Source organism: Peromyscus californicus, unplaced genomic scaffold (assembly GCF_007827085.1).
Source record: "Peromyscus californicus insignis strain IS unplaced genomic scaffold, ASM782708v3 Scaffold_11__1_contigs__length_118956290, whole genome shotgun sequence".
Classification (NCBI taxonomy): Eukaryota; Metazoa; Chordata; class Mammalia; order Rodentia; family Cricetidae; genus Peromyscus; species Peromyscus californicus.
In genome coordinates this window covers 94094498-94166586 of record NW_026294402.1, presented here as the reverse complement: position 1 = coordinate 94166586, position 72089 = coordinate 94094498, and the positions used below count along the sequence as shown (strand labels likewise).

The window sequence follows — 72089 nt, the reverse complement described above, 5'->3', positions numbered from 1 at the left end:
GAAAACACGGATGTGGGGAAATAAAGGGGCCTGGAAGACCAGCCTACAAGGGGGAGGGAGAGCTCCATTTAAAGTTTAAAAATCAAGGAAAACAAAACACTTCCAATTAAAGACGTGCTTTCATGCCTTTGTGTGCGGGCACACATGTATTCATGAGAACATTTCATCAAAATGCTAAGGACAAGAACGAGTGACCTGTCCTTGCTTTCAGAAGCAGAGAGGTGTAGATCGAGAAGAGGCCAGAAGAGAAGGAAGCCTGAGCTCACTGAACAAAGCTTGTTCCAGTTAATGGGCTCCAACACAGGAGGAAAGGGTGCCCTTTAATGGAGACACATGGCAGGCAGAAACTATAAACTCTGAAGAAAGAAGGATGCAAGCCACTTTTTTTAAAGAGCTTCCCACACATTTAAGACATATGTGTCCCAAAGCAGGTTGTGTTTTCTTCCCTTTAAGTGGATCTCAGTGCTCCCCCAAAACACTAAGGAATAGTGGCAGACATATTGGATTTGTCATTTAGCTTTCTGGGGAGCTCAAGGTGTTTTGAAAACTTAGGGGTCAAGGGGAAATAATCAGCATATTCCTCAAGCTGAAAGTGACTTTGAGAAATTATAGGAGGCTCACCCTGGGTTTTAGCGTCACATGCTCTGTCCCCATGGTCCGGGTGGAATAGATGCGGCATTTTCTTAAAGTTGTTCAGAGCCGAGCATCACATGCCTTCTCCAGCCACCCATTCTCAGACTAAAACGTGTGTCGATTGCTTCCCTCGTGCAGTCCTCCTACATGGAAACCGTTCCTGCTTGCTTACTCTCACTGCTTTCACCTCTTTGCTATCCAGCTCCTATTTCACACCTCATCTTTAACCCACACCCTTCCTTCAGACTCCAACAGTGGGTGAGGCTTACCCTTCCTGTAGGCCTCTGCCTTGCTCTTATTGCAGACATCATCAGATGGTGTTGAACCCTTTCTCCATAGCTTTGGGAGCTGTCAACAATATGCTCTTTGGTTGATTAGAATTCGTGCAGATTCTATGACCATAACAGGGACAGAGGGGTGGCCCTGAACCTTGCAAATGAAAAGCTGACTTGGAGCACTCACTACTGGAATGATGTTGTTGGGGGTGTTGGTGTTGATGGTGGTAGTGGTGGTGGTGTGTGTGCACGTGTGCACATGTGTGTTTGTGTATGGTACTGGGCATGAAGTCTAGGGCCTTGAACATTCTGAGCCCTATCTCCAGCCTTGCAGTGTCCCAATAAATATATTCTTATCACATCAATTTCCTGAACAAGAATTTGTCAGGTTCTCTGCTGTCTTTGGGGACAATTTCATTTCCCTTCATTCTGCCTCCTGCTAGACCAGATGTTGTGCTGGCTTCTGGTGGCAGAAAGCCATCTCAATGAGCCCATTGTTGAACTGACTGCTGACTTCATCTTTTTGATTTAGTCAATCTGTTGCCTGACCAACACCCAATCCAGAGTGTTTATTTCCTCCTCTTTACCTTTCCCTGTACTGAACATGGAAAATGGGGAAATAGTAGGAGAGGCAAGAGATGGGAGGAAAGGGGGATGGAGGAAAAAGATAGGGCTGTAGCAAGGTGAAAAAAGAAAGAGAAACATGGGAGAAAGAGAAAGGGAATGGAATGTTTGCACCAAACTGTAGCTAGAGTTTTCCTGCCTGGCCCATGGTCAGGGCAAATCTCTCTCACCTGCCAGTCCCACAGCCACTCAGACCCAACCAAGTAAACATAGAGACTTATATTTCTTACAAACTGTATGGCTGTGGCAGGCTTCTTGCTAACTGTTCGTACAGCTTACATTAATCCATTTCTATAAATCTATACCTTGCCATGTGGCTTGTGGCTTACCAGCATCTTCACATGCAGCGGCTGGCAGTCTCTGACTCAGCCTTCCACTTCCCAGCTTTATTCTTCTCCTTGTCCCGCCTATACTTCCTCCTGCCTGACTACTGGCCAATCAGTGTTTTATTTACCAACCAATCAGAGCAACACATTTGCCATACAGAACATCCCACAGCACCAAACTGTCTATTCATCTGACTTCCCAGCATGCATTGTGGTGCTTTATTTCCCCACTGCCTTTTGCTTGGAGGCAGATCAAACATGTGGCAATGTTTCAAGTATTTCTCGAAGATATTTTATGTGGTCTGCTAATTTCTGCTTTGTAACTTCTAAACCCAGCTGTCCCCTGATGAAAATGGTACAGAAAGAAGACAGGGCGATTTGCAGTCACAGATTCTGGAACTAGAGCAGATCGTCTTGTGAAGTCCTGGTTGTCCACACAATACCGGTCCACTGTGCATCAGCATTCCATTGCTCATCTTTAATTCTCATGATGATGTAATTTAAATAAACAGAGAAAGGCAGAGAGATGAAGACAGACAGAGGTGTGTGTGTGTGTGTGTGTGTGTGTGTGTGTGTGTGTGTGAGAGAGAGAGAGAGAGAGAGAGAGAGAGAGAGAGAGAGAGAGAGAGAGAGAGATCAGAGCAGAGCACTACATCAGTATGGTAGAGAGAGCCAGGTCACCTGTTTCTTTATCACTGTGTATCTATGTATCCCAAGCTGGCTTTGAACTTACAGATCTCAAACCTCTGCCCCAAAGTGCTGTCTATTAATGAGTGTTATAAACTGAAACTGAAATACAATGCATTGGATTTCAGGAGAGTTCTTTTCAAGAAGAAAAGTTTTTTTTTTAGGGAGCTCACAATGTATTTATAACCATTTTCATACCCTTCTTAGATTTGGCATTCCCACCAAAATCCTGCTCATAAGGCTCATCTCATGTGTAGACAAGATGGCAATGGAGCAGTTAAAACCATAGGTAATTCAACCTAAGGCCAAATCCAATTCCAAATTATTTGTCTCAACAGAATTACCTGAATTCGCCAAGTGCTCTGATGTTCTATAACCATAATTATGCTTCATAATTTGCTGCTCTGTAGACACTCAGAGATAGAAGTGCTGAATTAATTGTAGCATTTTTGTGACCTCTAGACTTTCTCCATTAAGACCAAGTTAATTTTTCAACATGAGAAGACTCATTTTTCGTACAGAATAGTATCGGTAATAAACACCAAACGTAAGTGAGCAGTGTGCACAAATGGCCGCTATCAAACAGCTATGCGATCCCACCCTAGTTCCCCTGAAATGCAATTTATGTCAAATGCATTAACAGAGGATGAGACGAGTGTTTGATTTGTTTGGGCTTTGTGGACAAGCAGCATCATTGCTCAAAGATTTGGTTATGTGCTTGTGACTAGGTAAAACTGTAAGCAGGCATGTTCACATCAAGGTTCATTTGCAGGGTCTGATGTGTTCCTGAAAAAGAGGCACACTTCACCATAGAGACACCTGCGGGACCACTGTTTAGAGACACTTCAGATCATTGGAGGCCACTGGATGTGTGCTGTTTTGAAGGACTTCTCACTATCCTTCAGACTCGCCCTGACCATGTAGATGACAGTTGAGCAGCTCTTGACATAATCTGAGCCAACACCTTGGGATGTTGTTTTAACTCCAGCGTATGTGTGAGGCAAGCAGGGCTGTAGCTTGGTGGCCTTGTAGTGAAATGTGCCTTAGCGTCTAAGAAAGGCTTTTCACAGCATCACCCTGGTTAACTAATAAGCCATCCGTGGTGCTGTCCAGGGTCTGACCAAGCTTCAGCCACTTCTCAGTGAAGATTCTGGGCAGCTGAGACTCTCACTCATGGGTAATACCAACAAGAAGGGGAAATGGACTTAGAATGAACCAAGTAAATATTTAGTGTAGTGTTCCACAGTTTCTGAGACACTGATTCTGCATTAACCAATGTGTGATTTTCAAAATCTAGTATTAATCTGATTTCTTTTCATAAAGTATTAAGTAGAGGATGTAAAATTTAGACCAAATCTAAACCAGTAGTGTCCTCTTTAAGTCAGTGTGGCTGACTTTTAGATGCTATCTACCATTTAGATTTTTTTTTATTCACTGGTTTTTATTATGAATGTTGGGAAAGGCTAGGACACTATGTTGTAGTAGAAGGTGTGTTACTTATAAAATCTACTTAGCTCTAAACAATAGTTAATCTGTACCAGTAAAATTATTGATTAAAGTGACATGAAAGTAATAATGTGCTGTGGGATGTTCTGTATGGCAAATGTGTTGCTGATTAGTCAATAAATAAAACACTGATTGGCCATTGGCTAGGCAGGAAGTGTAGGCGGGACAAGGAGAATAAAGCTGGGAAGTGGAAGGCTGAGGCAGAGAGACACTGCCAGCCGCCACGATGACAAACAGCATGTGAAGATGCCGGTACGCCACGAGCCATGTGGCAAGGTATAGATTAATGGAAATGGATTAATTTAAGCTGTAAGAACAGTTAGCAAGAAGCCTGCCATGGCCATACAGTTTGTAACCAATATAAGTCTCTGTGTTTACTTGGTTGGGTTTGAGCGGCTGTGGGACTGGCAGGTGAGAGAGATTTGTCCTGACTGTGGGCCAGGCAGGAAAACTCTAGCTACAATAATGAGTTTAAAAGTAATGAACACATATACCATAAAGAGATCAATCACTCATTGTTTCTATATCCGACATTTGTAAGGAAATTAGGATAGATTAACAGTAATTACACCTGGGATTCTTTGTTGCCCTGAAAAAATGGAGAAATTAAGCCAGGTAGCTGATGCATAGTGAGGACTGGTATTTCCATAAGTCCACGGTTTCTGGGAATATCAGGGCAGCATGCAGAACCTACAGCCTGGAAGGTGGGATACCTGCATGTGTTCAGAAACAGACAGCACACAGGCAATGGGGGGCCTCAGCACAACCCCCACGCCATTAAATCTCAGGCCTGGAAGATGGTGCCTTTTGGCACACTGTGTCCTAATTGCAAATATTGTCACTGTTTAAAAATTCTGAGACGAAATGCAGAACATGCCCTTCACCTTCCTTGTGTTAGCACAGCCCTTCCCGAGACTGGAGATGATGTGATCCAAACCTAGGATGGAGTTGACTTTCCTGACACCTGGCATGAAGTGGTTTGTGGGGCAAATTAACAGGGCAGCGAGAAGATTTGGGTTGGAAATTTCATATTGGAATAGTTGCTCTCAAATACTCTTCAGACAATCAGAAACAGTTGTTTATATGAAAAAATGGCAAGCTAGTAATAGTTGTGCAATGCTTAGCTAGAAGTTAAATACCTCGAAATAAATTTGTAGGTAGTCAAGAATCCAGATATACACATAATTCTAGTTGTCCTTGGTAGCTACAAAAGAGTGTCTTCAGGTTCCCCAATATCCAAATCTGTAGGTGCTCAAGTCCTTATGAAATGACACAGTAGTTTCATCTGAGCCAAGCACATTTTTGATACATTCTACATCAAATCTAGGTTATTTATAATGCCTAATACATATTTGAAACACATTGAAGCTGCTGGTATGAAACCTGTGGATATGTAAGGCAAAGGTACATTCTCCTCATCTTTCAGTCCTTAGATCAAGTTCCACATTCCTTGGGGTCTGCACACCATGCTTCCAGGAACAGCCTAGAGCTTACTTGGAGAGCATATGCTTATTGTCTTGAATTCCCTGCAGCCTGGGGACAATGACCATGTCTTTACTTTTCAAAGCACATCCTCCTGACAAAGAGAGAAGAGGGAGAAAGAAGAAGAAAATGAGACATAGAGAATATGGAGGCGACTAGGATGGAAACATCTACACAAAGAAAAAGTGAAACCAACTTCAGATTGTTCCAGGGAAGTGAAGCACAGGCTAGATGAGCATTTCCCAGCCTCCTTGCAAGACTCATTTCTATGTGGTCAAGTTCTGAGCATTGTAATATTGCAGAAGTTCCATGAGCATTTCTGCAAATACTATTTCCCGTAACCAAGAGTTGGACTTATTTTCAGCCTTCCCTTCTGCTGGCCAGGATGCAGACACAATGTCAGGATCTGCTACAGCCTTCTTGGGACATGAGCTACTTGTGGGAACCAAGGCACTGTACAAGACAACAGACAGAAGTGCCCAGGTCTCTTGGCATTTTGTGAAGCAAAACTGCATGCCATGGCTGAACTACCAGTCTCTAAACAATCAAGAGAAACCATGTATATCTCTTTTGTATTGTTGCTACTGGAGTCTCTGTAATTTTGTTTTGTTTACAGGGTCTCATGTAGTCCAGGCTGGCTTCCAACTTGTAATGTGGAGGATGACCTTGAACTTCCGCACTTCTGATCTTCCTGTCTCTACCCAAGTGCTAAGATTATAGGTGTGCACCGCCATGCCTGGGTTATGCAACTCTGGGGACTGTGCCCAGGACTCCATGCATGCTGGACAAGTACTCTACCCTGGATGTCTCTGTTTTCTTAATAGCCATAGTTAACCATAACCGGTAGAGATGGATGCTGGTTAAGCATTCTCCTGGTATAGGATGTTCACAGGTAACTGCTCTCCATTTTGGAGAAACCATGGTGTAGAAATATTGTCTTAGATCTTATCTTAGTTTTTTGGTACTGTGATAAATACCATGACCCAAGATAAATGGGGGAGGGGAGCTGGTTGATTTCAATTTACAGGTTATAGTTTACCATCAAGAGAAACCAAGGCAGGAACCTGGACACAGGAACTGGCTTGCTTCTAGGTTCAGGTGCAGCTGCAATTTGTTTGTTTGTTTGTTTGTTTGTTTGTTTGTTTGTGACCAGGTTTCTCTGTAGCCCTGGCTGTACTGAAACTACTCTGTAGATCAGCTGGCCTCGAACTCATAGAGATCCGCCTACCTCTGCCTCCCAAATACTAGGATTAAAGGTGTGTGCCATCACCACCCCAATTGCAGCTGCCTTTCTTATGCAGCCAAAGCTCACTTACCTAGAGCTGTGCCCTCCTACATCAAAATCAGCAATTGAGAAAATGCCCATAGACACACCCCCAGGCCATCTGCTGGAGGCAATTCTTCCACTGAGGTTACCTCTTCCCAGTATCAAGTCAACAACTAAAGCTAAGTATTACAAATCTTTTGCAAGATGACAGAGCATCAGATTCTCATTACAGTCCTTCAATGGTCAGGCCCTAATTCAGTCCATGCTTGACTACCCAATGGTGACTGCCTAGAATGTAGGTGTATGTGTCGTTATTCCAAATTATTCTCAGCTTTAATATCAGGATGCCTGGCTCTAGACTTGGTCTTCCCTCCAAATTCTTCCTTCCCCTTCTCATGCCCTGGCTTTCTGAGGCTACTCTGGTAATGGCCTCTTCTAAGACATTACAATTTCCTACACCTGTGATGGAGGTCCCAGGATGCCTTTGAGTACACACGAGGATAAGTAACACACTGAACCTCATCACTTTTCCTTTTTTAAAAAACTCATATTCCTTGTATTCCTTATGTCTGAATGGTTAAATAGCTTGATTTTCTGTGTTTCAGTGTATTTTCAATTAGTGATCTCAAACCTCCACTTGAATTCAATGCCCAAACCTACCACTCATCCCTATGTGGACTTCAGAAAACAATTTCCTCAACATGGGACTCAGTTTCCTCGTCGGTTAGGTAAGTGCCGCCTTATGGCACTGTCTCTAACACTGTCTTTCCCAAAGGTGCTTACCATACACCATCAGTAAGTTGCTACTGCTCTCTAGTGGTTAGAAGACAACTTGCTGTTCTTAGGGACAAGAACCGTGTTCTCTCAACTGTGGAACAAGTAAGATTTATTTTCACATATTGTTAGGATGCCACAACATTGTTAGGCAATTGAAACTAACATCTGGCTAATTTAAAGCAAAGAATAAAATCTCACAGCTGCTATCACAAGTTAAAGCTGTGGTTCTCAACCTTCCTAAGGCTATGACTCTTTAATACAGTTCCTCATGTTGTGGTGACTCCCAACCATAAAATTATTTTTGTTGCTACTTCATAACTATAATTTTGCTACTGTTATGAGTCATACTAGAAACATCTGTGTTTTCAAATGGCCTTAGGTGACTCCTGTGAAAGGGTCACTCAACCCCCAAAAGGATTACAACCCATAAGTTGAGAACCACTGAATTAGACAATACTTTATATTTAGTTGACATAAAATGAACCAGATTGGTGGGCTTATTAAATCCTTTGTAAGAATTTGGAATCTTCTCTAGTACATCTTAATGGGAGTCAAGATTTGGGACATGAACTGAAATGGCCTCCAACTTCTCTTTACTTTGCATTTGGTGCATGTGTTGTTCATTTCCATAGCCTTCGCCACCCAGTCCATGCTTTCATACCTCAGAGGCTGTTAGTCCAGTTTATAGAGTGGATCAGTGAAGCTCACAGCTGTGATGTAAAGTGGCTCATTCCACAGATAGGAGTTTAACACATGATATTTAACAAGCATTGGTCACATGTCTGGTACAATTCTAAGCATTCACACATTCAGTTCTCATGACAATCTTATGAAATGGGTGCAGCCATTATTTTTACGTCTTTACAGATAAAAGAACTCACCCAGTTTCCTGGTAAAAATGCACACATTCACCACTTGGGTTCATGCATAACAATGAGACTTGAGGTGTGAGTGGAAGAGCTATGGCTTTCACCTGAAATGAGAGCCCTTCTCCAGTCTCACCGGGAATTTAGTCCCTAGTGGTTACAGAATCAAAGCCCCCACTGCCTTGGTCCAGGACACCTTGCGTTACCAAAACAACCAAGTACATCAAACTCTTCCTGCTTCAAGTGTCTCTCTGACTTCTGCCATATATCTCTTCCCTCCACTGTGTCACCAATCAGAGAATTCTCTGAATTTAAAAAACCATCCGATTATATTAGTCCCGTCTTAGTTAGGGTTTCTACTGCTATGAAGAGACACCATGACCACAGCAGCTCTTATAAAGGAAAACATTTAATTGGGGCTGGCTTACAGTTTCAGAGGTTTAGTGCATTATCATCATGGTGGGTGGTGTGCAGGCAAACATGGTGCTGGAGAAGGAACTGAGAGTTCTTACATATTGATCAGCAGACAGCAGAAGCAACTGTGTCACACTGAACATCACTTGAGCAAAGGGGACCTCAAAGCCCACACCCACAGTGACACACTTCCTTCAACAAGACCACACCTACTCCAGTAAAGCCGCACCTTCTAATGGGGGCCATTTTTTTTCAAACCACCACGGTACCTCACCCTGGTAAACCAGGAAAGGAAAGTTGCCCTCTATTACAGCCCATTGTTAAACTTAACTACATTTTCAGAGAGTGGGTGTGATAACCAAAATTCTGCTTACATTTTCAGAGAGTGGGTGTGATAGCCAAAATTCTGCTTACTACAGTCTTCTTCCCATATATTGATGATTATGACTCTAAAGAGCCCCAGGATCCCACTATTGGCCTTACTCACTGATAAGCTTCCCCTCTACTATAGTCTCTATAAGGACAGGATAGTGCTTTCCTTGCGTGTACATCACTGTATTCCTTCACCAGAACAATATTCAATAGTCCTACAATAAACAGCCATTATTTGAATGACTAACCCTGCTAACTATCATGCCTATTTGGTGACTGAGGGGTAAATATTAATAACTGATCTTCAACCACCAGCATTTGCATGGTCTCATCTTCCTGCATCAGAACAAACAGAGTTATACGCCTGTATGTCTTCCTGTCTCTGAGATGCTTCCTCTCTAGACACACACTCTGAGATCCCTCAAGAGCCCAGCTGCCATGATATGCTAAGGCTAAACTCGTGGAACAATCATAAGCAGTGGACTGAGAGCTGGTCCTGTCACTTCAGGACAAGCCCTAGACCTATAAGATTCTGGGTGACTACAGCATCCAACAACTCCACCATTTTGTGTCTTCTATGCTGGAGCCCGACACACATTGGAGCAGGAAGATAGCCATCCTTGCTGTCCTCTGCCCAAACTTCTGAGTCAGAGTCTACGAGTATAACAAAAATGGTACCTGAGAATGCCAAGCAGATATGCTGCCCTGATAGCCAGAGCTGGTTCCAGAAAGTAAAACTAACTACAAAGAATCAAGCGTGCAAATTAAAAACTATGAAGTAATAAATAAAACCAAAGGCCCTGCAACCATCACAGAAAACACTAACACAACTGTCAACAAACAACAGAATGAATTTTTAAAATTTACAACTAACAGACGATGCAATGTTGATCTAATAGATGCATCTGCAGGTTCAGAATTCGGTGTGATATATAATACACACTCTTTACAAATTGAATTTTAACTAATTATTTTAAATTATTTTTAAAATGATTCACACTAAACTTACATTAACCTGCAAAAAAAAAATCTCAAATGGTTCAAAGAGTTAAACTAGTACAGTGTGAGCAATGCTCCGTGATAAAACACAAGCAAGAAGTGAACAGGTTGACAGCAGGAGACACCCAACTGTAAAGTGTGTAAACTGTGCATCCACAGATTCATGATTAAATAATTCAGAGTTTAAAGAGAAAGTCAAAAAGAAGACTGAAAATGAACAATAAAACAGTGCGTGAAAAACTTAGGGGAGAGCAGAATCAGGTCTTGGAAGCTAATATATGCATTCATTAGTCTTTTGGAGGGAGGGCTGGGGATCAAAGCCTCCTGCCTACAAGGCAGGTGATCTACCATTGAGCTACAGCCCTAGCACCAGATGTGTTCTTGGTAGTTACAGTAAAATTCAGACATACACAAAACTAAGGAGGACCTTATAATAAACCTCTACCCTTCACCCAATTTTAACTCTTATCAAGATTTGGCCATCTTCAATTATTTGGCAGAAAAATATATATTTTACCCACAAATCCTTCAGTGTATATCTCTAAAAGATATGCCCTAGCAGGTTATTAATCATCATAAGTAAATGATTAATGATTAATAATTCTCTAGTAATTGTATAGTTTGTTTGAATCAGGATTACTACCTTGGTTTATATGTTTGTAGGTATCTTTTAATCTATAAATGCCACCCTTTCTTCTCTTCCTCCTTGACAATCACTAGTTGAAGAAGCCTACAGGAGCTGGTGAGATGGCTCCATGGGTAAAGGTACCTGCTGCCAAATCAAACAACCTATGTTTGATTCCCCAGGACTTGGAAAAGGAGAGAACTGATTCCCAAAAGTTGTCATGTGTCCATCCATATGTACTATGGTATGTATGCAAACAGACAACACACATATACACACAAACACACATTCACAACAGATGATAGATAGGTAGGTAGGGAGAGAGAGAGACAGAGAGACAGAGACAGAGAGACAGAGAGAGACAGAGAGAGAGAGAATTTTTTAATTAAAAGAAGCATACAAAAAAGTTTCTCTACAAAATTTCTTACCTCTTGGATTTCATTGATTTTAGTCCCACAGACCCACTGAAAGTATTCAGAATTTCCTATTCTTCCTATAAACAATTGCTCATGGTTTAATTGTGGTTCAAGAATACTTCACAGACAGTGGCATGTACTCCCCATGGCATCAAAGCAGCAGGCTTTGGCATCATTGAGAACCATGGCTGACCTCTGAATGTCTACTAAGGGCTGCAAAGGAAGGGCGTGTATACATTCTTTATTAATTAACTAAAATTCTTCCAAACACAACTTACCATCAACTACTATTTTCCCTGAGGTACAGTTTATATAAGAAAAGCAAGATAAATGCTACAGTCTCCCAACTTAAAAGGTTTTTTAGGATATCCTCACATTAAACATTACTGTAAGGAATATTTTTAATATCATTATAAGCTCATGGGTTTTAATATACATGATGCATTTCAATCCTCTACAGATTCCATTCTTTTTTGATGGTTATATTGTCTCACTGTTGGCCAGGGAAAATGGGAGCCTTTAATTAGGCATTAGGAGCCTATTGTTGTGACCCTGGTTGTTTTTGGTAGGGTTTTTGTTATCTATTGTTGACAGATGCTCCAGGATCATTTTGTCTATTTTCTTCCCCAGATCTGGACTCTGCCATTCTTCTATAAGCACTAGTTCTGTTCAGTGGTGTGACGATTGGAGAAATGCATTTTCTAACAGACAGCTTGGAATTCAGTTGGTTAGTTATACAGTAATTTCAAGATGCCAGAAACAGAAACTGTTTCATCAAAGAAGCACAGTAGGGGGGAGAAAGAGAAGGGAAGAAATAAAGACTTACAACACACTTCCAAAAACTAGTGTGATTAATTTAATGATAATAAGCTTTGAACCAGACTGAGTGAGAATGAAAAGGCAGAAATAAGTGGAGGAGAGACCTAGATCTACAGTAGACATTAAAAAAATCATACCATAAGTTCAATGTGTTGTGCTTCCTGAACTTCCAGAAAACCAGAGTTCAGTTCCCAGCATCCATGTGGGTGGCAGGGTTCACAAACACCTTTAACTCAAGTGCCATGAGATCCAATACTCTTTTTTGCACCCATATGTACATATTACACACACACACACACACACACACACACACACACACACACACATACACACACACACACACATTTTAAAATTCAAAAAGAAAAATGTAAAATTTGGACAGAACTATGAAAGAACTGAATAGAAATCAAAAAGCTTTGCCCATTCTTAAACACCTAGAGCTAGGAGAGTGAGTCCTGTCAAATGGAGGACCGACCCATGCTGGCTGACCACTGTGTCCCCAGTGACTAGAAGAGGGCCTGGTGCACACTGAACATCCAATAAACTTCTGCTAAGTAAACACAAACAGTTTCAAAGGTGGAAATTAATTCATGACGGCAGGTGAGTATACTTTCTATATTAAAATGAGAGAAGGAAGAAAAGCAGGGAGAAAATGACAAGAGAAAAGGAGAGAGAAAGCGAGAGAGGGGGTTATGGACTCATCACTTCATAAAAGGAAATGAAAAAACCTTAGGTAAAGTATCATCAAATTTAATTCTGGAATATATTGTAATAATGTAGAGTGTATCCCAGGAAGGTAGGGAGAGCTTTTAACACAAATATCCAATATAACACTAGGTAAGAACAGGATATAAGCATCCCAGTAAATACAGGAAAAGGTCTGATGAAATTGAACCTTTTCACAAGCAGAAATCATTTATTTCACCGAAACAGAGCATTTGTCAATGCCTAAAACAAACAGTGTACTAAAGGATGCAGTACTGGAAGAGGTCTCTTTAAGACAAAAAAAGGCAAAATGCCTATGTCATCCCTTCTGTCCATCACTGTCTTGAATACCAGCAACTTAATCCTTTATGCATAGAAGAGATATCCCCCAACAAGAGAATTCGGCACTACTCAAGGCGTAGCACAGTGCTCAAGCATCTACTTAGCACACACAAAGTTCTGGGTTTGAATTCCAGCACTGCAAATGAGAAGAGGATTCAGCAAGTTCACTAAAGACAAAGCGTATATAGAAAAATCAGTAGAGAATCTATTCCATATAATTTATTAGAAAACATAATAGGACAATAGCTCACCCACATTGTCAAAATATAAAAGTCTATATAAAGAGCCTTGGAATAAGTAGATATATTTTGTGGGAGAAAAAAACTGAAACATTATTGAAGTTCATGAAAGCAGCTCTGAAGGAATCGAGATTGTCTACAATCACAGGCAGGAAGCATCCATCCCATAAAGATGCCATCTTCCCCTAAAGTAATCCATACATTTACTATAACTCTAATCAATGCCTAATCAATATCCCAATAGAGGTCTTAGTAGAAGGCAAGAGGTCTTGCTTTGCAGACAGTGGCGAGCACTTCCTTAAATGCACAGAGAAGCATAAAGACCAAAAACATTTGAAGAAGAGAGACCAGGGCAAGTAAAGGATAGGGCACTGGTGCCAGGGCAGGGGAGGGAAAGGCCTTGTCCCATGAGATTTCAGACTTTCTACAAAGCCATTATAACTAAAAATGATGAGCCCTGGTGCCATTACAGATGAGATGTTCCAGCTCTGCTGCCAGTTAGCAACATGTCCAGGAGCAAATTCCTCAAACAACTTCCCCAATCCCATCTGGAAATTCAGCTTTAAAACGTATACATTGTAAGTGTGTTATAGAAACTACATGAAAAACTGATGCAAAGCAATTGATTCCGAAGGAAATAGTAAGAACTTTTTTTCAAAGAGTAGAAATGTGTTTGGTCTTAGCTACTAAAAAAACGGTAATGAAGGTATAATATGCTTTATTAAAAGTATTGATTAAATGCAGGGGCCCTTGAGCCTATTCCTTTCTTCCTTCTGTTTCTGATGCTGGCTTGCCTCAAATGTAACTCCTCATCTGCCTTTGAATCTGGAGGTTGGTATTGCGTTCTTTGCCTGCCCATTTGCTATCTGCTTTCTAACACACAGAACTAAGTAAAACCATGACCTTTCCTGTGAGTCTGCACAGTCCACACAAGAAGGAGAATACACAACCTTGCCGACCTGTGGCTGGGAGAAAGTCAGATAGTGAGGATGTCTAACTTGAATCAGAAACAACTCTCCGACACCAGAAGATATTAACATTCTTTAAGCATGCTTACAGATGGTTCAGTTGGATTCCCCCACCTAGGTTTATTTACCAAGTGTTCTGTTCTTCTATAGTTAAGATTCTCTGATACACAGTCTTTAACATAACCTAAGCTAGCCTTGAACACTCAATCCTTCTGCTTCAGCCTTCCTACTGCAATGCCATACCCAGATCAGATATTTTATAGCCACACAAAAGTAAAAGCACTTTAGAAACATGAAGAGTATTAAATGATACATTTTATTTAAATAAATATTTAAATTATTATATGAGACAAAGTCTCACTCTGTAGCCCAGGCTGGCCTCAAACTCATGGCAGCCCTTCTGCCTCAGTCCCCAAATTCTGGGTTATATGCATGAACTACCATGTCCAGATTATTTAATTTTTGAAAAGGAAAAATATATTGCAGGAGTATATCTCTTCCTTGCAGGAAAAGGCTGCAAATTTTCACTGAGTTTCTAGGTCAGGGCCTAGTCCACAGAGCCAGCTCCAGATTTTAATATTGCCTTTGCCTCCTCTATCTTGAGGCATAATTTTCTTTGTGAGTGCCACAATTATACTAGACAAGTGATGACTTTGATACTAAAGGAAGAAAATTAGAAATAATTTCTTTTAATTGTCTGGCTTCTGAAACTCATTACATGTGACACAGATGCTTTCAACAGCACAGAACCAGACTGAGATTACTAACTCCAAAAATCCAGCTAAAATGGGAGGCCGAGGTCAGTCAGGAGGAGGATAAAAACCAACGTCTTGTACTGCTTCTCTGAGCCCAAGAATTTCTTTTCACAGCTCTTTGTCCCCACTGAAGTTGGTGATATGGCTTTTTAAACAGTCCTGACTGGAAGGTCTAAACCTCAAAGGACTCCCAATACCACATACAAGATGCACGATATCCCCATGAGAGTCATAGCCCAAGAACATGCACTGATTATGGGCGATAAGATGAAATGGACCATAATGTATACATACCTCTCCCCTTCAAGGAAGCACAGGGTAAAGGCAGTTTTAAGGAGGCATATTAGCTTTCTCTTGAGGAGCAGAATCAATAAAATGTAGACATAATTATGAGAGAATTTAGTAGACTGAGGGGTCTAGGTGATAGCTCAGTTAGCAGAGTGCCTGCCACGTAAGCATGGAGACTTGAGTGGATTCTCAGATCCCACATAAAAAAAGGCCAGGAGTAGTGGCAGATGTCTGTAACTCCAGTGTGGGAGAGGGAGCGAGGGGACAGGTGGATCCCTGAAGCTCACTGGCCATTCAGCTTACTTTAGTCAATGAGTTCCAGGTTCTGTGAAAGACCTTGTCTCAAAATAATTGAAAATAAAGTTGGAAAGCAATCAAGAAACACTTGAATTTGACTTCTGTCCTCTACACACATGCACAGCCACCCACAACCATGCACATAGAAACATGTATGTACTCTGCATGTACACACACAGCAACATACATACACGTACACACAGAGCTTGGCTCACACAGTGAAAGACTGAATGGCCCCACTGTGCTGGTCTGCAGGAGGAAGAGTGGAGAGTACCAACAGCTTTTTAGTCCAAGAAACCAAAAGCCTCTGAGCAAGAGGAACCAACAACGCAGCCTAGGTCCAAGCCTGAAGGCCTGTGAGCCCCCTGGAGAGCTGCTACCACAAGTCCACATTTAAAGACTGAAGAACTGGGGCTGGAGAGATGGCTCAGAGGTTAAGAGCATTGACTACTTTTCTAGAGGACCTAGATTCTATTTCCAGCACCCACATGGTGGCTCACAAGTACCTGTAACTCCAGTTCCAGGGGATCTGACTCCCTCTTCTGGCATCTGTGGGCACAAGGCATGCATGTGGTATGTAGTCACACATGCAGAAAGAAAAATATTTGTACACATAAAATAGTAAAACAATCATAATGTTTAAAAACAAACAAACAGAAAAGCTGAAGATCTGGAATCTGATGTCCATGGGCCATGGCAGAAAAATGCACCCATTCAAGAATGAGTCTTGCCTGGAGCAAGCTTTCCCCTTTTCCCACTCTCTGCTCCATCTAGGGCCCCAATTATTTACTGGTGTTCCCTACATTTGGGATGGGTCTTCACCTATCAGTTCTGTGCTCTCATGCCAACCATCCCTAGAAACACGCTCACAGACACACCCAGAAGTGTTGCCTTCCCAACTTCCCAGGTATCTCTCAGTCTAGTCTAGTTGACAACCAAGGTTACCAATCACAAAGGTGGTACCGTGAAACGTCTCTAGATCTTAAACACACTGAGTTGCTCAGAACTTCACAACTTGGGTTGTGGTCAAGGCCCGTGCCACTGAGCCTGATGAGACCCACTTGGATGGAAGCAGAAAACCGACTCCTGCAAGGTGCCCTCTAACTTCCACCCACATGCCCTGACATGGACACATCAAAATAAAGATAAGTACTAAATTTTTTATATCTTTCAAACGTTCACCCATCTCTGTCATAAGAGGCTAGCCTAGGGCACTGCTCTAAGGACAGAGCCTCAGGTAGCAACTCATCTGTTCACATTGCTGCCCAGTGGCAAGAACCCTGTTCTCAGGTATCCCAAATCTCTCAGTCCTCTTGAGATGGAGTGGTCCATTCATGCAGGCCCTGCGACTTTCATTGCTTGTTAACTTTCATCTCAATGTCTAAATTTAATGGACTCTTGAAGTCTAGAAATCAGAACCCTCTTTGGGTTAAGTTTAAGGCTCCCTGGCAGAAGAAGAATCTTTGGGCTCTGTGGCAATTTTAAAAAGAAGTTTAATTGAAGTCTGAAATGTTGCATAAATGGAAGATATAAGTTTTAATTGAAAAATAATTATAACCACTTAATCATTTTTAAATGAGGGCTGTAATTGCAGTCAGCACACAATAGCCACATACAGACAGTAAGATCCCCGCAATAAAGCAGGGATGGTACAGCTTGATTTGCTAATAGCGCTTCCACTTCTCCTCCCTTTTGTCTCAAAGATTAATTCAGGCAAGGGCTATTAGTGCTGTTAATTGGTTCTGCAATTTAGACCTTGTGTCTGTGAATGAATGACTGATGCAGTCGCTCAGCCAATAAATGGGAGCACTTCGTCAACGCTCCCCATTGTCCAGCAGGGCATCATCCTGGCTGCCCAGCCTCCCTCCCACCAGCCATTGGGGACAAAAGACCCAGGGCCTCTTCTAGGTCACAGCTTCAGAAGGGCCTGTGGTAGGTCAACATGATGCCTTTGAAATGAGTCTGACTTATTATATCTAATGGATATTCAACTAGCGTCCTTTCCTGCTCACCAGAGGAAGATTTTTTTTTTTAATTCTCTCTCACTTTATTATGAGGCTATGAAGGAAGAGGGGCTCCCGCTATTATGAAGCTTGGCAAAAGAAAGCACCAACTGTAACATTGACTGGAAGATAAATACACCCCAGAGCTCAGGGTGAAAAACCTTCCTTCAGTTGCTGCTCTGCCTTCTTGGCATGGGCATCCTACCCAGGGAGGCTTTGGAGACTTATCAGACCCAATGGGAAACCATATGGATTGTATTCCCCTCAAGGACTTGGGAGATAAGTGTGTGCTGAAACATCACCAAAGACGAGTTCTGATTGAAGACCATAGTCACCAGCGATCATTGGCTGGACTTCACCACTCAGGGAAGGGTGCTGTGACTCCACAAGAAAGCCCCTCCTCTACAACTGCAGGCCCCTTACACTGCCATAGGCATTGAGGTTGAAGCTGTCCTGAGCTTAGATACTAACTAAGAGTCGACTGCTTGCCCGCCATTTTAGCCCCCAGGAACAGCCTTAAGCCGGGAAAAGCCAAAGAGGATACAGTGTGTCATGCTCCAAACCCAGGGAGGGAGATGAGGCTGTAAAGGGCCTCTGAGGCCAGTTGACACTGGACATGGAAAAGTGGACATCCCTTGAATGTTTGGCAGACTGTATATTGAGGTTACACATTTGGGTCTTTGCCCGTGAGGTGGGAGGTCTGTATTCAGCTTTGTTCCCATTCACAAAATGATTTTTCCCTTCAAAACAAGAGTTTAAAAACCTCTTCTATCCTGACAAGAAAGATTACAGCATAGAGAAGCTCCACCACTCAGATTCCACAAAGAAGCAGTTCCCACAAGAGCAAATTACTGGGCATAGGTCTCCAACCATGAACTCCAATTCAAGAGAAAATAACTCTGTTTAATAAATAAAAATGAAGCTTACTGTGAGACTCTGTTCACTCTGTGACAGAACCTGGAGAGTCCCTGGTTCTCTTGAAGGGTGAAGAAAACAGACAAGCATCAGAGATGCTTTAAAGTCAATAATCATATTCACTTAAGTTCTGGTTTTGTTATTATTATATGGTCTATCCATTGACGACAGTGATAAATATTCCTCCTTAAAGCATCTTTTGTGGTTTTAACATCTAAATAATTTTTGTAATTGTGCTCAAGTATCGATAATATATATATAAGTTTCAAATGGGCACATTTTTACTATTTATCTTTGAATAAACATTTTCTATTGAGAAGTTAATTAAGAGTATTCCCAGTTGGCCCAAGGCACACAGACATAGCTGGACACATTTGTTTCAGGGGTACTTGCTGAAGGGTCAGGGATCACATGTGTTTGCTTTGGACACAGTTAAACATGATCGGCTGCCTAGAATACTATCATCCCCACCTGCCAGCAGGAAATGGGGGAAGAGTAGTAATGGCATTGTTATTGTTAAATGAGGATGTTACTACAATCCTGCCACTTTACAAAGCCACATGAAGATTTGCTTGTCTTTAAAATTAAAAGAATGCAAGCTTCATTTGTAATCATTTGCATTTAAAAGTATTGGGGCCAGATAGATGGCTCAGAGGTAAGAGCACTGGCTGCTCTTCTCTGCAGAGGACCTGGATTCTATATTCAGCACCTATGTGGCAGCTCACAACCTGTGACTCACAGTTCACAATCTGTGACTCCAGTTCCAGGGAATCCAGTGCCCTCTTCTGTCTTCCACAGGTACAAGGCACACATGTGGAACACAGACATGTAAGCTAAACACACATACATAAAATTAAATTAAATATATAAAGAAATATAGATGTATTGTAGCCAGTGGTAATAGTACACGCCTGTAATTCCAGCACTCAAAGAGTGGAGACGAGAAAATCACAAGTTCAATGACAGCATAGGCCACATAACAAGACCCTGTCTCAAAAACTAGCAATAGGAAGTTCTAGGGGATCCAACACCCTCACACAGACACAGACTGCATGCAGGCAAAACACCAACGCACATAATTTAAATAAATAAATAAAAATTTTTTAATTAAAAAAATAGAAAATCAATTTTGAAAAAAATAGACACTACCTTAGAGTAAAGGAATAGGAAAAGGTATGACAGGCAAATAGAACTAGAAAAAAAAATAGGTGCAACTATTCTAATATTGGACAAAATCGACTTCAAACCAAAGGTTATGCCTTAAAAACCTATATTCTATAATATTTTTAAAAGTCTAGAAGAGATGGATACATTTCTAGATGCAGATGACCTACCAAAAATTAAATTAAATTAAAATAGATAACTTAAACAGACTTATAACCAACAATGAGACTGAAGCAGTAATAAAAAGTCTCCCTTCCAATTAAAAAAAAAAAAAAGACCAGATGGATTCAATGCAGAATGCTACCCAACCTTCAAAGAAAAACTGTTACCAGTACTATTAAAATATCCCCCAAAATAGAAAAGGAAGAAATGCTTCTAAACTCTTTTAACGAAGTTAGTATTATCCTGATACTAAAGCTAGAAAAAGACACACATACAAAAAAGAAAATTACAGACTGATTTCCTGATAAACATAGATGCAAAGTTTTTCAACAATATGGTTACAAACCAAATTCGAAATTATATCAAAAAGATTATTCACTATGATTAAACTGACTTCATTCCAGGGATGTAAGAGTGGTTTGCCATATTAAATCAGTAAACAAAATTATCACATGATCATCACTAAATGCAGAAAAGATCTCTGATAAAACTCAATATCCTTTTATGATTCAAGGCATGGAGATGTTAGTGATGGAAACAGCATATCTCAGCATCATAAAGGTTATACGTAAAACTTTACAGCCCACATCACAGTAAATGGAGAAAAACCTCAAAGCATTCTCGCTAAGACCAGGACCACAGTGGGTATATCCATTCTCTCCACAGTCAATAAGGTGCTTGGAGTCTTAACTACAGCAATAAGACAAAAGAAAGTATTAGAAAGGATACAAATAAGAAGAGAAGAGATTAAAGGGGTTTTTTTTTTCATATTGTTATTCTATATATAAAAAAAACTTTAAGGACTCCATCAAAAACAGTTCTTAAAGCTGATAAACATTTTCAGCAAACTGGCAAGATACAGACTTAACACACTATCTTAGTTAGGGTTTCTATTGCTGTGACGAAACACCATGACCATAAAGAAAGTTGAGGAGGAAAGGTTTTATTTGGCTTACACTTCCACATTTTTGTTCATCACTGAAGAAAGTCGAGGACGGAAACTCAAGCGGGAAAGGATCCTAGAGGCAGGAGCTGATGCAGAGGCCAAGGAGGGGAGCTGCTTAATGACTTGCTCCCCATGGCTTGCTCAATCTGCTTTCTTATAGGACTACAAACAGAAGCTTCTGTGATGAGGGTTGAGAGATTCACTCACCTGTGGGTATGACAATAAGTCCTTAGGAGTCTATTGAAAACTGTGTTAGCAGTGTGACCACATGCACAAGGGCCGTGCAAGCTCAAGCCAGATCAGACCATGACATGGAGGGACAAGGGGGATGGAAAGTCCCACCCCTAAACGAAAAGCTATTGGCAACTGATAGCTGCTGGGAAGGAGAAAAAAGTGGCTTTCTCCTTCCCAGGGGCTGCCACCTGTAGGTCAGCCGCCTTGTAATGAAAGGCCACACATTCATGAATTCACTGGGCAGCACAAATTGAAGGAAAAAAGGAAACCAAGTTAGGGAGGGAGGGAGAGAGATGGGTGTGGGAGGAGCTGGGGGAGAAGATCAATATGGTCAAAACTCATTATATGATACTACAAAAGAACTAATACAAAAAGAATATAATATTTTAAAAATCTGAAAAGTAATCTAAAATGGTCACTGTAAGTATTCATTTTATCTATAATTTGGGGTAACTACTTCTGCCTACCCATTTGACATTAAATTTACTTTTAGAAGATATTAAATACAATCTTGTAATGGATTTATTATTCTGATTAAAACTTTACTTAGTAACATGAATAAGAAAGTCAAAAGAGAAGAAATAAAAATGTCTACCAAGGCAGGAAGCCATGTTCATCAGTAGACAAATCAAGAACTTCCAAGTTGGGGAAGAGGGACCTGCTTGTTCCTGAAATGAAAATTTAAAAAAAAAAAAAAAGGAAAACCTTTAGTTTTTAAGTGAATAAAAACTGATCCTTTTAAATCTGAATTTATTTTATGTTCATTTCAAATATCCCACCTCAGAGAGTTTATCCTAAGAAAATAATGAAGCAATTGAGAAGTCATTGGTGTTCTAAGATACCTGCACCATTATCATTCACAATAGAAAATATTGGAGACATACATTAATACAGTGCTAATTAAATTAAGTTATAATGCAGTCAAACATTGAGATAATATTAAGTTTTTTGAAAGTTTGAGGTAAATAAGAAATAAAAATTTAAATTATGCCATTAAGTAAAAAAAAAGAAAAAGCATAGGATATGTGACCAGCACATTGAATAGATGCTTCTGTTGACATCATAAAAATGTAGTCAGGGACTGGGAAGATGGTTCAATCCATGCAGGGCAGGACCCTCAGCATCCATGTATAAGGCTGAGCCTGGCAGTGTGTGCCTGCAATCCCAGCACAGGGTGGTCAGAAACAGGAGAATCCCTGAGGTTTGCTGGACCAGCCAAATCTATGAGCTCCAGGTTCAGTGAGAGACAGTATCTCCAAAAGTCAGATGGAGAGTTGATTAAAGAAGACCTCTGGCTTTCACGTATACACTCACAGGAGCATGTACACACATACACAAATGCAATTTTAATTTTTGCCTTTTGTTGGCATTTTATAATTTGGACAGGGGGTGTTCATTTTTTTCACCAACTAAAAGTGAACCCAGCACCTTCATGATTCCCTCACTCTCTTGAAGGGCTTACTAGACAACCCTGCAGTCACTTTATGCTATAGTTACCACCTCAGGTAAAAACAAGGAGAATGGGGCTGACAAGATTGCTTAGCTAGTAAAGGCACTTGTCACAATCCCTGGGACCCACGTGGTGGAAGGAAAGACTGGACCCTAGCAAGTCATCCTGTGACCTCCACAAGCGCAGCAGGGTACACACCAAATATATATATAACTAGAAAGTTTTGTGGGGTAAACAAAATTCCAGATCTGATTGGGCCGATCTCTAGGCCAATTTGACATTTGTCTTTTGTCTTTGTTTCTGATGTTCTGCTGTATAGCAAACCAATTTCATCCAGAAGCCTGCAATTGGAAAATGACTGGTTAATTGTCCTCTTCACTCTTCCTTGCAGGAGCGCCCCGAACCCCACTTTGCTCCGAGGCTTCCTTCCCTTCCGTGAAGACCACCAGCTGTCTGGGTCCTTGAGGGTAGGACGGAGTTCATGTTTACCAGTCTTCTGACAATGGCCTTTTTGCTTAGTCAAAGAAGCCAGGATTTGATTACGATGCCATGGATAAAATCTGATCTGAAGTCCAAAAGCTCCTGGTTATGTGACCAGCTCCGGTGGTGGAGGCAGACGGAACAAGACACCCCAACTACCTGAAAGAGATGGCAATGAGTGGTTGAGAAGTGCAAAGAAAGACCTGTGTTAGCAGCAAGAGAATTAGTCATCAAGCCATCTCCGCCTCTGGAGCAGAGATGCGCTGCCCGCCCTTGGTGGGCTAGCTGCTTTATGGGCATTCCTTCCTCCTGAGCCCTGTGTGTGTGAGCCTCCTTTAACAAAGAGCATAAATGAGGCTCAGAGAGGTTAACTAAACAGCAAAGCACGACACTGAACCCAGGACCCGGGACCCAAATCCCCCGTTCCTTCTTCCGTCTTCCGCAGTACTCAGGATCGTCTGCGGAACTTTCAAACTCTAATCCATAATAATCCTTAGGCGCACCCCCAGCTTGAACTGAATCCAGGCCTCGAGGTTTGGGAACTCACACCTCAGGCAGGCAGTCGGTTACCCTCACCGCCTTTGTAGGGAGGAAGAACTGAACTGAGATTTAGTAGCACGGCTCCTGGACCTCGCCCTCGGTACCCTGTCACCCGCTGCCCTTCCTGGGCACAGCGGCGAGGCGGGCGGGCGTTGTCTCTACACCGGTGAGGAAGCTCAAAACGGCCTCGTGGTGAGCAAAGCAGGCTCCACCCGCAGAATCCTGGTTCCTCTTCCTACCCTCCCATTGGCCTGAAGGGAACGGCCATAGGAAGCGGGAGGGGACGATCAAGATACTACCAACAGAAAGAACCAACAAACAACTCGACAGACTCCCCCAGAGTGGCTCAGACAGGAAAACCCTGGCTGGGAAAGCGAGTGTGACAGATGCTGAAGAACGCGCGCAGGCAGTGAGTTTCCTGAGCCTCAGGCCGGCCAGGGACTTGAGGTCTGCAGGAGGCTTTACTCCGAGCTGCTGGCTCCCTCTCGTGGTGGCTGCCACCGCCGAAGTGCGCGTCTCCTGGCACCTTGGGAGGTTGGAGACAGTGAATTGGAATCCCCTCAGGGCCTAGGGGCTTTTTAAAACAAGCTCTGAGACAAGAGCCACTGCATTCCAAATAACCCGGAGACAACTGGATCTGTTGTCCAATACTGCCACCAGCAGCTAGGAACAGCTGTCGACGACTACTCAGTTCTAAAGAAAAATGAAGTAAAAAAAAAAAAAAGAAAGAAAAAATCGCAGAAAAATGGATGGGTTTAGAATAAGTGAAATGCAACATCACACAATCTCAGAAAGAAGTCATGAGTTCTCTGGCATATGCAAAATCGAGCCAAGTGATCATGTGTCTGCATGTGTGTGTAAACAAATGCACATGCCGGTACAGTATAACATGAGGAAAAGAGACCAAGAAACGCTAAATGTAACGGAATTAGGAAGGACTGAACTCACATAATGGACACGAGCTTATATCTATAAAGTTAATGTTTTTCTAGTACTAATTCTGCCATGGGTTTTGTCTGTTTGGGTGGTGATTAAGTGCAGAAGTTTAATGTGAAGATTCACAGCTTCCATTTTCATTCTCAGTCCTAACTGTATAAGTTCGTTAAATTGTACGGTCTGTGAGTCTGGTTCATTTTGATCTGTAATGTTTTTGCTTATTTTCAAAGTTATTTTAACAATAAAGTAGGAAAAAATGAACATTCTAATTGTGGCGGAAGTGCAGAATACCCACTGGATTCCAGAACCACAGGACTAGGAAAGAATTTCTGTATGGATACATGCTGAAAGGTTTTTTTAATGATAGGTTCAACAAATGACATTACTCAATTTGCTTCTTCCTTTTTACTTTTTAAAATATAGCTATTAGAAAGCTTAGCGTTACAGATGTAGTTCATATCTGCAGCTTGAATCATATGTCAGGCTGCCATGCTTAACAAATAAGAACACTGGGTGCCCTGTTAAATATGAATTTCCAGTAGACACAAAATTTCTTAGTATATCTAAATATGTTCACTCTAAAGTTTGGATTATACTTATAATAAAACCCATTTTCTGGAATTCTAACTTAATTAGGCATCCTGTATTTTTATCTGGCCACCTTCCTCTCTGTCTCAGACAGCACCAATTGGACCCTTGCTACTCAGAACATAGGTTTCACCTGGGAGCTCGTCTGAAATTCGGCCTCTCTGGCCTTTCGAGAGCTGCTGAACCAGGTTCTGCAGGTTAACAAGCCTCCATGTTTAGAGGCATTGAGCTTAACAATCCCCAACTAAGTAGAGGCACAAAGGAGAAGAAAGATGAGACCCTCCCAGTACTCCTGGGCAAGGCAGACATCCCTAAATCCCGGGCCCTGAACCCACTCATGTCTCTAATCATCCTCAAACGTAAAGATTGCTTAAGAAACTGAATTATGTATGAACATATAAGTGAGTGGATAGATAAGTCAATTCAAGAGCAAATTGAGGATGGTTGAAAGGAAAAATTAGCTTTTTAAATTTAATTTTAGTTGTTGTTATTGTGGTGTATGTATGTGCAGATACACACATGCCAGGGCCCATGTGGAGGTCAGAGGATATCTTTTTGAGGGGGGGTCTCTCCTTCTGGAATAGACTTCTGTCTTCTGCAAGTACTTTGACCCACTGTACCAGCTCACCAGCCTGAGAACACAATTTGAGTGAAGCAAATTCTGAACTACATAATCACAGCAGAAGAGGCAGAATGATGAGAGAGAAAACACCGTAAATGGGTCACTTAAAGTGAACAGAAGGTATGAACATCCTATTTGTCTGAAGTTCATCTTGTCATCACAGAGACTCGAGCCCCTCAGTGACCCTCTCTCCTGCGTCTCTACTTCTCTTCTGATTTCCCATCTGCAATTGCACACACTAGCCATGCCTCCCTGCTCTCTCTCACAATTTTCCTCCAACTCCATGTTCTTTGTTGTCATGGTGCTATTTCTCATCTGCCCTTTCTTGAACAGATTTTAGATAAAAAAGTCTCTACTGTAACTTTCCCCCTTCTCATGTCCTACACATTCCTTCTCTCTATGTTCCAGCATCCTTCCTTAACATTTGTACTAAAAACATCCTTGGGAAAGGCGCTTGTGAGCGTCCTTGTCAATCAACCCATAAGATACCCCTCAGTCCTCAACTTGTTTGGCTTCTAGCAGCACAAGACAGTGTCTCACCCCTTCTTCTTCTCAAAGCACCCTTTTCTTTTGCCTTCTGTGACCCACATCCACAACTTCTTTCTACCTCTTTGCTCAACGCTTCCCAGTCTTTTTGTTGATGCCTCTTGATCTGCTGCCTTATAAGGGCTGAGAGCATTCCAAAGACCGGATCTGGGCTCTCTGTAGAACCAATCTTGCAATCTCTTCCTGCGTCATTTCAAAATGATCATCTTGCCTCTCTCATCAGGTGTCATCCACGTGCTGAGAACTTAGAAGCCTGTGCCTTCAGATCCCTGCAACTAACTAGGGAACTCTCTCTCTCTCTCTCTCTCTCTCTCTCTCTCTCTCTCTCTCTCTCTCTCTCTCTCTCTCACACACACACACACACACACACACACACACACACACACACGCACACGCACGCATGCGCACACACACAGACACACACACACAATCTGCCACAGTCTCCTTAGATACCAATGCTAGATGTTAGGGATATGTCCTTAATATTTTTTCTCTCTTGCCCTTCTGTCCTAGTTGGCATTAACTGTCAACTGACACAGCCGAATCACCTGAAAAAGAGAGTCTAATTGAGCAATTGTTTTTACCAGATTGGCCTGTGGGCATATCTATAAGAGACTAGCTTGATTGCTAATTGATATAAGAGAGTCGATCCCAGTATAGGTACACCACTCCCTGGGCAGGAGGTCCTTAACTGTATAAGAAAGCTAGCTAAACATGAGCCTGAAAGAGTGAGTCAGCAAGTATCATTCCCCATGGTTTCTGCTGGACTTTCTTGGCTGAATCCCTCAATCAGAGATAATGTCCTGTGGAATAGTATGCAGGACTGGCTCACATCTTGAATGCTAGCTTTCAACTTCTACCCTTCAATATTATAAAATTCAGAGGTTCTAGTTTTCCAAAAACTAATGCTATACATAAAAAGCAAACTCTGGAAACAATCTAAATATCCAAGAGTGGAAGAGGCAGCCACCAACTTGATGGTGGCTACCCACAGAACAAATTGTTGAAACATATGCTGGCAATGAGTTCTTAATGATGGCAATACATTTCCTGAATATAAAGTTAAATTTTAAAAAGCATGACTAAAAACTGTAGTGGGTAGCTGTTCCAGCTTTGACTTGGAAGTGCCAACCCCATTGAGGCTTCGGTAACTGTCACACCTACAAGGCAGAGCCGAGAGAGAACCCCTGAAGACCCGAGATCTGGATGGGCCTGTTCTCTTGGTTCCTGGATCCTGGACACTGGACACTGGAGGTAGACCAAGCAGAGTTCTCCAGAGAACACCACTGGACTGCTCTTCACCTTTCCCAGACCCTGTTACCTATCCCTTCACTTTTAAGTTATCCCACAAAATAAACCTCCCTTTTAACTACGTGGAGTTGCCTTAATATTTAAATCAATATCTGGCACCCAACATGGGGCTTGAACCCATGATCCTGAGATTAAGAGTCTCATGCGCTACCAACTGAGATAGCTGGGAGAACTCTGCTTGGTCTACTTCCAGCATCCAGGATCCAGGAACCAAGAGAGCAGGTGCATCCGGATCTCAGGTCTTCAGGGGTCTCAGCTCTGCCTTGTAGGTATGACAGTTACTGAAGCCTCAATGGGGGTGGCACTTCCAGGTCAAAGCTGTAACGGCTACCCACTACATCAAACTGTTATGTGTAGTCTGGTTCTAGCTATATAAAAATATGTACAATACTAGGAAAAGAAGATAAGAGGTAAACAAAGACAGGTTGTTACGAGTAGTAACTCCTAAAGGGAGAATTGCACTTTATTTTCTGTGCTTTTGTGCTTTAGGAATTTGAGGGAGGAAAGGGATTTTATTTATTTTTCACTTTATTTTTACGGTAGTTGTAGGTTCACGTTGAAATTGAGTGGAATGAAGGAGACTTCCCGTACATACCTTATCCCATACCCATCCAATGCAGAGCCTTCCCTGTTGTCCAGGTCCCCCAGCAAGTGGTGCTTTTCTCACAGCTTACAAGCCTGTGTTACCATGTCATCACCCAGAGGCCACAGGATTCAGGCTTCAAGTTGTGCTTTCTGGAGTTTAGACAAATATTTAGCAGCAGGTATCTACAGCACATCATATGAATCAGTTTCATACCCTGAAAATCCGCTGAGCTCCTCCCAGCCATCTTTGTTTGGATGTTGGAAAACATTTTCATTTTTTCTCTGTTTTTCTGTGTTTTGTATGACATTTCTGATAAGGAAAAATAAATATGTCATTTAAAGGAAGTCTTGGTGGGGGAAAATCAGATTGCATTCTTAGTTTCTCCCATGACTCAGAAACACTGTGTGTAAATTGGTATCTCCCTTGAATAAAAGCACCCCAAAGTGAGCATGCAGTTCACCTATTGACTATTGGGAGATGGCAGGAAGCCAAGCAGGCCGACAGCTAGTCAAACAGAAACCAGCCTTCCCACCTTGTTTGCTCTCACCTGACTCTGCTCCTGATTCCTGAGAGCAGGAAACAGTCCTCTGCTTCCTGATACTAAACCTTGCTCTGATAAGGCAGGTACTGGGTGCTGGCAGGTAAACTGAGACATGGATGGTCACCATCCCAACTACTTCTCATGTAGGCATTCTCCTCTCATCTTGTTGTTACCGAGATGATGTGTTACATATGTTAGCTAATGATAATTTTATTTTGTACTTAAAAGTGCGCTTTGTTTCAATTGATAGAAAGTCAGAGGCAAACTCTCTTTCTCAATTCATGTCCACAAACATCTCAGTTTGAGAAATGGGATCACTACATGAGACCTTCCCCCAGGAGAGTTTAACATATGGAATCTTCCCAAGAGGACCAGCTATACTCGTTCTCAGCTTATCTTCATGCTTCAAAGTGAAATGCTATTCCAAATTCTTACGGCTTCTCGCAGCATCATATTCAGTCAGTTGTCTTGACTTTCTTGGCAGTGTCCTTTGACCCTCACAAAAAGTCTGATTTCGTTAAAATCTAAAATCTTGGTTTGCATTTGTTGGTTATACTTTGGGTGTCATACTCAAGTAACTATTCCCTGCTCTGAGACGAAGATACATGTCAATGTTTTCTTCTAAGATGTTTGTAGTTTTAGCTCTTGTGCTTAGGTTTTTGGTCCCTTTTGAATTGGCTTTTGTGTGTGGTGTAAGGTAGGGATATGACTCTATTCTTTTAAATGCAGATATTCAGCTGTCCCACCATTTGTTGAAGGAATTATTCTCCTTCTCCACTGAATTGTCTTAAAACTCTTTCAAAAAGCAGTTGGCCAGAATATGAGGGTTTATTTTTGGATTCTGAGTTCCATTCACTGAATCATGAACCTGTTCTTGGATCTGTGCCACACTGTCTTGATCACTGTAGATCTGGACTATGTTTTAAAATCAGAAAGATGAAGTCCTCCAATTTTGTTCTTCTTTGTCATTGACTATCTTAGATTCCTTGAGGTTTAGATAAGCTTGTCAGTTTCTACAAAGAAGTCACTGGAGAGGCAGAGGAATGTAGAGCTGTAAGCAAATTTGAGGCCACTCTGGTTTACATGGAGAATTCCAAGCAAGTAGGGTGTGCATAGTGAGAGAGAGGGGGGAAGGAGGGAGTGAGAGAGGGGGGAAGAAGATGGAGGGAGGAAGGGAGGTAAGGAGGAAGAAAAGGAAAAAGAAAAGGAGAAGGAAGGCTGAGGCTGACCTTTTAATGGGACTGTATTGAACCCATTGGGGAGATATTGGCTTCTTAATACACTAAATCTCCCAATCAGTGGATGATTTCTCCCACTTATTTCTATCTTTTAAATTTTATTTCAATGATGCTTTGTACTTTAAAGAGTCTAAAGAGTAAAAATGGACCTGGAGAGATGGCTCAGCGGTACAGAACATTTGATGTTCTTCCAAACGACCCAAGTCACTCATATGCAAAATGAAAATAATAAATAAATATAAATTTTCCAAAAGTAAAAGTTTTATACTTACCTTATTAAATTGATTACAAAATGTTTTTTCTTTTATGTTCTGTGTGTATGCGTATGTGTATATGAATGTATGCATGTTTGTGTGTGAGCATGTAAGGATGTGGAGGTCAGAGGATAACCTCAGATGTGAGTCCTCGGTTTATACCTTGTTGGAGAGCAATGTCTCTCCTTTTGTCCACCACTGTAAACCAGGCTAGCTGCCCATGAAGTGCCAGGGATGCTTTATCTCACTATAGCAGCACTGGGACTGCAGGTGTGTACTACCATGACAAACTTTTCCATGGGTTCTGGGAATATGGGCTCAGACCCTCACACCTACACAGCAAGTGCTTTACATCACCTCCCCAGCCGATATTTTTCTCCTTTTGATTCTGATTTGACACTGGGATTGTTTTCTAAACATTATTTACAGGCTTTTCATGGCAAAGTGTATGTGACCTTGAACCCTGTAACTTGACTTACCCCATTATTTGGCTTTTTTAAAATGGTTTCTTTAAGTTTTTCTTATATGTAAGGGTATAAAAGTAAGAATCCTATATATAAGATATTTCCTTAGCAAATGGAGATGTTTTTGCTTCTCCTTCCAATCTGGACATCTTTCATTTCTTTTTCTTGCCTAATTTTGATGGCTAGAACCTCCAGGAAAATGATGAAAACAGTCATATTTGCCTCAGTCCTAACCTTATTGGGCAAATAAGGTTTTATTTTTACTTCTGATTTCCGTGATAGGTTTTTTATTCCCCCACCACACCACTTTTTTTTTAACTTAGAAAGCTTATAAACATTTTTTTTCACTTAAAACATTTCTTCAGAATTTACTTTGTTACAAGTCTGCTCTTGGCGAACTCACTCTATTTTATTGGTTTGAAGACAGTTTTAAATTTATCTCTATTGCTGAAAGATTTTGTTTCCCAAGTGTAGAATTCTACATTGCAGCTACCTTTCTTCAGCTCTGAGAGGGTGTTGTTCCACGGCGCCGTCTGTCTTCCACTGTTGTTCAGTCTAATTACTGCTAAATGCCACTCCCATAAAGTGAATCTATTTTTTATTATTAAAATGTTCCTTTGTTATTGGTGAAATTATTAAGGCCACTCCACGTAGTTAAAAGGCAGGTTTATTTTGTGGGGTAACTTACAAGTGAAGGGATAGTTTACAGGGTCTGGGAAAGGTGTAGCACAGTCCGGCGGTGTTCTCTGGAGAACTCTGCTCAGTCTACCTCCAGCATCCAGGGTCCAGGAACCAAGAGCACCAGCGCATCCGGATCTCAGGTCTTCAGGGCCCTCCCTTGGCCCTGCCTTGTAGGCGTGACAGTTACTGAAGCCTCAATGGGGGTTGGAACTTCCAGATCAAAGCTGGAATGGCTACCCACTACACTTTGTTTTTGATTTTTCTGAAACATAATGATGTAGCTAGGAGTATTCTTCTGATTTATCTTGTTATGGTTCTGGGGCTTGTTGAAGATGCAAAATATTGGTACCTTTCTGTAATTCTAGAGAGTTCTTGGTGATTATCCACTCATATCAGCATCTGCTGCATTCTGTTTTCTCCTATCTGAATTGCAACTCGACATATACTTATACCTTATCATGTTGTCTTCCAGGCTCCTCCCTGCCCCCTTTTTACCTTCTTCCTCCCTCCCTCCAAAACCTTCCTCCCTTCTTGTTTTTTCTAAAGATTCATTTTTATGTATATGTATATCTGTCTGCATGTATGTATGTGCACCACATGTGTATCTGGTGCATGCTGAGGCCAAAAGATGGCATGAGATCCCCTAGAACTGGAGTTACAGACAGTTGTGAACTGTTGTGCAGGTTCTGGGAACCAAACCTAAGTCCCCTTCAGCAGTTAAGCATTCTTAACTGCTAAACCATCTCTCCAGCCACTCTTTTTTTCTTTTTCTTTTTCCTCTCTTCTTAATACCTACATTGTGTTCTCTGAATAATTCCTTTAATGGGCCTATCAACTCATTAACTTGCTTTTCAGCTGTCTTAGGTGATGTTGTGTAAAGTTTTGCTTGTTGGCTCTTCCTCTTCAAATTCTATTTATACATATCTGGTTATCAATACATAAAAATTATTTGAATGAATAATTTGAGGTCACACATGGAGGGGAACTACAGAAGTTTAGAACTGTAACTCTGAGGAATTCTGAGTCACAGTTCTCGGCTTCTGTATTCTTGCCCTGCAGATTGACTCTGAGCTTATTGTAGAACAGTCCCTTGTCTCCTAAGCCTTACCTCCCATGAAACCTTGAAATTTTGCGCCCTGTACCTGCCCCCACAGTATGTCAAATGAAAAGCCTTCATTTGGGAGAGTCAACAATGTCCTCAGCTACAAGTAGTAACTCCAGTGTCCATTTCTACCTTGGGGCTCTGCTTTTCCCTCACTTTGAGACTAACAACTTCATGTTAACTTGGATAGTTTATCACAGTCCAAGCTTTTCCCTGATTATTGCTTCCGCTTTCTAAATTGTGCTCAGAAATTGATCATATGTTCTGCCCTATCATTCCTAGACACAGAAGCCTCCCACATGGCTTTCCAATTGCCATTCTGAGAAAGGACCAGCTCTCCCTGCCCCTTTGTAATGTAATTTGTTGCAGAGTCAAGAGTCCAGCTTCTCTACCTCAAGTCCTTCCATCACCCCTTCCTTCCAAAGCTGAATTAGACTAACCAGGCAGCTGAAGTACTAACAGTCTAGGGGTTTCAAGCCATCACTGAATAAATTGGAAATACGATGTTGTCTTAGTTATGGTTTTTATTGCTATGAAGAGACACCATGACCGCAGCAACTCTTGTAAAGAAAATGTTTAATTGGGGTGGCTCAGAGATAGTTCAGAGGTTTAGTCCATTACCATCATGACAAGGAGCATAATGGCATGCGGGCAGATGTGGTGTAGTAGTAGTTGAGAGTCCTACATCTTGCAGGCAGCAGGAAGTCAACTGAGACACTGGGCAGTATTCTGAGCATGTGAAACCTCAAAGCCCACTCCCATAGTGACACACTTCCTCCAACAAGACCTTACCCACTCCAACAAAGCCAAACCTCCTTATAGTGCCATTCCCTATGAGATTATGGGGGCCAATTATGTTTAAACTATCACAGATGTTCATTAATTCAGGCTTCTTCACAGAATACCTTGCTTTGATGAAAACCTAGGTAGCCCCACTTTCCCCAAAGTAGACTGTGTTTTCTGTGAAAAGTTACTACCGAGTGTTGGTTATAAATTGTTATTGATCATAGTCAATCTCTTTCTAAAAGAAGAAAGGAGGATATGATATAGAAATATAAGATGAAAGGGTAGATTATTGACTCTACTTTTAAATTGTTTTACATTGGTATAGATTTTAGTTTATCGATACAAATTTAAAGTTAATTTTGTTATACTGTATGTATATTTTTACTTTAGTTTAAGGTAATATGTTTGTGCAGCTCATTTGAAATTGTAATGGATAATTAATAAATACATATTAATAATTAGTCATCTATGACAATCAAACTTGTAGTCATGTTAGTTTAGTTTTCTAGGTATACATAGATATATTTCAGATAGATAGGTAATCTTCAAACACTTCAAAGGCCTACAGAATATGGCATTTAAAATGTTTTAAAAACTTAGACTTTCTAGACAGTGAGATCCATCTGCTCCTGGCAGCACTGATTTACTTCAAAGAGAAAGATGGGGCTCAAAGACACACCATATGGAGTTTATCTTCTTCTTGACAAAAATAGCCATTTGAGCAAGAAACTGTTCTTGCCTGGACTGCTTGACACAATGTCATGTCTACTGGACATGCAGAATCCATGGGAATGTCACCACTGAATTTTGCAAGTTGAGATGGTCCTTCAGGTTCCTGCTCCACAGAGGAAACTGCCAGACATTCTACAGGACACAGGAAAAAGTGACTGAGAGACTAAGCCTATGGACTGAAGATGGATGCCCCAACGCTGCAGAAGAACTTTGGATGACTGTCCAGGCAGGCAGCTGTCTCTGTCATTCTAGATTTTTGGAAGTTGCTTACAATGCATTTCCTGCTTACTTAGGTAATATTATATCCTTCTGATGTCTTTGATGTAGTTGAAGACTAGATAATTATAATTATAATTTTCATTGGTTATGATAAGAAATAAGTTAGATATAAAACCTTAGACTCACAACTATAGGATAGCTAGGATATCTTCTTTAATTTTGCCAAATACAAATAGACTAGATATTATAACTGTAATTCTTGCTTGATAATTGTTTTGTTATATGTAATTTTACTATGTTAAAGTTAAAACCTTCCTTTTTGAAAAAAAGAAAAGGGGAAGTACTGTGGATATCGCTCTGTCTGCTGTGAATGCATTGCTCTGATTGGTTAATAAATAAAATGCTTATTGGCCAGTAGCCAGGCAGGAAATATAGGTTGGATAAGAAAAGAAGGAGAATTGTGGGAAGGCTGGAAGGCTAAGTCAGCAGACACCAGCCCACTGTCCAGGGAGCAGCATGTAGTGACATACAGGTAAAGTCATGGAACACATGGCAACATATAGATTAACAGAAATGGGCTGAGTTTAAATGTAAGAACTAGTCTGTGGTAGGCCAAAGCTAATGGCCAAGCAGTTTTAATTAATATAAGCTTCTGAATGATTATTTTATAAACGGCTGTGGGGTCTGTGGGGCTGGGCAGGACCAGAGAAAACTTCAGCTACAAATGGTGCCCAATGTGGGGCTCAAACCCATGACCCTGAGATTAAAAACTTCCCTGGTGGTCTAGTGGTTAGGATTTGGTGCTCTCACCATGGTGCCCAGGTTCGATTCCTGGTCAGGGAACCAAGCTCACCCACTGAAGCAGTGGGTCTATGCTTTCATCCAGCAGCATATTATGTGGCTTGGAGACACCTCTGTATAACATGGCATAGGTCAAGCCCACATGCCCGGAACCCACCACAGAGTAGCTCAAGCCCACATGTTGTGGCATCTCATTGCCTACATGAGACATGAAGCAGGAACCTGTTTGGGGCTCCATTTAGAATTGCTTATTAAGTATTCTCAAGTTTCAGGTGGAAACTCAAGCCATTGGGTGCCATCTGTAGCTGAAGTTTTCTCTGGTCCTGCCCAGCCCCACAGACCCTGCAGCTGCTTATAAAATAATCACTCAGAAGCTTATATTAATTAAAACTGCCCAGCTAACTCAGTCAGTAGAGCATGAGACTCTTAATCTCAGGGGCATGGGTTTGAGCCCCATGATGGGCGCCAACTGTAGACGAATTTCTAAAACAGTCTTATTAAATAAGACACACAGAACCAAATACAGGGGTGTAAGCCATAGAGATCAGAGAAATAGTGATAGCCACCAAACTAACCTTAGCTCACCACACTGCTGTTGCTTCCCAAGAGAACTGAACCAGCTTCTTCCTGTCTAACCTGCGCCTATATTGCCTTGCTGTTCTACCTTCTCATTGGCTCTAAGCCCAGTCACATCACTTCCTCATCACTGCTTGTCTATACAGACCTCCAGGTCTCTATGGTTGGTACTGGGATTAAAGATGTGTGTCACCACACTTGGCTGTGTCCTTGAACACACAGAGACTCTGCCTGCAATGTGATGGGATTAAAGGTGTGTGCTACTACGACCTGACTTTTGTTTATGGCTTGGCTATGACTTCTGATTTCCAGACAAACTTTATTTATTACCATACAAATAAAATATCACCACATTTCAGTATCACCACAACCAAGAGTCTCCATGATCTACATTTTGCTCTTAAATGTCACCAACCCAAAGCTTGCCATCAACAATTGACTAAACTTTGTAACACAGAGATCTGTGGTTATAAAACTATGTCAGAGATGGTGGAATGCTGTTTGCTCACACCTGTTGTTAAAGCCTTAGACTCTCTAGAGAGCATCAGTGAGATGTCTGCTTCCGAAAATCTTGCTACTACAGGAGAGAATGAGAACTTCAGAAAATGAAAAACATTTCATGGAATTTTTGACATCAGCTCTTACCAATAGAAGTGAATTCATCATCAAAATGAGTTTTTCTTTTTGTTTCATCTAAATAAATGTTGAAGAAATATTTAAAAACTTTGTATTGGACAAAGAACTATGTATTATTAGTCTGTTTGTTCCTCAATTTCATCTTTCCCCAATTTAGCTACTCTCCAAAAGTCACCCTCAAGTCAATTTTTAATACAGTTTGTCAAAATGTACTGTTGATTGCCTTAGGTAGGGGGAGAAATTAAAATCACAAATACAGTATAGCATCAAAATCTGTAATTTTCTAAATATCCTTTAGCTATGGTTCTGAATTATCCCAATTATTTCCCCATTAGAGAACAGTTGTCTCTTTTTATTCCTGGTCATTTAACCCCATGGAACTGCTGACAATCTCTGTCTTACCTAAAGGAAAACTGGCAACTACCTCCACCCCTTTCTCCAAGCATCATGATGCAGAATGAACGACGCCTCCGGGTAGGGCACTATATTTTGATTTTCTTGTCTGTATTTGATCTCTCCAATCTTTGTTTGTCAGGATTCTATTAACTGAAAGAGAATGCCAACCAAACCAGGTTGAGCAGAGCATGGGTTGGGTGGTAAGGGTAGATGGAGACATGTTGATTCACATAATGAAAACCACTCATGTGAAGCTCCCTTCGGGCATAATCTGGTAGAAAGGCTCAAATATCAGAAACTATGGATTCTCTTCATCTCTCTGCTGCTCTCTGCCATGATTAATTCTAGTTTCTATTGAAAAGTCTAGCTTTAAATGTTTGCTAGGCTCACTACCTGTGTGATTCCACTGAAAGCATCCCCCCTTTTCTTTCCCAAGAGGCCCAACAAAACTCCAGAATTTGTAGGAATGTACCTTGGTTAAAATGTTTGCCTAGAATGCATGAGGCCCTAGATTTGAGGCCCAGCCCTGCAGAAACTGGGCAGGAGGCACGTGCCTGTAACCCTAGCACTGAGGTGGGGGAGGATAAAGGGTCAGGGTTCAAAGTCACCCCTTGACTGTGTAGAGAGTTTGAAGCCATCATGGGCCATGTGAAATTCTAGCTTTAAAAGGGTGTCTAAAATTGAGTCTCCCTGGTATTGGTGTCATGTGCCCATCCACAACCCAATCACTGTGACTGGAAAGTGAAAGGCACCAAGCAGCAGGGCCTCTGCCCATCCCACCTTTGCAGAAGCAGCCACTCCCCTGGAGTTAGTGAACTTACCAGGGTAAAGACACTGGTCCTCACAGAAGCAATTAAAGTGCTATGACTGAAGTTTGTCAATTGTCCAGTTTGTCTGAAACTGGGGTATTTCCACAGCCAATGGCTTTCTGTGGTAGGAGGAGAGTCCTTCCTAAGCAAATTAAGCTGGCTGGTCCCCTGCTGTTATCAGATGACTCAAAATGCTAACACTGAGCCATTGTGCCCTATGACCTGGAAACCAGAATCACTGAGGCTTAGGATTTTTCCCTCTCCCAGGTTTCGTGTAAGCCCTTCCCACTCTGTCCTCTGCATTACAGAAGCCACCCGCCACCATCATCAGACAGTGTGGTGTGTATCTCATACAGAAATAAGGTGAACCACAGGCCCAGCCTCAAACTGTAGTGGGGTCTAAATAAGCTTGAATTCCAGAGTTTCAAGCTGCCTTTCTGTGACTTAAGCTCTGCCTCACTGCCTCATCAATCACTCACTTTTCTTGTTTTGTTTTGTTTTGTTTTGTTTTGTTTTGTTTTGTTTTGTTGGTTTTTTGAGACAGGGTTTCTTTGTGTAGCTTTTGGAGCCTATCCTGGAACTCACTATGTAGACTAGGCTGGCCTCAAACTCACAAAGATCTGCCTGCATCTGTTCCCCAACTGCTAGGATTAAAGGTGAGCATCACCACCGCCCGGCGACTCACTGGTTTCTTAAACATTCTCCTCCTTTTTCTGATTCCAAACTACACTTTATTTTTCTCTCTTCTTTCCACTTCATTTCTCTTTATTACACTCTTTTCTCTTTTATCCCAAAGAAATTTAGACCTTTCTGCCTTTGAACTCTTTCTCTTTCTCAGCCTCCCCAAAGCCATTTGCATGCCTACCTGCCTTTTTCTCTCTCAGTGTTGATTTGGCCATGATCTTCAAGTCCAGACGGTGCACAGGCCAGGAACAGACAAAATAATCCACTGGGTACAGGGAAACAAATAAAGAAGTTCTGTTTAAAATCAGTATTGAACTTTCCTCTTTCAGTTTTCATGTGAAAATATCATGTATGTAGGTATGTATGTATGTATATGGGGTGCTAGGGATTGGACCTATGGCTTCACACATGCTAGACAAGTGTTCTAGAGCACACAACACATAAATACATCATCACATTGTCTTAGTTAAGGTTTCTATTGCTGCGATAAAGACTATGACAAAAAGCAGCTCAGGGAGGAAGGGGTTTATTTCAGCTTACAGTCCACATCACAGTCCATCATCAGAGGAATTTCAGGGCAGCAACTCAAGCAGGGCAGGAAACTGGAGGCGAGGGAGGAATGCTGCTTACTAGCTTGCTCCCCGGGGCTTGTTCAGCCTGCTTTCTTACAAGATCAATGACCATCAGCCCAGGGGTGGTTGCTCATTGTGAGCTGAACCCACCCACGTCAACCATCAATCAAGGAATTTCCCTACAAGCTAGCCCAAAGGCCAATCTGGTGGGAGTATTTTCTTGAGGTTCCATCTTCCAAAATGACTCTAGCTGTGTCAAGTTGACATAAAACTAGCCAGGGCATATGTATTTACAATTTATACACACATGTAACTATGCATATCTGGGAACAAAACTACACTGTACTTGTTTCTACATCACCAGCAGTGATGTGCACTTCATAGCTCAACAATGGCTTCTTAGACTAATGCATCCGTGAATGGATCAAATCTATCACCTAAAATCCATCAGTCACTCTGTGACATTCCTCATCCCTGTCCACAGAACACTCTGAATCCCTCTAAGCGCATAGACACCATCCCAGGGATGTTTTGTTCCTTCCTTTCTCGCCTATCCCTAACATGAATTAGTTTCCCCTGACAGCACTTCTCCCAACCTCAGTCCCTGCCCTTCAGCTGCCCTTGGATTTGCCTGCCTTTGCCCTGAAGTTTGCCTCCCCTCAAGCTTAACACCTCCCCTCAGGCTCACCTAAACTCCCACTGTCCCCTTTAGCTCAAGTGTTATACTTTTGACCTTCATACCCCGGCATGGCTACTCAACAAATCTTATCTCATGGGCTTTGCCAGCAGCCCAGCAGCTCCAGGCTCCTGTATCCATGCTGGCCTGTGAACTACCCTGGCCCATGATCAGGCTGTCCTCTCTGAGAAAAAAAATATGAAATATTAATATGTATTGAGCTGTCAGTGATGTTCTTTTATTCTGAGATGGTAGTTTCCTATCTTTTGTATTAAAACATTCTCTTATGATTGTGGTAACTAACAGTGTCCTTGCTTGGGAAAGTGAGTTGGCAATCTTCTTTAGGTTCCTAAATAATTTACATAAAAATGTATTCATTCATAAAATCTTAAAGGCTTGGGATCACCAAATCATCTGCAAACACAGAATCCTTTATATGGCTTGTTTTCACAGTGGAGAGAGAAGTTGTAGACGGAGTTACAAACTAGACTTTCTAGCCATTCATCATGCTTAGAAGGTGGATCAGGTGCTCGAGCAGGAAATAGCAGCCAGAAGGAAGGAGTTAGAGAAAGACAGATGGAAGAACCAGAGAAGCTAGGATTCTCTGTGATGACACCCAGTCCTTGCCACAGGTTGGGTCTATATAAGAATTCTGCCCTCTAAGGCCTGTATCTCAGCACACAAGCATATGCTGGCAGCAGAGCAAGCAGCGTCCTGGGTAGTATCCATTTTCATATGTTTTATCTGTCTGGGTTTCAGCTATAGATATAGTTGAAAATATACAGACATACTTCTTGTCTAGCCCAAAAACATATATGTTGTTTAGTTCAAATTCTTTCCCAAAATGTGCTTGAATTTATGAGCTGACTTTTAAATGTTTTATTGCATTTTCTTTTATGGACATGTGTATATGCGTGGGTGCATGAATGGCCTGACTTGTATGTGGACATCAGAGGACAACTTGCAAGAGTCAGTTCTCTCTTTCTACTATGTGGATCCCGGGGATCCAACTCCAGCGGTGAGGTTTGGTAGCAGGCTCCTTTACCTACTGAGCCGTTTCACCAGCCCATTATGAGCTGCTTTTGATCTTAAGTTTTGTTGAAAATCCGTATGCTGTTAGTCACTTGACCTGTGCATAATAACTAGTACCAGAAACCTACTTGATGCTAGGCAGTATTCTGGTTATTCATGCTTACTGGATTTAAAATTTTGAATCGAATGAAATAGAGTAAATGGGCATTTATACTCCAGCACATAGCCACAGGAGTATTATCTCATTACTCCCACAAGCTAAACCAAGTGGAAATGAGTCACTACTTGGCTGAATCGTGTTTTTGGAACACCCACATTAGACTGAAACTCAGGTTTGATGGTCATTTCTCTGAGTCATATCTAAGGTGGCATTATGAACTCATAACAAGAACATGTTCAATTTCTCATAAGAATCTGGGATAACTGCTTCACCTGGAGAGGGCAGGTGTCCCACTCTAGGAAATTTTACTTTGCTTATTGGAGCCCACCTTTAATACTAAAGACCTCTAAATATTATGATGCTCTGCTTATTATTTTACAAGGTGTTTTATGCTATGGACAAGAAATAGTCTCAACCAGGCATAGTGATACATATCTGTAAGAGTGAAAACTATGAATTGGCAGTTAAACTGGGCAACATAGCAACAACATTGAAGACTGTCAGAAGCAAGGTGGGGCAGAGGGAAGTGAGAGGGAGGGTTCGAGGGAGGGAGGGAGGGAGGGAGGGAGGGAGGGAGGGAGGGAGGGAGGGAAAGAGGAAAGGAGGGAGGAAGAGTATGTACCAACCCAGACTGTTAAGATGGTGTAAATAAAATCTCTCAAAGCTGGAACAAGAATTTATTCTCATTATCACATGTGCTGAGTTTTAATTTCTAGACTGGATAAAAAGCAAAATGAAAATGAACAAAAAACCCACAGGAACTAATCTCAAGTTTCCAAAGCGTTTTTGGTTGATGACAGTCTGGTCAGAAGGTAGATATGAGGAGTGTTCTCCTAAACGCAGGAGCAAGTCGTGCTTTTGAAAGGACCCCTCAGGACAGTAACAACCAGGGAGGGCAGAGCTACAGTGAACTTTCCTCCCAGCACTGAAAGGCACATTAAGTCAGGATTCTCTCTTTCCATTTTGGTCCTCACAACTGCCATCACTGGCATTTTGAATGGATGAACTGACTTCCGTTGTCTCCATGGCAGAGTATGTCACCAGGATACAGTCCCCATTTGAAACATTAAGACCCTTTGACATGTTGTACAATTAGATTTTCCTTGGGAGTTCTCCCATCCTTGAAAGCCTAAATGAGACTGGTTTGAGCCCTCATTTCATATCCTAGAAAATTCTTCTGTCCTCTCCAAGATTCATCAGAATATCTAGGAATCTTACATTTTAGTAGCCACCCATAAATGCAATGCTTCACCCCCTACTGAAATCTTCCAGATGTGGTGGCACACAACTGTAATCTCAACACTTGCAAGGTAGAGATGTCAGGAACAGGGGTTCAGTGTCGTCCCTTGATATGTAGTGACCCCAAGACCAACCTAAGCTACATGGAAACCTCTGTTTAAAAAGCTAAAAAAATAGACGTAGAGAAACTGAAGCACAGAAATGTTAACTGATGATGTCTAGCCTCACTCTCCAAGAAGAGAGTTGGTTCTTGAACCCAGAGCCAAAGTAGAAATGGGGTTGAGGACACAGCTCTGCAGGTAAGAGCTCTTGCTGTACAAACATAATGACTCCAGTTCAGATCCCCACATAAAAAGCTGTACATGGTCGTGTGCATGTATGTAACCCTAGCTCTGTGGAAGAGAGAGTGGGAAGCGGGGCTTTGCTGGACTCCACCCTAGTTTCCAAGTTCAGTGAGAAACCCTGCGAACAAGAGTTTACCATGCACAGTGTTCGTATACACCACATACACCTACCAACACACACACACCAACAAAAAAAGAAGTAGGAATGATATGTGGACCAAAAACCTAAGTCTTTCTGTAATTAGAGATATTTTGTGAGAGAAGGTTAGGGTTTAATTTGTGATTCACATGAAGAAATACAACATGACAGTTATTACCAATAGCTAAAGCATTTGCTGGTAATATCATCATCTCCCTGGTATCTTGATATTTGCCTTCTGAGGAGTGTTCTGTGTATGATGCTCAACATTGCACATTGATTCTCACGTGTAACCTACAAAACAACCCAGATAATTCAACACTATTACTATTATTACATTTACTACTATCACATTTTGTAGATGGAGACAATGAGGCTCATGGAGGTTAAGCGGTCTGCTGTTGTCTGTCTGCATTTGGCTGGTAAGCAATGAAATGGGCATTGAGTCCATGATGCCCAGCTCCAGAACCCAAAGAACTTCTTGCAGCTTACTTCTGCTCTCTCGTGCTTCCACCATGATCTGTCTGTTGGTTCATGCAGACTTCAGTCTGATGCCACAGAAGCTGCAAATGACTTAGCCACATTAGCTAGTCCCTTCCATCAAACATCTGCTAAAGCTGATTTTCACTAAATGCATATTCCACATTTTCAAATTTTGCCAAAATTAATGTTAACTAAAGTCAATACTGATAGCACTCCCACATCCATCTCTAGACATGTGCAGAGAGAAAGACTTTGAGTTGCCAAAGGAGAGGGAGAGCAGAGTAACTCTTGCCTTCTATGTTTTTGCTCCCGTATTGCAAATAAGTGTCCTTTCTGAAGTATATGTAGTGACTCCTTTTTCATTTTTTTCACTTCCTGTTGATTTGCTGTTTAAAATGTCACCATGGATAGTACTGAAGTTCTTTCTGCTGTTTAAGAGTATGAATAGGTTACCACATCCTCCATGAAGAAAATACTTATGTGAGATGGTAGGCATGAATTATGCTACTGACCATAATTTCAATGATAATGAATCAAAATATATATTAAATTAGGTATCATTAAATAGAAGTACACATAAAATAAGGTTATCTATTGATGATAAAAATGTGAACATAGGTTCACAAGACCCTAAGGGTATATTTTCCCCTACAGGCAATGTTCCAGAATTTACTAATTTGATATTGTGATTTTTTTAACATAATGACCATGATGAATGAGAATCAATTCTGTTTCAATATAATCTTGCCAACGCTTTTTTAACTAAGGTGGCAGTGCCCTAAGAAGTACCTGAAGAAGCTCAGTGTCCTCCCTTGAAGGATCGATGAGACACTGGGTCGTCAAGGGTTTGTGACTCAGCCCCTGGAAGCCCCTCCTGACCAACATGCCACACCTCCTGAGCAGCAATCCCTGCAGTTGCTCACCCTCTACAGAGGAGAACCTGGTTAATCAGAATAGAAACTCCCTTCAAAGGCAAACAGTGAGTAGAGTGTACATATGGTGGAAAACAAATGGCTCTTGGTACCATGTTGTGGAAATTATCTCGCTTAGGTAGATAAAGAAGCAAGGCCAGCCCAGGTGGCACTGGTGAGTCCCCCTCCATTACACGGTCCATTTGTGACGTGTGCACCAGCCTCTGAGAAAACACCATCCCTACACTCGGTGCCCTCAGAACCCGTCTGTCTTTTGTCCTCCGAGTTTGTGTGGACACTCTTCTCCATCATGTCTGTTACTGCCTGCCAGGGCTTGGGGTTTGTGGTTTCGCTGATCGGGTTGGCAGGCATCATTGCAGCCACTTGTATGGACCAGTGGAGCACCCAGGACTTATACAACAACCCAGTGACAGCTGTATTCAACTTCCAAGGGCTATGGCGCTCCTGTGTCCGAGAGAGCTCCGGCTTCACGGAGTGCCGAGGCTACTTCACCCTGCTGGGGTTGCCAGGTAAGGACCGAGTGCCTGGCTCGTAAGGTGGATGGGGTAGAGAAGAGGGAGCAACCTGTACCTGAGACCCCAAGAGAGGGTCCAAAAAGCCAGAGAAACTAATATTCAGTTTTGACAAGAGCAATAGCCCCTACCACTGTGGTTGAAAGGAAGTATAGGGAGAGGAACTTTCTGGAGCTGTTGGCATGTCTGTTCCTTTAGTTATTGGTGTCCAGTTCCTCCAAGGACACATTTTTCTAATTGTTCTTACGTGAGCAAGGGCAGAGTCTCCATTACCCTCAAGAACAAGACACAGGAGACCCAGACACTTGCCACTTGCTCCTTATAGAGCCAAGAGCCCCCTTGCTGGGACAGAGACCACATAGCTCCTGGACAGACTCTATATCCAGGCCTCCTGTGCCCACTCCAGCTTTCAGGAATTCTGAAGCTAGCAGCAGGAATAGAAACGGAGCCATGGAAAAGACCTGAAGGAAAGACACAGGGTTCTCAGCATGTGCTTGGGGGTGGGAGAGGCTCTGACCTTCAGGTGCCTGACCTCCAGAAAGTATTGGCCTCAAAAAACAAGACTCTAGAGCCTCTCAACACAAGAATGTATACCTGGCAAATGAGTTCTGCTGTAAGGGAAAGGTATTGTGGATGGCCAAGGCCCTTCCCCCTGTTTGCAGGTTAACCACACAAGATTGTAGGGGGTGGTATTTGTTTGTTTGTTTGTTTTTGCTTAGTGGATTGGTCATTTCAACTTGAAGAGAACTTCAAGTCACAAGAGGATGTTGAAAGTGTCTTTTGCTCATTCAATTGAGTAAGAAAAAGAATAAGCATGACATTTTAATTTTGCTTATTTGTTCCTTCCATAGATAACACTTACTATGTCTTACTAGGAGAACTGATCTAAGATGAGTATTGTAGGAAGGATCAGAAATAGCATGGGGTTTTCTCCAGGTGGGACTTACCATTTGACTACAAGGTCAAGATTTAGACACCCAGAAAAGGAAGCAAGAGAAGATGGCAGTTATATGGAGATTTGACCCTTCATAGATTCCCTATCTGTATGTGGAGTGATCCCAACTGTTGATGCAGCGACCCTATTTGAGTGGGTTGTTTTACAAAATGTCTGTGGCCATAAGATGTCTGAGACCTAGTGCTTCCTTGTAATGGGCTTGCTCATCTGAGGAAAGGCCGCCATGGCATTCCTGAAATCTAGCTCCAATGGCTACATCAACACAGTTATTTCTGGGATTAGATGGATAAAGTTCTTTACTCTGTATTTCTGTTTGTAATTGCTGCAATCGAGTATGCGCAAAAGTGGGATGTGAAATGCAAGCAAGCAGCACCAATAGACGGACTGCTAGGCACGAGCCTTCAAGCTTGGAGCCCTGGTACCACTGGGTGAGGAGAAGTCCCTCCAGCCATTTTGCTCATTAGCAATTGAGGACATCAGTTGGCTGACACAGGTAGAAATATTGGGATCGGCAGAAACACCAACTGTGTGTAGCTAGCCAGAGAACCCAGGATGTGACTGAGTTTCTTTTTCCTTGTCCTTGAAATGAAAGCAACGATGTTTTAAAATTTCTACTGGGAGTGCAAAGATAGATTCTGAGGCTCAGCAAGAAACAGTCATACTCAACACAGCCCTCCAGAGCAGTGGTTCTCAACGTTCCTGATGCTGAGAACTTTTAATATGGTTCTTCATGTTGTGGTGACCCCAAATATAAAATTATTTTCATTGCTACTTCATAACTGTAATTTTGCTACTGTTATGAATTGTAATGTAATTATCTGTGTCTTCTGATGGTCTTACACCCAATGATCCCAGTGAAAGGGTCATTCAACCCAAGGGGTTGTGACCCACAGGTTGAGAACTTCTTCTCCAGAAGTACTCGAGGCATAGGACTGCCAGTTGCCTTCCTAGAACAAGAGGCATTCGACTAGGCTCACAGCCAGAGGTCAACCTGTTCCAAAATGACAAGGTTCCTTCTTGGGGGAAAAAAAAACAAAGCCCTTTGATTCCCTCTCACAAATGTAAATCATAGGGGACTAAACAATGACATAGAAATTGTGGCATTAAAAGAAATATTTATTTATTCGATGAACATTTGCTGGGCTTTCTGGGTGAGGATAACATAATTATCAAGGTGCTTGAAAATCTAGAGATAGTCAGAAAATAGACCATTATCATGTGGGGTTTCTCAACCTATGCGTGTATATTTCTCTTAAGGATCATCCTATGAGTTTTAGGATACTTTACTCATTAGGTGGAAATAGCATTGTCTCCTAAGTCTATTTGTCACTACCAAAAATATCTCCCGACATTTCCAAATATCGTTGGGGGTGAGGGGTTATCTCTGGTAAGGAACCACAGTGACATGTACAAAGCATCAAGCAGACACCACAGAGGAAAGCTATATGGATGAGCTACTCCAGTGAAAGGACACAAAACAGAACAAAGATGTCTGTGGCAAGGAGATGTGTAGGAAGTGGTGACAGGGATGGAGACAGTGAGAGCAAACAGAAGCAATTAATTTTTTTTGATTTTTGGTTTTTTTGAAACAGAATCTCACTACATAGCCTTGGCTGGTCTGGAACCCCAATGTAGACTAGACTAGCCTCAAAATTGTAGAGATCTGCTTGCCTCATATATTTGAAAATGTCAAAAAATAAATTTAATTGATGAAAAATGACAATGCAAAATGCTTAACACAACTATTTTAATAGTCCTTTTTATCCTTTGTATGTCATCATTTTTAAAAGTTTGGGTCATATGTATTAAATTTGTGTAATCATACTTTTAGTGAACTATTTCACAGGGATACATTAAAGACAATTCATTTCTAGAAGAAAGAAACAAAAGAAGACAGAGAGGCAAAGGGTTTTCCAAACAGAGAAAGCCCTATCTGAGTAAAGACAGCATGGTGTGAGAGAATGGGAAGAGCCAGGCTCTGTGTGACAGGGGTTAGGGAAGGAGGGGCCACACAGTGCAGTGATAGGCAACAATGCCTAGCGAGTAACACCCATGAACAGTTGACAAACAGAGTCCAAAGGAAAAAGGAAAAAAGGTCATGCCCAGAGACATTTCCTAAGGTCTTCAGATTTTTTTTTTTTTTTTGGCCTCCAACTAACAATATATAACAATAGTGGATGTTTCAGTCCTTTCTGTGTGCTGGGCAATATTTTAAGAAATCAATATATATTAGTATATATTTTACATTATTATATATTCATTGAATTCAATGGCTTGCAGTTTAGTGCTTTCAATAATCCTCTGAGGTGAAAACTGTTGTTTCCTCCACTTCACAGACTGAGGAAACTGAGACACAAAGAGGTTAAAGAATTTGCTAAGCGGCCATGCATATAAATGGCAGCCAGGATTCCACCAAGTTGGCTTTCCACAGAGCCTGGGCCCCTCTTCAGTACAGGAGTTCTAATCAAAGGCTCAGGAGTATTTGACAGAGTGCTTATCAATAAGAAGATGCAAGTGAGAAATGTTTGACTTCTTGTTTAAGAACAATGAAGTGATGGTCTAACTCTACCAGATAGTCAACCCAATTCTAACACTTGGATAATTAAAGTTGTGTTCTGCCACAAGGATGAACAGATTAATGGGAAAAAACCCTAAAATTAGAACAACAGAAATGTGAGTTTCATGTGAAGTACAGGAGGTTTTACTTGGAGGCAAGGAAGGCTATTCAAAAATGCTGCAGAAATTATTGAGTGGGTTTCATGGGAAGAAAAATACATTAACTACTTTGTAAATATTTTTAATTACAAAATAATTTATAATGTTTTCCCCCTACATGGAAAATATTTTTCTAAGGATGAAAACAATGTTGGAAAGCATAAAAGAAAAATAAATTCATTTGACTACATTATTCAACAAATACTTATTGAGCACATTTTATGTGCCAAATACTAGAAAACCCATAAAAGGGAATACATTGTATTTTTTGCCAAAACTGTAAATGAATCTAAAAACCCAGTAACCAATCAAAAGCATGATTGTTGTACTTACTGCTATGTGTTACTATAATTAACAAATGGTTCACACAAATTGATGGTAAAAAATGTTAAAGTGCTAGTGAATGGATTGATAAACAGTGCAGGCTGCTAACGCAAGAAAGAAAATAATCTTCATAAATATTTTGTTGTTGTGACTTTTTTGAGACAGGGTCTCACTGTGTGGCTCTGACTGGCTTAGAACGTGCTTTCTTTGTAAACCATAATGGTCTTGAACTCACGGCACACCTGCCTCTACCCTCACCCCCACTTAAAGTGTGCTCCATCACACCCAACCCGTAAGTTTTTGGTTTTTTGGTATGTTTGTTTATTTGTTTTTAAGGAAAAACAAAACTCAAACCTCTGGGTCTGGGGGCCAGTAGCATGCCTCAGGGGTAAAAGTGCATGCTGTGTAAGTATTGCTGACCCGAGTTCAACCCTTAGGTTTCAAGTTGGAAGGAGAGGACTGACAGTGACTCCTGTAAGTTGTCCTCTGATGACCAGAAGTACACCGTGTACACACACACACACACACACACACACACACACACACACACACCACTAATAAATAAAATTTAAAAAAAAAACTTTTAAGTGCTCAAACTCAGTGGGCAATAAATTAAAACAAATGGAGGTGAAGATCTAGAACTATATTTCCATCTTGTTTTTATTTTATATGCATGGGTGTTTTGCCTGCGTGTGTGTCCATGCACTGTGCGCTTGCAGTGGCCTCTGAGGCCAGAACAGGGTATCAGGTCCCCCGAAACTGGAGTTACAGACAATTGGGAACCACCGTGTGGGCGCTGGGAATTGAACCCTGGCCCTCTGGAAGAGTAGCCAGTGCTCTTAATCACAGAACCATCTCTCCAGCCCCTAGAACAATCTTTTTAAATACTGATGCTGGGAATAAACTTTATGGAAAATGTCATTCTGCATAAAGGAGATATTATTTCAATACTTCACATTCTTTGACAATGAAGTTCTCCTATGAGTCTGTCTGAAAAGAGTGACCAGAAATGCTGGCAAAAAAATTTTACACATTAAATGTTTGTCATTACATTGCTTTAATATAAAAGAAAATTAGAGGAAGATAAATCTAAGTATATGAGAACAGAAAAATTTATGTGAATAATAGTACTTCTATATAAAGGATTATAATTTATATAAGTTATTCTTACAAGAGTTTTAATGACAAAAACACAACTAAGTGGGAGGAGCAAATTATCAAACATATAATTTAGACCATGTAAAGTTAGCCATACAGAGAACTGATAAAAAAAAGTATGTCTAGAGTTTATCTGTATGAGTGGAAACAGTTTGTCTAGAGTTTAAAAATATGAGTAATTTGTTAAAATGCCTCCAAATCTTCTACTATGAAGACCAAGCACTTTTAGAATCATTAGGAATATTCAATGTGGTAACTTATTAAAATAACAAATGTGTCAAATATTCTTTTAGCTAGTTCAACTAATACCTACCTATAATATTTTCATTGCTCTTTGGATCACCATTCTTGCCAAAATACTCAGTTGCTGTTGTAGCTGAAAAGGTTAAGAAAACTGGAAGGATAATTTCTCTAGTATCGGCAAAACGGCATCGGCTCCCGGAAAAGCACAGGCTGAAGTTGCATGGAGCTGTGTTTGAGCTGAACACGGGGTGATTTCCCCGAGGATGTCAGCCAAACATCTTGCTCCATTCTAGAGGTTATGAAGCAGAGTTGTACCAAAGCTATTAACTGTAAACAGAATCGGGCCATGGGTTAACACAGGGATACATGGTCCATTTTAACAACACCTGTTGCCACAAACAAGGAACCAGATTTTCCTCCACGGACCACCATTTGTTCTCTGAGGGAGTCATCTAAAGCAGTGGTCACTTGCTAAGAGCATAGAAACCACCCCAGGAAGTGAAAAATCCACCTTCTAACTGTTTTAAACATATCCTCTAAAGTGTGTAGATATATAATTTCTCTTTTCATTCAGAATTCTGTGTATGTAGGGTTAGCTTTAGTTTGCCACTGAAATTAATTTTTTTTCCAAAAAAAAATTTCATTGCCATATTTTAACCTAGAAAGAAAGCATCTTACCTAAATAAGTTTTTTCCCCCTGACTTTTAAATTTACTGTAAAACATCATAGAGAAACCAGGAGAGAAACTACCACAAATGAGAATAAATAATCTATTTTTTTCTGTTTTCGACTTACTATTTTGGTGGCATGACAACTGGTGTTTAGGAGGAGTGAATGATAAACCAGATAGCTGAAAACCAAACTCATGGAGCTTTGTGGGAATGACAAATATGTCCTCTGGTGGAACCAAGGCTGACAATGTCCCCAGAAGCAATGCCAGAAGAATTCTGGAATCATTCCACCAGCATTATTCAATCTGATTGATCAATCTCAGTCCACCACCAGAAACCAGTATCATTTATAGTTGACTTGGCCCAGCAGCTCAGTTCAGGGACACTCAGTCATCAGGATGACATCTCATTTGTCATATAAATCTGGCTTAGTCCCTCGTTTGGGTTTTTCTGGTTCATGCTTCATTCTCTACAAATATCGACCCCAGAAAGTGGTGTGCAATCAAGAGCTGGGTTGCCTCCATTCACACAAGGGGAAGACCATCCACATTAACCATTTTTGTGCGTGCGGGATAAAGCCTCGGGAGTTGGGGCTGAGTGCATCCAAGATATCATTGAAATATGGGCTGGCTTCCTGGAGAACTCGTCATGGCTAGAGACTGGCAGTAGGAATGTGATTGGTTTGTGTGTGCATGCATGCATGCATGCATGCGTGTGTTTCAGGACCTTGAGAACTTCTCCCACCCCCCCTTCGGAGCTGAGAACCGAACCCAGGGCCTTACACTTGCTAGGCAAGCGCTCTACCACTGAGCTAAAGGGAAGTTCTAATTAAAATGTCTCTGAATTCAGAGGCCAGGCATTCAGGACCAGCTTGAGGCAACAGGCTGAGAAATTCTCCAACAGAATGTAGCTGTGGAGCAAAAATCCAGCTCTGACCTCTTCAGGCAGGCTTTTCTCTACTTGATCATACAGTTTCCGAGAAATTCACCAACTGTAGTGAGAACTTTTCTACAACACGTGGAAGCTAGTGAGATCAAAAAGCGCTCTGGAATGTTCTTCATAGTTCCCTATCACGCTACAAATGAAAAAAACTGACCTACAAAGGCCAAATCACCAAAGGCACAGAGCTGGGGACAGGGTGGGGAGCAGCTCCTCAGCCTCTCGGTGGCCAGGGCAGAGACTCAGGCCAGCTTTCAGCCTTCATAGTAACCTCTCTCTGTGTGTAGTATTTGTATAGCTCCTGTTTTATGAAGGACAGCAAGAGTCCATTGGAACCCAGCTCCTTGGGTGTCCCAGTACCCCGGAATCGAGGTAGCGTCTCTAGAACCTGGCTTCCTGCTGATAGAGAGGGAGGGCTAGACTACATCTTTCCTCTTTACAAATGAAATAATATCAGCTGCCCTCTCCATCTGAGATCAGAACAGAAAGGTGACGTGGGAGTATGTGGATGATGTATGACAATCTGACTTATGATAGAGCCAAATGGGTGCATCTCAGGGATGTTTTATTACAATTAAGGTCAGCCTTAGCGGTCTCTCCTCACGCTCTCACAGGATGGGACAAACTCCCTTCTCCCTTAGACGGTGCATTCTGGGCAGAGACAGAGCTGGTAGGGCCTGGACGAGGGGAGAGTACTTCTGTCCACTCAGCCTGCTTGGCGTTCCAACCACCCTGGCTGTGAAGCTTGACCAGACAAGTGCCTCTTGGGGCTGCTTCCCCAACAAATGAAAAGCTATGCCCTTGAAGCAGGAGTGAAACTGAACTATCTAAGGAAAACAGTGTGAGCAAACACTGCACTGAGGGGACCTTCTGATTAGGAGACCTCCCCTCGGCCAGCCAGGCCGCACGCCTTCCCAGCAGGAGGGTGGTGGCTTGCTCCTGGAGGCCTGGGACCAGCAGCTGAAGCCATGGCCACCACCACGTGCCAGGTGGTGGGGCTCCTCCTGGCCCTCCTGGGTCTGGCCGGCTGCATAGCTGCCACCGGGATGGACATGTGGAGCACCCAGGACCTGTACGACAACCCGGTCACCTCCGTGTTCCAGTATGAAGGGCTCTGGAGGAGCTGCGTGCAGCAGAGCTCGGGGTTCACCGAGTGCCGGCCATACTTCACCATCCTGGGCCTTCCAGGTAGGCGAGGTCACAGAGGGACAGGAGAGACTGAGGGGGCTGTGCATCCATAAGGGACTCCCAGGACTGAACCACAACCCTGCCTCGGGTGTGACCCTGGCAGCCCTGGCTCCCAAGAAAGGTGTGAATAAGAGAAGGGGGCATCAAAGGGGGCAATAGCCACACGTCTGCGAGAATTCATACACCAGCCAAAGAAAATGGCTCTAATGTAAGGACATGCTGGTGATGACTAATTTGAACCTTATTACTTAAGGAGACCATAAATGGCTTGCTTCCATAAGCAGGAGACTCGTTTCTACCTGCATATTCATGAAAGTAGGGAAAAGGGGTGGTATTTCGTTACAGACAGAGAAATTTATCCAGAGTGACTTCAATTGTATTTTTAATTTGATTAAAGTTTTTTTTAATTTGGGTCTCTGTGGAGTGCAAAAACATCATTATCATTAAATTATGGTTTTCTTTTTCTGCATTTGTGATGAAAATATCTGGTATACTTGCCCTAAAAATCAGAGCTGTCAGAAGGTAATGTTATAACAATGTAGAATATAAATATATGACACCATTTCACCTTTGAAGATGAAGTTGAATTTTGCTTCTAATACAGATAATTATTTCAAGCATCATGGGGACTTTGCATTCTTGATGGTATAGGAACTCAATCTGTACTTAACAAAAACAGCGAGCAAGGGTTTGGAGGGGGCTTTAATTTTCCAAAACAAGCCCCTCATAAAGAGACAAATGAAACAAATGAACAAGTTGTAGAGAGGTTGTGGAGCCCTTGGGATGGAATTGTAATGAGTTCGTCTTCATTTTGAGAAAGGAGCAGAGGCTAAGTGTCAGGGTGCGTTCTGTCCGGGGAGTCACTCATTGCAGGGTTATCACGGTCACCAACTGGAGAGACCCGAGTAGGGAGGAAAGGAGGAAGAAACAGCCAGAGGGGAGAAAAACAGACTGAGAGACTATGCTGTGTGGAAGAGACGGGTCATGGGGAGGCCGTGCAAAACGTGGATTGCTGCATGGCTAGCCACACTCATGTTAATTATTAGATGGAGATAAAAAAACTGAGATCACATTCACATTTCCCCAAGGTGGCTGTCCCATGCTCACTACCCTCTTTCTAGCACCCACCAAACACTGCTGATCACGTATTCTCTCACAATTTCTGCTTTCAACCTTCCAAACATCTCCATCCACTCTCATGTGTCTCATTACAGCAACTTCACTCCTGTCCCACGGTGGGATCCTTTCCTTTGACCCCCCTGAGAATCTCTCCTCTGTCTCCTGTAGTTCCACAAAACTTAACTTCCACCCAGTCTCTAGAAGCCCTTTGCCCTCCTGTCTTGGATCCTTCCCTTCAATTCACCCCTTGCCTCACTTCCTCACCTTTCCTGCTAGCCTGGGCTCCTGACCTCCTTCCCTGGAAAACAAAAAAAATTTTTTTTTCATTTCTAACCATTGTCAAGTTCTGCCTCCTTCCTAATCACTGACAACCAAATTGAAAGATGGCATTTTCTCACCACTTCCAGACAAACTCATCACGTTTGACCTAGGTGACCTGCTCCTTTGAGCACAGCACAGGGTTGGAGTGATCCTTCCAACCACCAGTTCCCACTCCTCAGTCTTCTACCCATGGCAAAACCCAGGAAATCCCCTGTTCCCTGCTTGATTAGTGAGCAGACGTGACAGTCCAACACAGCAGCCTTTCCACACCCCTCCTTCCTTCCCCGCTCTCTCTTCCTAAGGCCAAGGCCCCATTCCATTCTTCTCCCTCTCTTCCTAGTGTTTTCTGGCCCAGCTGCCCAGAATATTCCCTTTCACCACCCACAACTGCCATTTCCACAAATCTTATCTGAAGCTTTCCCACATCTTCAAATTTAATGGGATCCCACAAACCAGAGCAGCCTAAGCACATGTTCATAGCATTGAACTTCCCAGCCCCTTTTGACACTGTTCATGGAGCTGAGAAGTATTTCCTGCATATCTCAGTACACAATGCAAAACTGGCCTTGTGAGCACCTGTAAATCCCAGTTCAGGGGACATAAGTGAGTCAAAATGTCAATGAAAAGGCAGTGGATTTGATGGTACTTTTACATGGGTGTTAGCAAAGCAGGAAGAAAATGATTATTCTGGGGAGAGGGGGCTGTCTGAACTCTAGATTATTAACGTCATTATTTATACATTTGTTTCACTCAGCTCTGTGCTAACACAGAGTGAGAGTCTCCTCCCAATCCTGACCATGGAGCCTGGTAGGGAGGCTATTTAGAACATGGCTAATAAAGTACATTGAACCGAATAATAAACATTTATTTTGATGTTTATGTAAGCCATTTGCACACACACACAAATTGCAGATAAGTTTCTTCTCCCAAAAGACGGAAGACTGATTTTGCCTTTGTACTATGTTTTTACTGTCGTGTTTCTATGTGTAGAAAATAACCTGGTCCTCCTTCTTCTAAAATAGTCACGTGATCATCCAGTCTTGTTATTGATAAGTTTCTGCATATTTACTGTATTACCTGGTAGAGCTTCAGGAGCTGTTAGTTGGAGTAGTTAATGCTAGCTGCTGCAGCAACCACACTACACAATTCAGTAGCTTCACACAAAGTAGTTTTACTACCTGCCCACATGAAGTCCATAGGAAAAAAGATCACAGATGGGCTATTCATAGAAGTTGAGGCAAGAGAAAGTCATAGAGGAAGCATAAGGGTTTTTAAACATGTCAGCCTGGAAGTGACACGTCACCACCACTCAGAAAGCATTGGCTAGAACTAGACATATGGTCCTGGACAGCGAGAGATGTAGGGGCTTATGGCTATTTGGTAAGCCCTGATCAGCTCAGCTGCAAAGGTCCTTTGAGCAGGAACTGTCAAGGCTGCCAGCTGGCCCCCATGTTGTCCTCCCACTCACCCCCTTTGTTTTCTTTTGCCATCGTTTTGTTTGTTAGTTGCTTGTGGTTCTTGCTTTATTGGAACCTAGGGCCAGGTTTCATGCTGGCTAGGCAACTGCTCTGCACTGAGCTACATCCCTAGCCTTACTACCACGTTGATTTCAGTTCTACGAAGCAGTTAATTCCTCAACTACACAATGGTCAGAACCAATAGGAGTGCAGGAGAAGGCATGCCGTTGATTTGTACTCATTTTTTTCAGCAAATATTGCTAAATTCCTCTGTGTGTAGTGTGCCATCTGATACAAGGGTATGGTTTCAGAGGGCAGACATTTGATAAGAGTGGTCAGGAATCCGGAAGGAGGGAGGGTTGGAGGAGTTTCTGTGAAGAAAAAATTCCTTAGGACTTAATACCAGATGAGTGTAAACACGGCCATGGAGCAAAGGCACAAACTTCTTCCCCAAAAACTTAGATGGAGGGAAGGGAAATGTGGCAGTTCCTTTATTCCATGTCAGGCCAGACAGGCAGCTTTTAGACAGGCAGCCCAGTTACCACCACAAACAAGTGCTGAGATGTTTCAAACCCTCAAAGGGAGAGGAAGTCCTGGACTATGCTGAAAGCATTTTAGGGTACAGTACGCTGGCAGAAACCACACCCCAAAGACTGCAAAGATGAATGTAAGGTCCCATAGCTATGTGCTTAGTGATGCTGAGTGCAGTTGGTCTTCTCTCTGTTGGTAAGTTTGTGGCCAGAGGACCCTGAGCTGCCTGTCTGCATCTCCCACACTACCCTGCATTGCCAACACACACAACAGTGTAGAGGAATGGAATGGGGCTGCTATTCTATGCTATCTATCCTCTGTTAGGCTGGGCTGAGCCATCATAGGAATGAGTGTTGGGGCAGGGGAATTCCCAGTAGCCACACAGATCCCCCAACACTCTGGGTTATAGGAACAGGATTCCCCTGAAAACCAAGAGAAACATGGCTTGGGAGTTGCCGTGGAATACAGTGTGAAGTAAGGAGCCTCCGGTCTCGTCAGCAGGAGTGGCTGTAAATTGCAACCCAGACTCGTGTGACTTAGATTTGACTGGCTGATGGAATGGGTGGGAAGATCATCTAAAGGCAACAACATAAGCAGACGGGGCTTCCAAATAGGAAGTAGAGGGGGTCTGAGGACAGTTGTGAAGGCTCTGAGGGAGCAACATTTACCAGTCAGAGTGCAAAGCACAGAGACCTGTCATCTGAAACAGCTGTGTGGACAAAAACCCAGGGAAGAGGAGAGAAGACTCCTTGGTGGTGGATGAAATAGAGACAATATGAAAGCAGTAGAAAGATGGTGTGGGTGGCTTAATTTTGACCTAGAACAGGAGGGGGGAAAATGCCTGGAAATGTTAATAGAGAATCACGACAGACACCAATCATACAATTGTTCAGTAACCACAACAATCACCACCAGTTATCAAATTCTTCCTTAGTGCGAGCTCTTTCCTTGCAAAATCTTCACTTAATCTCCAAAGAAACTTTATCGTGCCTATTTGGTACTTACAGTCATAGAACGATTTGATTCAGCTCGAGCTGTGTGGAGTCTCCTACAGAGAGGACAGGGAGAGAAGAGGTGCCAGTGCAGGTCACCAGCTCTGTGCACCTAACAGCTGATTTCCAGTCCAAGCAGTGCCCGGAAGTGGAGCGAGTGGCCATATGTCAGGCTGCTTGTATTCTTACAAGGTAGAAATTGAGACTCCGAGAGGAAGGAAATGGAATATGGCCAAAATCACATGGAGAGAAGATGACCACAAGTCTGAAAGGTTTTTCTAAACTGTCCTTTCCTCCTGCCTGGCCTATTTCAACTTCCAGCTGGGAATGGGTTTTTGAAACCTCCAGAGAGAGGGGTCTGGACTTTAGTACAAGAAGCGTAAAGGATGCATCATCCACGTCCCTTTTATAGCAAAATTAACTGTGCACAACAGAGTATCCCTTTTATCCAGAGGGTGGTCTGAATACTGCTTCCAGTACTTCCTAGAGACAGTGGAACACCGAAGCAAAGATCAGTCAGCAAGCAGGGCAGAGGGAAAGCAAACTTCTACCAACCTCATGCCGCTGCCGCTGCCACCATGAAGACTTTGCACTCAGATACTGTTTGCTTAATGTATTTGCAAACATTTGGACCATGTTTGGGGCAGTGGTAAGCCCTAAGGTTAGAGGCAGGTGTGTCCAGGATATTTTGGCTTCTCACATCTCCTGGTTTAATTTTCCCCACCTCTTAAACACCACGCTGTGTGGCATGTATGTGAAGAAATAGGCAGCCTAGTCACAAGATCTGGCTGTTGGCATTGCTAAATCATCATTGTGGCTATGCCACCCAAAATATCTGAAGTAAAGATAACTTCTTTTCCCCATCTCTGTCACATCTGTGTCCTGAGTCCTTCAGTATTTCTCAACCCCACATCTGACATTAAGAATCTCGGGGGTTTCCATATGAGAAGTATCAGTTCCCCCTTCTGCATCACAGTGTAAAATCAACCACTGGAGAACTGGAAACTTTCCCATCAACCACAGTTATAGACACAGAAGGAGGGGTTTCAACCAATCTACACTGAACCCAAAAATCTACAAGGAAAAAAATTATGGCTATTCTGAAGTACCTTTTCTAAAGTTGTCCTGCTCATTTCTTTCTGCCCTTGGCTGAATGTTTTCTCGTGAAGTCTAATGCACGTGGTCATATGAAACCAGTTGGCCTATTCCCAGTTACTGAGGGAAAAGCCTGGTCCTAAGAGATGAGTGATTCCATTAGTCATAAAGTTGAGCTGGGGTCTGGCAGTGCCTCATGGTTTTTAAACAAGCTGTTTTCCCTCCCTTCAAACGGGGGTGGAGAGAGAGGGAAGTACAGTATGCCTTTGACTGTAAGGACAAACATTCCAGTGTTTATACATCATCATACTTGTGAAGGAGAGACCACAGGGAGGTAAGCCCATGTCTATAAAGCTCATGAGGACCTGTAACTTGGGTTAAAATGAGTCTACTTGTCCTGGATTTTCCAAGAACAAAGCTGAGGCTTAAGAACCAGAATACACTGAGCAATGGTGGCACATGCCTTTAATCCCAGCACTTGGGAGGCAGAAGCAGGCGGGTCTCTGAGTTCAAGGCTAGCCTGATCTACAGAGTGAGTTCCAGAACAGTGAGGGATACACAATGAAACCCTGAATAATAATAATAATAATAATAATTTAAATGCCCCCCAAAAGATCCAGAATCCTTGCTCAGTTTGCAGCTGTGGTGGTCCTGGTCTCAGTGGCAGGGCCAGCTCCCACAATGTGGCCTGCCAGGGCCTGGCCTTGTCAGGGTAAGCATCGTTTCTTGGTGGTGGTGGGGGGGAATATCACTAGAGTTTTATAGCTGAGTCTCACCTGAAAGGCTGACAAAATACTACAACGAAAGTACCTTAGACTGGGAAGTTGATGAACAACAGCCCTACTGCTTATTTCTCACCGCTCTGGAAGCTGGAAAATCCAAGGTCACAGTGATGGCAGGTCTGCCTCTCTTGAGAGATGTTAGCTTTTGCTGTGTTCTCACTTCGTGAAAGGGAAGGAAGGGCCAAAAGGTACAGCCAGACTTCCGTGACCCCTTTGATAAGACCTACTGCGGTTCCTAAGGATTGAGCCCTCCTCTCCAGACTCCACCCCTCTAGACTATTTATACTATTGTGATAGGGATTTAGCTCATTTGGATCCTCTGTCATTGCTGGCACGGTCCTGTGTGTCCCCCTTTGTCTGCTTTTAACCCTCCCTGGCGCCACTAGGTCCAGCCTCCCTCTTCTCAGCCGTCTGCTTTTGCTCGTCACAGTCACACACTCTAGGCAGTTTTATCACATGTTCATGTATAGTTTGTACAAGCCAAAGCCATGTGGAGTTGCCAGGGAAATGGTTCTGTTAGGGAAACAGAGGAAACTGGTATTTATCAAGCCTGGCTTCATTTTATTTAGATACTGAGTGGTGCCTGATCCTCATGCCATCTCTTTGCAAATCTGATGGGTGAAGGGTATCAAGGTGTGGGTCTTTATTTCACTCTGGAGTTGAGGGAACTTCATCTGAGGTCAAATGACTTGCCCAGGAACACTCAGCTGACATCACAGTGTGGCAGAATTCAGAGACATGAGGCCCTTCCTACTGGTTCCTTGAGCTCTCTGGAGAAACCAAGTCTGCCTTGTTCTGAAGTGTCCCCTCTGAGGTCAGCCACAGACTTCCCTGTATGGACTCCCTGCCCCAGCCCTTCCTGCCTCCAGTCTGAGCCCCAGCCACCCGAAATTGTGGGTTCTCGCCCTGCTCCTCCCAGCCCCCAGCAGTGGGCCTTTGGTTCCCAGTGAACGACTGTCTTCCCAGCACTACTCTGTTGCCAACTCAGTGCTGACAACTCGGGGTGCTCTTTCCTCCCTGAGCCACCCCTCAGGACCATCTTCACACTTCATCCTCAAAATCTTACATTATCAGACAACTAAATGAAAGGCTCGGAATGAGGCATAGCATCATCATTTCTCTAAAGGTTCCCAAGCATGCTCGGGGGCAACCAGGGTTGAGACCACACCTTGGTACCCTTCACTCATCAGTCCACGACTACTTTACTGAATGGGATATTTTGCACCAGGGAGGGAACACTGAGTTCCAACCTTTCTGTTTGTTTTTATCAGCCCCGAGTCTTGCCCTCCCTTCTGGCTGATATGGCTAATTATTCGCTGGAAAGAATGTTGCAGTCACACCTTTGGTGCAGGGAGGCAGACCACAGAGCCTGCTGACTCATGTGGTATCACTTGATAAAGCCTGTGTAGCTTCATCAAAATATCAAATAAGAGACTCAGTGGCAAGAAGAGAAACCTATGGTTCCAAGTAATTTTCCTGTCTATGGAAAAGAGTCTATATTCCAAATAGTAGACCCTTCAGGTTGAAAAGGCAAGCTCAGATCACCTTCCTGACTCTCCAAGATCATTACAGATGGTTCAAAGCTTGTCCACCCACTTCCTAGCACCTGCCTCCATCACAGTTCCCCTTCCCAAAAGAATCTCAAGGGGTTTCCAATCAGAGAATACCTTGGTCCGTGCACATAAGCCTAGGTTCCTGGACCCAAGCTACAAATCAATATTGCATCCTTTCTAACCTCATAGAAAAGAGGGGGTAGAAGTATGTAAGAGGTTCTGAAAAATAAGAAGGGGCTCAGAGCTATGCTAGAACCCTGATTCAGAGCAGATCTTGCCTTCATCACAAGTCTACAGGCCAAGAAAGAGCAAGTGGGCAAGAAGCATCTGAGAACCTGCCACAGAAGCTGATGTGACAGACTGTGCAGGCCCCAACCCCCCAGGGTTCCAGGGCACACCGACAGCACTCCCCACTGTATTTTTGCCTTCTGCCTACTAGCTCCCCACATGGCTTCTCATCCAATGATGTCAGAGAAGTCCCCAACATAGTATACATGGGCTATGTTTCGAGAACAGATTATTAAAGTCACTCAGTGGAGTCAGGGGCTTCACCCCTGCTGAGGGTGGAAGAAATGTAACATCCATAGACTGAGGAAGGGATCTTCATTATCCTCTGTGGTTGTTTGGTCGGTTCATTGGTGCTCACTTGGTTTGGGTTGTTTTATCTGAACCAGACGCCTTGCCAAGTGTTTCTCAAAATGGATAAATTATATTTTTTAATAGCTTAGGATTTGAAAGATCAAAGTTAGAGCAGTTTTTAAAACCATTAGTAGGTTCCTGGGTAGACTGAAAACTTCTAAGAGGACCATGGGAGTAAGACAGAGGGATGTCCATGTTCCTTCTTGTTCTCAAACATTCAGTTTCCTGATAGCAACATCTAAAACCAGAACAGCCCTGAGGATATTTATTTCTGGAGGGTGTGGGCTATCTCACAAAAGTCCTCTGAGTCACAGTTCTGAACCACAAAATCACCGTGTGATTTAACTCTGTGTGTGTGTGTGTGTGTGTGTGTGTGTGTGTGTGTGTGTGTGTGTGTGTACGTGCACGCACGCGCGTGCATATATAAAAGACAACTTGACCTATGCCATGGGCTGCTGTCACAAAGTCCTTCGGCATTTACTCAGCTAGAGTATTCCCAAGGTAAGAAGAAATATAGGCTCAGGACTGTGGAAATATGTAATCTCAGTATGTAAAGCCTTGAAGACTGATCTTTTCTCTTGAAAGTTTATTCCTCTACAATATCAGAAGGAGGTGCAGAGGATTTGAGCTCTAAATACTTGATGAAAGCCAGGCCTCATAGTAAACACCTATAATCCCAGTACTTGGTAGACTGAGGCAGATGGATTGTTGGTAGTTCAAGGCCAACCTCAGCTACATAGTAAGTTCAGGGCTATCTTTGGATACATAACAAAATTCTAAACAAATGAACAACAAAAGAAAACCCCTAAAACATGATAGATAAACAAATCCATGGATAAGAATATCAAGGCATTATGAATTCATGGCTACAATAGTTCAGTGTGTGCTGCCTCTAAATACACAAAGACAGAAGTGAATGCACAGGTAGATGGTATGCATTTGCATTTTTTAATAAGGAAATGAACAAAGTGTTTGCTCCCAGCACACTGCAGGGCCAGCAAAGCCACTGGGCATGGCTTTGGAATACAGGTAGAACAGTAGGGCCATCATATTTTAGAAGTAGACATGTCTTAGCGCCCCTCCAATGCTCATGTGTTATCTGTGTCTTACTGGAGTCACCAATACAATAGCACAGAACTCAACTGTAATCTCAAGATGCCAAATTTATTAGTTTTTCCAAGAATGATCCATCTCCGGCTCACATAAACCTGTATTGAGAATGCACCTGCTAATTAGACCAAGGGTAGTGACAGTGGCTTATAGAACATTCCTCCCAGGAGTAAAGCAAAGAATCAATCTCAAGGTCCTGAAGGAGATGAGAATCAGAACAAAGTAGATGGAAGTCTGTAGTGTTGAGCTACAATCTGGGAGATCTCATCTCAGCCAGCCATGAGGCACCAGGAAGCATTTCTGTCGTTTCTTTTCTATTCCCAAGTTTGAATTTCACTTGGGCATTATTAACTGGACTCACAGAGGCTAAGAATGACATCTCTTTCAGGTGACCGCTGGACCCCCCTCCCACCATCATTAGAATGATGTAGGGCCTGTGAATCTGTATCTCTAGCTGCCTCCTGATTTGGTGCCTTGGGTCTAAATAGTAATGTAACCCTCAGTGGGGCTTTGTCTGTCTTCTCTAAAAGGAAATACTTCCCAGAGAAACTACTCACCAAGATGCTGCTCTTGGTAATCCCCAAGAGGTGAAATAAAGAGTCTTTGGGGGGGGGGGGTGTTCTACAAGCTCAGACATGTTTATAATGATCATTTACAGCTTTTTAAACTGGGAGATCATTTAAGTGGTTTCAAACAAGAGAAAAACAATCTTTTTATATGTCCTCTGACACTGTAATGTGGGATGTGGTGCCTGTGACCTCACATGAGATGCCCCTCCCATCGGCAGGGACAGTCAGCAATGCTTTGGTCGTGCTTTGGAAACTGTCCATCAGCAATTAGGCTTTAAAGAATACACTGATGAAAATATCTTGCATAATTTTAAATCACCTGATTTCAATTAACAGTCTCAACATGAGTTAGCTTCAAAATATGTTATTTTTTAAATGGTGTCAGAATAACTCTAGATTCCAAGAAAAGAAGGTATTTAGCCCTCGTAAGTAACTGGAATCCACAGCTAAAATTTGTCAGAACTCTTGACTTTCACCTACTTGTCATTATGTGGCAGCTTCTCCACCTGATGGAAGCCCTGGGGTCCCTGGACCATGTGTCACCCCCCCCTTGAGAGAGACTGATCTGAGTCCAAAGTACAAACATCTCACACGGGGGGGGTCTCATTTGCCAGGTTCCAGTCACATGCCCACGCTGGATTAAGTCATTATGACCAAGAGTCAAGTTTCTAGCCTGAAAGACCAGGATTGATAGATAACTCAGAGTGGGTCCGTGGATCATTCTGTCCCACAAGCCATTTGCTCTCCATCTAAATAGATCTGCTTCCTAAATTGAGGGGGAAAAAACAATTTTAAGTTTTTATAGCAATTGGGCATTTCTGTGACACTCAAACAAGTGATTCTTCATTTTGCCAGGGCATCAACCTATGGCATTTAAACGAAAAGATTTTTTTAGTACCAATATAAGACATGGCAGCCATTGGGATTTGTGTGATGGGGAGAAAGGGCTATATACCAGAAGGATAAAACAAATTGGCGTCTGGTGTTTTATATGTACCAAACATAGGGCACATATGTACATATGGTACATAACTCATCAGCTGAACTCCACCAGACTGACCCACACTAGGAGACTTCCTCACTGGGAGACACCAGAGACCATATGTCTTCCTTATAAAATTCTTTATGCTTGCAATAGGCAAGCTTGATGAATGTCTCTCAGCATTTCATAGTGTTCACTACTGACATCCCATCCCTAGTATGGGAGTTTCATAAGTGACTGTTAGGATGAGTTGCCATCTTTTAATATAAACTAGAAACTATGTTGGACCTACCTGGAGGTGAGGACCATAGCAGGATCCAGTAGGACCTACAGAAACAACTGATTCCTAGAAAGAGGACACTATTGATAAACTGTGGTCATGTTGGAAGACTTAATATTAACATACTGATCATTATGCAATTATAAACCTACAGTTCACCCATGACCTTAGTAGTTGCTTTTGAAGAAGGACAAAAATAGAGGATTATTGATATAGTCTCGGTACCTTCATTTCTTTATGCCAGACTTAGTGCTGAGTTGCCCTACAGTTTGTTTTCTTTTCTCCTTTTTTTTATCCAAGATAGAGTTTCTCTGTGTAGCCTTGGAATTCGCTATGTAGACCAGGCTGGCCTCAAACTCACAGAGATCCGCCTTCCCCTGACTCTCAAGTGCTGGAACTAAAGACATGCACCACTACCGCTCAGCTTTCCCTATAGTTTCTATGTGCTGCATGAAGCTTTCAATTCCTATGCAAAGACAAGCAGAATGATGCGTGGGTTAATTAAATTTACTGTCAGCTTGATAAATAATTTGATAATCACTTTAGACAAATGCATTCCCTTTCTGGGCCCAGATTATCAAGTTTTGAAGTAAGAATAAATACCCAGAGTTCTCTGAACCTCACCCATCCATAACTCCCTTTCTATGGACATCTGTGTGTACATCTTTCATCACTCAGAGGAGTACAAGTGATGCCTTTTTGCATTCCGCGTTTTTGCACAATGTCAGAGTTCACAGTTTACAGTCTTGCTAGTCCTCAAAGGTTCAGCAGTGGTGGCTTGGAGCTGTTGTGTTTTACCAACATAAAACCTAATCAGTGTCGTTGTTTGTTGGCTTATGTCATTCCCCTTCTTCTACAGCCATGTTGCAAGCAGTACGAGCCCTCATGATCGTGGGCATTGTTCTGGGGGTCATCGGTATTCTAGTATCCATCTTCGCCCTGAAGTGCATTCGAATTGGCAGCATGGATGATCCTGCCAAGGCCAAGATGACACTGACCTCAGGGATCCTGTTCATCATCTCAGGTAAATCCAGACTCCCACTCTCAAGCATGCACCTGCAAATGTTAGAACAATTTATTTTGATAGAAGAAAATTGGCTCCTCCCCACTATTAAACATAGCTCAGAGCTGGGCGGTGGTGGCGCACGCCTTTAATCCCAGCACTCGGGAGGCAGAGCCAGGCGGATCTCTGTGAGTTCGAGGCCAGCCTGGGCTACCAAGTGAGTCCCAGGAAAGGCGCAAAGCTGCACAGAGAAACCCTGTCTCGAAAAACCAAAAAAAAAAAAAAAAAAAAACATAGCTCAGAGTGTTTCACACTCGGATTCAAGGTCTCAGTGTATGAAAGCCAAATTACACTCCGCAGAACTGTAACCTGTTCTAAGGTCCCTCTTAGCTGCTACTGACACTGCAATAGGAGAGGTTCAATGCTGCAGGCCACAGGAATATATCATAAGAACTCAGCTGGTTATGGCAAAGTCACTACCTGGAGGAATCAGGGAATTCCTCCAGAGGAAGCCAAATCCCAAAGAGTTTTTGGTGTTACTTGGCTTGTTATATATCAGCTGTCTTCTGTTATGAAAATCATGTGTGCCTTCATAGTTTTCCCAATTGACTTTTCCCTAAGAAGGGCTAACAGTGTGGACTGATCACTCTCTGGACATACACATTCCAGGTATTTGGAGAACAGCCTCAGGAAAGGCTTTCTCTGGAATCAGATATCTCCCTTAGCCACTTTCAAGGATTAGCAGTAATAACAGTCCACATGCAAGTCTCCTGATTTAAGGTAAATTCCACAAGGAGACACCACCTAGGTCAGGTAGACGTTAAGTAATAGCTTTACACAATTTAGCTCGGACCCTCCTTTCTTACAGCCTTACTAACTTTATAGACCACTAACTCCTTACCTAACCACTTCTAGGAATATTTAGATAACCTTCTGCACTGACAGCTATGCTCAGCCAGAACCCCAGTTCAAGCCTCCCTGTAATTATCATCATTGGCAGCATCCAACCAGGTCCATCCCCAGTTGGAGGAAAGCTCCTTATCAGAGATACCTCCGTACTCTCTAAGAACAGACTTAAGCATCCAGGCTACCTGTTTGAGAAGGCCTGGCGGATGTGCCAATTAAGCCTTACTTCCTCTTTTCCCAAACCTTACCTGTAGTTCCAGATCTCCCTTTAACTATCACCAGAGGCATCTAGCTGTACACAAGTTGCCTAGCGACTGAGCACACTTTCCCCCACCCTGCAGAAAAACGGCAGATAGCTTGGACAGATAGGAGCCACAGGAAAAAAGAAGACAGTTTTATTTTCTCCCATTGACCTAGCAACTTATAGATTCTTAACATTTTCTACTAATCACGTTTAAGAGTTTAATAGTTGAGCACATAAGATCCCTCTTCCTAGATATTACTTGAATTTAGCCTTTAGTTAATTCATTTCCCCATTGGTCACTTCCTTTGGGGTTGCAAATGATAATTAACGGTTATTGCCTCCCTCTGTGATTCTTATCACCCTTCCGTTTGACCCTGGAAGCCTGGTTTTGCATTGCCAAGGGACTACTGCTTGTAAGTGTATATATACCAGGACTTCCAGGGCACAGAGACAGAGAAGAGAAAAGAGATTGGAAGAACTAGATGGGTAAGAACTTGAGAGGAACAAACTGAGATGGGGAAGAACTAGATTGAAGGGCTAGAAGAGAGGACTAGAGGAACGAGATGGAAGATGAGGAAGAGTCAGATGGGGAAGTACTAGCTGGGTAAGAACAAGATGAAGAGGACCTAGATGAGGCAGGGTTAAGACAAGAGAATTAAGATAGAACTTAGAGGAAGCAGTAGATAAGTATAGAGAGAAATCAGCCAAGAAAGGAGCTAGGCACGAGAACAGAACTGAAGCTGGATATAAAGGATGTTATGCCAGAGGAATTAAAGCAAGTGGACTATAGAGCTCGGTGTGCTGAGATTCTGTTTCCTGAAAATAGTCCTCGCCGTTAGTAGTTCTCTCTCCTGAGCCCCTGGGATGTATAATATTGAGGCTGGTTCCTTTAATATTATACAAGAGTTCAACCCTAAGGCAAGCAGGCGACAGGGCCTTTGAAAGGCATCTTCTTTGTGAAATGCTAGAAAGTGGCTTTAAGGGGCAAGCTCTTGCCAGCAATCAAACAGTAGCCCCCAAATGCTTGGTTTATTTACCCTTGGATCCTGAGGTGCATGGGAACATCTCTTTCTGTACACACACATGTGAATCCTTCCAGAATTAAATACGAGATGAGCTCTTTGCCTACTGTCTAGCACATAGATAGAACTCAACAGTCAGTGGTTGCTTGATCATTCTATTACAGGAATGGAATATCCTACAGTCTTTTCATCGGAACTCATTTCAGCACAAACTGCCTCAGAAACATTGTGGTCCCTTAAACTGGTCCTTGTTCTTTTCCCACAGGAATCTGTGCAATTATTGGTGTGTCCGTGTTTGCCAACATGCTGGTTACCAACTTCTGGATGTCCACAGCTAACATGTACAGCGGTATGGGTGGGATGGTGCAGACTGTTCAGACAAGGTAACCTCTTAGTTGGCTTCTTGGTGATCCACAGAGAATATTGTAAGAGGAGGACGATTAAACCATGTGCCTAATGTGACTGTCAGTGCCTGAAATAGCAAACATTTATCAGAGGCAACCACACCGTATCATAACTCAACAATGATCTATAAATTCATAAGCTTCATTTCCATGAAACACCCCTGCTGATATGACTTGAGGCTGATCCGGCATTTACACTGAAATACAGTGACAGTTCGCAGTATTTATCTAGCATTCTTACACAGGGCCCCATTGTGGTGGCAATTTGACAGGCGTGGTTAACCCAAGATGTAAATGAGCATCAACTTAGACCCACAGTCTGTAATGGAGGCTCGGCAGGAGCGGGGAAAACCCCAATAGAAAGGAGAGAAGTCCGGTATGAGTGGGGAGAGGCCTGGTTCCCCCAGGGACTGTTGCCTTTTTCTCTCACTCATTCATTCATCCAGCAAATGGACTGAACACCTACTGAGGCCCAGGCAGAGACCAGAGTGCAAGAGACACAACCAAGCTCCACACTCTCATGGAGGTCCAGGAGATGGAGATGAAACCTCACTGCAATTTGATGCCTGAAAGGAACAGGACAATTTTTTTTTTTTTGAGATTTTACTAATTTTTTTCTTTTTTAAGATTTTAAACATTTTTATTTTTATTTTATTTAAATAACCTTTTTCATTTATTTTACATACCAACCGCAGTTTCCCCTCCCTCTTCTCCCAGATTACCACCCCCCTGCTTCCATCTACCCCCATCCTCTTCCACCCCTTCTCCTTTATTTCTTTTTATTTTATGTGTATGAGTGTTTGCTTGCTTGTATGTCTATATATCACATATGTGTCATGCCTGAGGAGGCCAGAAGAGGGTGTCATATCCCCTGGGAATGGAGTTGCAGACTGTTCTGAGCTGCCATATGGGTGCTGGGAATTGAACCCAGGTCCTCTGGAAAAGCAGCCAGTGCTCTTAAACACTGCGCCATCTCTCCATCCCCAGGAAAAAAATGTTTAATGGAAAAGCAATATCAATACATATATTTGTTTAGCCCAAGTACCATATTGATGTATCTCAGCAATGAGCATCAGCAAAACCCCTAAGGAGGAAAGTCTTATTTTAATGTAATTTGATGTAAATCCTGTCTACATAGAAGAGCCTGGTATTTCTCCAACCACCCAATAAGTGGTACAGACAGGATATCAAGATGGTACAACCATCATGATCTGACTCTGGAACTCCAGGGCCCATTCACATTTCTCCTTTGTTTCAAGATCGAGGAGGAACGTGATCACATAAGTTGCCATTATTCTGTTCCAGGTCTCTCCCATAGTCTCTTGGTTATAAGAACAACCTGGAAGTAGCTGATCAAGTCATTCCTGATTGCCTGGGACTTTCTCAGTTTTAATACCAGGAGTCTCACATCCTTTGAAAGCACATTCTCAATGATCTAAAGCCCCCCATAGGTCATAACTCCTAAAAGTCCACCAACTCCCAATAAGATTACCTTGGATATCAAGCTTTTAATGCCTGGGCCCTTAGGGAAGAGTCCCTATATAATGCCACCCAAGATAAGGGCCACTATGAAAACTCAAGATACCAAAACTCTCTGAGAAACAACTTGAGGCTGGTGACTCCATCACTCTTAAACTTCTCTTGCCAAGGCTTGCAGGCTCACTCACTGATCAGGAGAGAGAGAGAGGAGGAGGAGGGACCGGAGGAGAACAAGGGGGACGGCATGGCTGGAAGCAGTGGGAAGAACCTGGAGGGTTTAGTCAACTGTATTCACAGCATCTCCCTCTTCAGGTACACCTTCGGTGCGGCTCTGTTCGTGGGGTGGGTCGCCGGAGGCCTCACACTAATTGGGGGAGTGATGATGTGCATCGCCTGCCGTGGCCTGACACCGGATGAAAGCAAGTGAGTCCTCCCTCCCACTGCAGCTAGAATTTCATTTGATGTATACTTTATAGCCAGAATAATTGATCCGAATACATGGAAGAATGATATCAGCTATGGGTTCATTGAACTTCCTCTTTTATGGGGAATCTAAGGAATAGAACAAGATTCCACTGCGAGTGTTCAAGATGGATACGCTTTGAAATTGGGGGGAGAAGGGGCAGTAATCCCTCTAACTTCCTTCTAGCTCCAGTGCTTCCTAACTCTGCAATCCTTCCCTGGAAGAGATTTTTGCATCAACTTCCAACTACAGAGATATTTGGCAACACCTGAAAATATTTGATTGCTTTGACGATGGTAGGGGATAATGAATCTGGTTTCTAGTGGGTATATGCCCAGGGTGGACATCCAGCAAAGCACAGGAGAATCCCTCACCGCAAAGGATCTGCTCCAAAGACCAATAGCCCTGCTATTGAGAAACCCTGCTCTTAACTTTTGCAAAGGACCCGGGATCCATAGAGCCAGATTGTGTGGTGGTTCTACCACTCACCGGCCCTGTAACTATGGCAGGTCATTTCTGCTCTCCTGGCCTCTGACAGCACATTAGGATTGTTAGAGCACAACACCCTATGATAGTTAATTTATGAGCAATAAAAATGTATTTATCATGGCTCTAGATCTGGGAAGTCCAAGATGAAGGCACTGGGATTGGTGTCTGGTGAGAGCCCAGTCTCTGCTGCCAAGATGGCACCTTCCTGCATTCTCTGCAGGAGAGGAAGTTTGCTTACATGGAAAAAGGAACAGGAGGGCAAGGAAGCGATCCTTTTGACTGCCTTATGGCTTGATCCTGTCTCCAAAGGCCAATCCCTTTTTTGTTTTGTTTTAGTTTTTGTTTTTCAAGACAGGGTTTTGTAGCTAGAGTTTTCCTGCCTGGCCCACAGTCAGGGCAAATCTCTCTCACCTGCTAGTCCCACAGCCGTCAGACCCGACCAAGTAAACACAGAGACTTGTATTGGTTTCAAACTGTATGGCCATGGCAGGCTTCTTGCTAACTGTTCTTACAGCTTAAATTAATCCATTTCCATTAATCTATACCTTGCCACATGGCTCGTGGCTTACCGGCATCTTCACATGCTGTTTCTCATCATGGCGGCTGGCAGTGTCTCTCTGACTCAGCCTTCCACTTCCCAGCTTTATTCTCCTCCTTGTCCCGCCTACACTTCCTGCCTAGCCAATGGCCAATCAGTGTTTTATTTATTGACTAATTAGCAACACATTTGCCATACAGAACATCCCACAGCAGGGTTTCTCTGTGTAACCCTGGCTATCCTGAAACTCACTCTGTAGACCAGGCTGGCCTTAAACTCAGAGATCCACCTGCCTATGCCTCCGGAGTGCTGGGATTAAAGGTTGTGTGCCACCACCACCCCAAAGGCTGGTCTCTTAACACCATCACACTGGAAATTAAATTTTCCTGTGAATTTTGGGGGGCATGTATTCACCCCACAGTAGCCTCTGAAACCCTGCCTGTAAAACAAGCAAATTAGAAATTATACATATGTACATCCCAGCCGACAGATTCTGTGATTCTTTGTCAAAACAAAGTCCCACTGGACATTATTACCTTCACTTTAATTAAAACAAAGAACTCAGTAGTCAGTAGCTACCATCTCATTGCAGCTCTAATACATACATGTGTTAGACAGACAGACAGAATTTCTTATTAATTTTTTTAGGTTAGAACCAAAACCAAACAAAAGCCAAGGAGGTAGACACTAGTAATACCAGCACTGAGGAGGTGGAGACAGTGGGAATCAGGAGTTCAAGGTCATCCTCAGCTACACAGCAAGTTAGAGGCCCAACCTGAGCTACGTGAGATACTGCCGCAAAACAAAGACAGACAGACAGGGAGGAAGGAAGAAAGGAAGGAAGAACAAGCAATTATTTAAGTTTGCATGAAACATGACAGGTCTCATTACGACATTTTCATCCTTGTATCCAGTTTTGTCCTTATTTGTCTCATCCCCCCACATGCTCCCCCTGTCCCCTCCCTCCTTGCTGACCCCTTTCCCTCTAACAGCCCCTGCTTCAGCTTTCACACCATCACCCTCTCTCAGTCACCCTTCTCTTCCTTTAAATTTCTCCCTCCCCTCTCCAAGTCTCCGTTCTTCTTTAAAGGCCTGGTGTAAAAGCAAGAGATTCTGTTCTGCCACAGACCGCTTATGCCTCTAAGAACACAGTGACTCAGTGCCTTGGTCTGACTAAGCCTAACATTATCTCACAAACACGGAACTGTTCAGTGCCGAGACTGAGACAGTGAAGAGTAACTGGAGAAGCTGGTCTTCCTACCAAAGACACTGGTGTTCACGGATTGTTTCTTTTGCTTTCAGCTTCAAAGCCGTGTCTTACCATGCCTCTGGCCAAAATGTTACCTACAAGCCTGGAGGCTTCAAGGCCAGCACTGGCTTTGGGTCCAACATCAGAAACAAGAAGATATACGATGGAGGTGCCCGCACAGAGGATGATGAACAATCTCCTCCTTCCAAGTATGACTATGTGTAATGCTCTAAGATACCCCCCAACATGTGCAGAAGAAACCCTACCCCAAGAAGAGCTCACTCCAAAACAAGGACATTCTACCTTGGTCCCTTATTGCTTTTGACTGACAGTTGGAAGTTGATAAAGCCTTAATTTCATCCATGGTGAGGTTAGACAGTCTTGGCCACGTGTTTAGAGACAGAGTCTCTAAATATTCCATCACAAAACAGCTGAGTTATCACTTATGAGTTAGAAGGCACAACACTCTCTTATCCCAATCCTCTGCTTTTTACTA

At 42.5% G+C, this 72089-nt stretch overlaps 1 protein-coding gene across 2 annotated transcripts; it reads left to right on the top strand.

Moving 5' to 3' along the window:
• Positions 1 to 43950: 43950 nt before the first annotated feature.
• Cldn18 (claudin 18) lies at positions 43951 to 71818 on the top strand. 2 transcript variants are annotated; one of them, XM_052729708.1, is made up of 5 exons: positions 43951 to 44170; positions 64656 to 64820; positions 67237 to 67354; positions 69167 to 69277; positions 71647 to 71818. In XM_052729708.1, exons 1-5 carry the CDS (start codon positions 43951 to 43953, stop codon positions 71816 to 71818), a joined length of 786 nt encoding a protein of 261 aa, XP_052585668.1. The 2 variants fall into 2 exon arrangements, with proteins under 2 accessions (XP_052585668.1, XP_052585659.1); XM_052729699.1 differs by lacking the exon at positions 43951 to 44170 and adding an exon at positions 52147 to 52366.
• The last annotated feature ends 271 nt before the right edge of the window (positions 71819 to 72089 follow it).

Coding starts and splice junctions, on each gene's coding strand:
- Cldn18 (XM_052729708.1), top strand. CDS start 43,951: ATGTCTGTTACTGCCTGCCAGGGCTTGGGGTTTGTGGTTTCGCTGATC. Junction 44,171..64,655: donor CACCCTGCTGGGGTTGCCAG/GTAAGGACCGAG, acceptor CTTCTTCTACAG/CCATGTTGCAAGCAGTACGA. Junction 67,355..69,166: donor GTGCAGACTGTTCAGACAAG/GTAACCTCTTAG, acceptor CTCCCTCTTCAG/GTACACCTTCGGTGCGGCTC.